The following is a 72,089-nucleotide window of genomic DNA, read 5'->3' on the forward strand; positions in this document are numbered from 1 at the left end:
TACAAAAACTAACACACCGTTGGTTTTAAGAACCATTCATTCGTTCTACGATACAAGGGATCCTGATACAAACTCACACCTACGAAAGTGCTCTAGTGATACTACTCTTCATGGTGGGTTCTTTGTCTTCAGGGGTAATGTGCTTGGCGAAAGGTGAGGGCGTTGTCCAACTCCTTGTGTGTCTTGTACACCATGAAGTCCAGGTATGCAACATAGTGGTTCATCTCCGGGTGTGGTGGCATGGTTATTGGCCTTCCCATGGGATTATGTCTTGGGTAGTAAACGAAGCGGGTGTTCTTGAGCTTGTTCACATTCTCTCCACACAAACGGGCAATTGCTTCTTGCATAGCTCTGGCTATTCCTTCCTTCCAAGTGTTTCCCCTTACAGAAAACCATATGGTTTCCCAAATTGGGGCTCCAAGATTTCCTCTGAGGTCTGCAGTAACTTCCCACCGAGGTTGTCCTCCCGGTTGATTATTGAGTGGCACTCCAAAGAACTCGGGATACGGGTGTCCTAAATATTCAACTAGTTACTTCAAATCCTTCTCGAACATTTGGTTTCCTCCGTGGACAAGCTGATAAGACTCACAGTTGTACTCCATCTGTGAGCAATTAGGATGAGTAAGTTAGAGAAGTGATCAAGTGTGCAAAATTTTATGTAGGATTACAAGGAAAAGTAGAGCATGGATTTCTCATTTTGAAAAGATCTCAAAGGTAAGAGGGAGAATAGGTTTTCATAAATATTCACTTCACTGGTTTTGAAACTAAATTTTTCAGACGTCCATTCTAACTAGGGTCTCCTAAGGTCAAACAATGGCTCTGATACCAACTTGTCAACACCCGGATTTTTAAGTCCAGATGCCTATTATGCCATACATCGCAATCCCAGGAATATTGTTTTTGCGAGACATAATAGATTGATATCACAGAACATCATTCATTACAACTCATAATTGTCTTACATCAAAGGATCACATGATCCAGTCTTAATACAACATAGTGGATATAAGGATCAAATACAAAACACACAGTGGAAGTAGCGTAGTAGCGGTCCATCTGTTCCACATGCAACTGTTGACGTCAGGAGTATTCCTAGTTATCATAGACGTCCTGCGGTCCGTCTTCCTGGTAGTAGTGCTCCTCTCCACAGTCTGGCCATTTGAATAGCTAGGGACAAAGCCATGAGTACTTTAAAGTACTCGCAAACTAATACTAATGTAAACACTATCAACTATATCAATGGAATTCTAAGCTCTAGTTTCATTTGCATAAAGCCAGTTTTATTTCATAAGCATTTAGGAATCCAAGACTCTTCATTTGCCTATCTTAACTCAAGTGGGAACATTAGTGTCATTCCCACAACTCTGTTGTGATTCAAAGTCAAAGTCACATTTCAAACTCAAGTCACAAGTCACCATTCACATTTTTGAAAAAAATTCTGATGACGGAAAAATATGGCCTTTCCAACTGTCCATGACCGCGGACGCGGCTATTCGAATAGGTTTACACTCTGCAGAGGCTGCACACTTGTGCCACAACATTTGATTACATCCATCAGGGATAACCCCGAATAATCATAACTCAGTATGCGGATCATCAACCCTTAACCTTTCACTTACATAACCTAGTATAGGCACCTCTCCCCATGAGCTTGGCCTCCCGGTGATAACCAACTGCTATCCAGGGAACTGCACAGGGCTTGGGTAGGACATTCACCTCATTTCACGTCATTTCACTTTCAACGGAGGCAGCCTCGGCATAACCTCTATGACGCTTGTTCAGAGGGAACCCATACTAAGACACATAAATTTCCAGCTAAAGCCTTACCCATAATCAGGTATTGTGGGGGTACTCAATATTTGGAATGGTATCGCATCCAACCCAATCATCATTTTTTTTATCAAAATCACCATTTCATCCAAGTCACTTTCACCTTCAAAATCTTTCAATAGAATGACTCATCGTTCCAAGGTTTTCAAATTTCAAAGATTCACATGTTCCCGACTAGAGTAGTCATTTTTAATTTAGCACTAGCAACTAGTCATGAGGGGTGCTAACTAACTTGTAGCTCTAGGCTAACTTTGATGTTCTTGTACTACTCCATATCTAGACTCAAGTTAAGTATAAAAGTAAACCTTGATAATTAAAGTAAAAGCTTTGTAAGATAAAAACTGGGACTTGGAATGTAAAACACAAAGTAATATGGTGTTGGTGCCTTGCTCAAGTTGAGATTGCACTAGGGAACTTGCAAGAGTATAGCTTGCCTTGATTGGTACAGTGGTCAAAGCTTTCTTCTTCCTCCTGGTAGTAAACCTCTTCCTCCTGGTACTCCTTGGTACTAGCGTCTATAAACGAATACGAGGTATACAATCACCAAACAAGTCTTAAGGCTATACTAAGCACACAAATGGTTCACACAAGCTATTCTAGTATCGCAATATCATTCACATATTGGTTGGCTTTGTTTTATTGTTAACAAAAGTAATTTCCTCTCATTGAAATAATTATTAGTGTTGTTATTTATATTCTTTGAGAAATAATTTCCTCTCATTGAATCTTGTTAAGATTTAATCTCTTCAAGTAATAAGGTATGAACACATGTTGACCAAGGTCAACACTTCACCCTTATCATTTGAGAAAAGGATTTACATGGGGTATTACACCTCATGCAATTTAACACTAACATAATAACAATTTAATATCTCCAACTAATACAATATGAGATTATATAGACCAAGGTTATTACCTCATGTTGAATTACTTGAGACAAAGATTTAAATGAGAGGATACCTCTCATACTATTTAATAATTCATTTTGGATAATTCCAAATGGCTAGAAATGGCCACATAGCCACTATTTTGCTCTAGCTCATGATCATATGAAGCAAGCATGTCATATTTTTTCATAAACAATTAGACAAGGTCAAATTGGATTTATGAGAGTTGCAATCAACTCAAAATCATTTATGGTTGATTTTTAATAAATGTTTGAATCTGAAAAAGGCTCTGCCTTGGTATTTTTACTACATTAATTCTATAACCAAACTAGATGTGAGACCAGTGTAGTTAGTTTGATATTTTCATAAGCTTTCTATCAATATCAAATTCACAAATTTTGGCTCAGTTGATCTTGCAAATTTTAAATTTGAACTTGAGTCCAGTATAGGATTTAAACTGAAATGATTAATTCTCATTTGAATTATTGGGCTTGCGCGGGAAAAATCTAAATGGGCCGACGAGATAGAGGGGGGGAAAGCCAACCCATTAGCGCGTCTCACGCGTGGGCTGCCTGACATGGGGGGCCCGCATGTCAGCGTGTCTTAAGACGCCCGAAGCGGTATGCGCGCAGCGGCCGTTGGATTAGAGGCTAGATCGACGGCTCCCGCTCGTCGTCGTCGACGGCGAGCACACCCTCACTGGCGGCGAGCACCAGGGGGTAGGAGAGTCACCTGAGCTCGGGCGAGGCTGGGCGTCGGCGTCGTTCGACGTGGAAGACGACAGCAAATCGCAGGAGGGTCGAGGGAGCGGCGGAGGTGGTCGGGAGCTTCTCCTCCGTCTGGCTACTGCCGCGGCGGTCTCCAGCAAAATTGGGGCTGCTCCGGCGAAATTGTGGAGGGGGAAGTGGTCGAGGAGAACTAGAGGAAGGAGGGGAGCAAGATGGTGTGAGGATTGGAGGCTGGGGCGTGCTCCTTTTATAGCGGCGAGGGGTGCTGTGGCTCGGCATGGCAGATCATCGTCGTCGACGAGGCTACAGTGGCGGAGGGAGTTGGGCGCTGACGCAGGGGCGTTCCTGGCATCACGGCGAGTACTACAGGCGTGAAGGCATCGAAAAAGGTGGACGGTGGCGGTCATCATCGTCATGCGACCGTGCAGTACCGCGGCAGAGAGCTTCGGTGATGATGGAGGCTACAGGTCTATCGCCGGCCAATGGGGTTGTCCAGGAGGGAGCAGGTGGTGTGGTGATGGCGCGTGCGAGAGGAGAAGGCGAGGGAGGGACGGATGCGACAAGGCGATGCAATGCTCTGGCGCGTCCACTACCGTGCCCGTGCGCGCTCTGGCATGGCCTAGGCGCGTACGGGCGCGTGGCGTTCTGGGCGTTGTCGTGCTCCTCTCTTCTCAGGGCTTGGTCCAACAGGTTCAGGGGAGCAAGGAGAGTCTCCAGGACACTATGGTGCATGGCTGAGGTGAGAGGAGGCGAGGATGGCATGGAGAGGGGCATGACATGCACGGCATGGTCATGTCCTTGCTCATATCATGCACAAGGTTTGTCTCTGGCACTTGGCAACATCTACTGGGTGCAAGGAGGAGCTGTTGATGACTTATGCATGAGGGTTGAGGCTAAAACCCACCAGGTTTTAGTGTGTGTGGAGTAGGTAGGATTGTGCACATAAGATGTTTTATGTAATGGCCGAAAGAGAAAAGTTTTTGAATTTTGTCAAACCTTTTGGTGGAGTTGATTCAAATATTATTTGGCACAAGTGAGGGTGGTGGTGTGCAAAATTGAGTTGATTTGTGAAAAACCAAATGTGACATAATCTAGAATCTGATTCAATGTCACCACTTTGCACCCTTAGATTAAAGAACCGAGAATGAATTAGTCAAGGTGGTCAACGCCAAAGTTGTTCATCTTGATGAGGTCTTGGATGAGGTGCAAAGAGTTGAGAGGGTTTAGTTTAAGAATTGCTTAATACAAAGTCTCAAAGAGGGTAAGATGTTAAAAATGACACAAGTGACCATTATCACATGTCACTTTAATTTGAATTTTCCTTTGATTTGATTCGAGTTTTTTTGGTTCAAAAGTGTTTGTTATTGGTTTATTTATGTTTCCCAACCATTGGCACAATTCAATATGGGCTTGGTTGAAGATTTGCAAAAATGGCCATAGCCTCATATGAGGTGATATTTCTTCTTTTCTTTTTCTTCTATTTTGTTTTCAATTGATGCACTTAGGCATGGCTTAGGGTCCATTTAGGGTTAGATTGGGTTTAGTAATGGTTTCAAACCATTTGGGTAAAGTATGAGGGCTTAGGTCATGATTTTCCATTATGGCTATATGCCACATATGCCTCTATGTATATTTTTATTTTATTTTTGTTTCACCTTTGATTTAGTTGGTAAGTGATAGGGTGGGTTTGTTGAGATTTTTCAAACCATCTAAACAAGGTATAACATGGCATAGTTTATTATTTGTGAAAATGGCTATTTGCTCACATAGGCTTTTCTTTTTAATTTAATTTCTTTTGATTTTGTTTTATTTTTGGTGGTGAAAAGGAGAGTAAGGTTTAGGGTTTTGGAACATTTCAAAGTAGTTCACAAAAGCATAATGGCAATATCACAACATATAAGCATGAGTACTATGCACAACCTCTAACTCAATTATAGTTTTTGTTGGTTCCAAATTTTGGAAATAGGAAAATTCATTTTCTCTTTGTTTTAAAATTTGGGATGTTACACATAATAAGGTCCTCTTTGCCCTATTTTCGCTCCGATGGTGCGCATAGCACGAGCGGAGGATGCACAGAGCTATCCTTCCCCCATATCTCCACGAATCTAGCCAATTTCATGTTCGCTAGTGTCAATTATGTTCTAAATCTAATCTATGGATCTCATCGTTGGCGATGGTTACTTCTCTAGTGTGATGGTCATTTGTAGCATTAGCACAATGGCTTCTTGTTTGTTTACTATAACAAGTTTTGCCCGGCTCCCATGATGGAGGGGGCGGCGGGCCTTATGCTCGCACTACTATTTTGTAGTCATCGCTAGGTTGTCTCAAGAACGATTTGTAGTTTTGTTACTCCCTCCATTTAAAAATAGTTGTCTCAACTTTATCTAGATACAAATATATCTCAAAGTAAAATGCATCTAGATACATGCGTATGTATGTACACAAAAGTGAGACACCTACTTTTAGACGGAGGAAGTACTATTTTTGCGTTATTTGTACTATTATGGATGTTTATCAATAGCTCGCTGAAACTTTTCTTAAAATATTGGAGGTTTGCTTAAAGTATAATACCGAGAAGAGCATTTCAGACAACCGGGAAGCTTGAAGAGAAGGAATTGCATCAGAAGTGGAAGCCCGGAATTACATATCACACGACGAGGACCTCTGCCAGTACCCCTCTTGCGTGCGGGATTAAGGCATGCACGCAGCGGCTCTTTCCTCGCTCCCTCTTATTGGGCCGGCCCAGCCACCCAGAGAGGTTATCTGCAGTTTTTTCTATTATTTTTTAATCTTTTTTAATAAATTTCAGATTTGAACTTTTTAGATTTTGAAAAAAAAATCATATCTAAAAACCGTTCAGATTACAAAAAATTTCAATTTTGAAAATTTGCTACAATTAAAATTTGCTCGAACTAGAAAATAGCTCCAAACTAAAATTTGTTCAAATATGAAACTTGCTCCAATTTAAAATTTGCCTGAATTTGAAAATCGCTACAAACTAAAATTTGCTCCAATTTGAAATTTTCTCCAATTTAAAATATGCTCAAATTTGAAATTTTCTCAATTTTTTTAAAAATGTTCAAAACTAGAAAAAGAAATCAAAACAAAAACAGAAAACAGAAAACGCGAAAAAGGAAAACCATCAAAAAACCACAAAAAACTGACCAAACCAGATAAGAACCGAATAGAAAACCTAAAACAGAAAATCGAACAAGATGGGCCGCGGCCTGCTTCATCCTGCACGCATACGGACGTTTATCCACCCGCTTTTGGGCGGGGAATAGGTTTTGCCAAATTAGAGGCCCGTCTCCGTTTCACCAAATAGAAACTTCTTCAGGGGCAATCTGGGAGGTGCTTTACACCGATCTGGTCGGTGGCGAGCGAGGAGCCACACACCCTCCGGCTGTTGTTGGGCCCGGCCCACGATCCCGGCCGGTTGTTAATACGAAGTAGTCACCGCTGGTCCGACGTGGTTTGATGGGCCCGGCCCAACAGCATCAGGTAAACGTCTTTCTTTTTTCGTTTCTTTTCTTTCTGTTAATTTTTTACAATTTGAATATTTTTGAAAATTGAAAATTATCAAAATCTGAATACTTTTAAATTTTAAAATCGAGCATTTCTGATTTGACAGTTTTATTAAGTTTTTCGCTTTTTTAAAATTTGAAACATTTTAAAATTCGAATAAATTTTAAATTTGAACAAATTTTAAATTTGAACAAATTTTATGTTTGAGCAATTTTAAGTTTGAACAATTTTAAGTTCGAAAAAAAATTTAGTCTGAACAATTTTTAAGTTTAAACAATTTTCAAATTTGAACAATTTTTTAGTTTGAACATTTTTTAATTTTGAAAATTTTTCAAATTTGAACAAATTTTAAATTTGAATATTTTCCAAATTTGCGCAAATTATAAGTTTGAATTTTTTAAATTAATACAAATTTTTAATTTAATATTTTTCGAGCTTGAAAAAAGAAAGAAAGAAAACAGAAAAACAAACAAAAAGAAAGAAAACGAATAAACAGAAAACAAAAATAAAATGAAAAAACGAAAATGGGCTGGGCCCTATACCCGACCAGGGTGTGCGGTGCTTGGTAAGCACCGACCTGGTCGGTGTATAGGATTCACCGCGCCATCCCTATTTCCCGCTTATAGCGGGAGCGATTCGCTCCCGCCTGAAGCGAGGGACGTGGTGGGCCGGCCAATTAGCGTCAAGTCTGTATTGTTCTTCCTTTTGGTTTCTGGTTTTTCGGGTTTTCTCAGTTTTCTCAGTTTTTGTTTGTTTCTTTTTCTGTTTTTGCTGGTTTTGCTGATTTCGAAATTTGTTAATATTTATTTTTTGTTAAGATTCTGAAAAGGTTCAAATTCAAAATTTGTTCCAATCTCAAATTTGTTTGATTTTAAAATTATTTGTTTTCAAATTGTTCGGTTTTGAATTTGTTTGATTTCTAATTTGTTCTGTTTATATTTTTTGTTCGGATTTTGAATCCAAACTGAATGGAAAAAAACAGTAGGCTTATTGGGTCACGTTTGAAGCAGCCCAGGAGAAAGAACCTTAAGCGGAGCAAACCTTCGCTCCCGCTAAATGCGGTGAATAGACGCTCCCATTCACCGGGCAATCTGACTATCTGAGCAAACACGATCTTCAGTGTGAAAAAAATGAAAAAAAGAGACACGAGCTTCAGGCCCACAGTATATCTTCAGGCCCACAGATCTGTTGGGCTCGAGCTTCATCGGCCTGTGAGGCAACCCACGACAGTGTACGCCAGATGAATGGGGCCATGTGGCAGCCTGCCAGCACCGTACAGGGTCACCACCGATTACATGCACGGTCACCGCCCGGGAAAATGGAGTTCTGCAGGCGCGACGTGCAGACCGGCAGCCGCCGGAGCTGCCCAATGGACATATACACTCGGTTTCTTTTTTTTGCGGGGAGAAGATGAACTATATTGCAACAAGGTCCATTACAGAAAGATCCCGAAACAAACAAATATAACAAAGAAGTCCTAGAGGACCCCGACGCAGACGGAGAAGAACAGGCCGTGCTGCTGGGGCGCAGCCGCTACTCCTTCCCTGATGACTTGGAATAGAAGGAGCCCTCCTGCGAACGGGAAGTCGACAGTTCTCAGCTCCACGGAGCCTCCACCCTGCACCTTCGTCTCCATCACCTTGCAGCAACATAGCACCATCTTCTTTATTCTCATAATCACAGATCCGCCGCTCGTCGGATCCCGGTGGAGGGATAACGCGCACACCAGCTCCAGAGAGCACGGAGTACGCGGCAGGCAGCGAGACTGCGCAGCGAGCTCGTCGGAGCGCCGCCACCAGAGAGGAAACCCACCGCCTTCATATGCCACACCGATAGCCTCGCCGCCTCCACAACGCCGCCGGGGGAAGTACCACTCAAACCTACGCTATATACGGGCGAGAACCAGGGTTCCCCCACCCTCCTGCCGCCAGAGCGGACGGCGGAGGAAAGGGGAACCAGCAGATCTGCGCCGGTGAGGTGGTTCGACCAGTGTCGGTGAAAAATCGCCCTCTCTAGTACTGTAGCAGGGAGAGAGAGTCCAAGTTCCCGTAAGACTATACACGCTCGGTTTCAGTCGCCTATACCCTAGCGGGATATCATGCCCGAGCCTGTCCCTCATCCTCGCACATCACATGAACATGTTACGCACTCCAAGTTTTAATCTAACCTCATTATTCCAAAATGGGGATCCTCTGCAGATCATACAGCAGCACCAAGATGGTTGGTAGTAAATGGACTTCCTGATTACATTTATGCAGGAAACTCATGATGGTTATTTTGAATAATGAGGATGATCTAATGGGGTGTTTACTGTCAAGTCGATGTATGAAGACCTTATGTCTGATCATGCCCCTTTTTTGAGAAAGTATGTCTGGAAGGTTAAAATACCGCTTAAGACTAAGATTTTTATGTGGTTCATGAGTAATAAAATACTGTTAACCAAAGATAATCTAGCTAAATGTCATTGAAATGAGTGTACAAAATGTGTGTTCTATGGGGAACAGGAGACCATTCAACAGCTTTTTATTGAATGCCCGTTAGCTAAGCTCTTATGGCGTACAGTTAATTTCACTAATGATCTTTCACCTCCCACCAATATTACTAATATGTTTGGTAATTGGTTAAATGGAGTAGATAGACAATCTAAGACTTTTATCCGGATTGGGGTTTTTACGCTTTATGTTGGTCTATTTGGAGGATCAGAAATGATATAATTTTTAATAAGAAATCCTCTTTTAATTTTTTGCAGGTTATTCATATGGTCTCCCACGAGGTCCAGCTCTGGGCCCTACTTTCCCCGGAGGGACAGCGGGATGCCATGGCTTCTGGATGCACACGGCTCCTAATGGTCGCTCATAATATCTTGTGCCAGGCTGGTTGGCGACATACTAAAAGGCTATGTTGATCTGTAGTCATAGTATGGTTTGGTTTCGATGGTTAGTTCTTGTAACAATCCTCAGTGATGCGTGAGTTGTAAACGATATTTTCTTGAACCTTATTTTAATAAAAGGTCGTGTGCATCGTCATGATGCAGAAGCCGGGGTATACCCCCATTTCGAAAAAAAGCACCAAGATGGTCTGGGATGACACCAGCTTGCATATGCAACGCCAGAGAAATCTCAAATGGTATGGAACGCCTACGGCGACCCATCTCTTCGAGGAGGAAGTAATGGAAAAGAGCACTTTGCCGCCTTATCCGGCCGCACACTTGAATATGGGATCGTGCAAACAACAAAGGGCAGCACTAGCCGTCGATCGCCGGATCCCAAATACAAAAGTCGGTTGCTATTCCCGTCGTTCGATCAAGATCGTATGCTCAGCAAATCAGTCTCTTTCCGCTCGTGTGTTTTGATTGCTTTCCCACTGCTGAGTTGTATTAGGACGTCGCTTTCCCACTGCATTAGGCGTGTCCCTTTATAATGCAGCATGCAGGGTGCATGCACTAGGCAGCATGCAGGGTACACGCACTAGGGAGCACACTAATAAATTCTTTGTTCATCCTGTGTAGAGGCCACCATTTTGATATTGTTTGGCATTTACAACAAAAAGTTAGATGTTTACAACGATAGTCAAAGATAATTCTAACAAAAAACATTTTCAGCACTGATAATTGTCCGTGCCAAAAATATGTTTACAACAAATTAGCATATATATTTACAATAATAATTAATAACAAAAACTACAAATAATTTGGGTGTTTACAACAAATATCCAGCAATAATTTTAACAGAAAACAACAACTCCAACACTAAGAAATCCCATGCCAAGAATATATTTACAACAAATCAACACGAGATTTAAACAATAATTAACAACAAAAATTACAAATAATTTGGGTGTTTACTACAAATAGCCAACAACGATTTTTATAGAAAACAACTATTCAAAACCAAAATATCCAGTTGCCAGCAACAAATCAACACCATATTTACAACAATAATTAACAACAAAAACTGCAAATAATTTGGATGTTTATAATAAATAGCCAGTAACAAGTTCAGCATGAAATAAAAATTCCACAAATAACCATGCTACTGTTATAAAAAATAAAAATATTTTTTTGTTAAGCTATACGTGGAAAACTACTAGTAGGCAGCAGACATGCGTGCAAGAAAAGTCATCAGGAACATGGTAGAAAAAGCAGCATGCGAACATGCTAGTGGGGGCCCGCTAGCGTCTGCATGGAGAAAGAAAACCCGCACGCGATGAGTCGCAACAACCGATCTTTTGTACGCGATCGGTTTGTTGATTATAAGCATTTTCCAACAACAGAAGTTCCAAAACGGTCAGTAGTGAGCTGGCAAATGGAGTCTCCCACTGCAGCACGCTTCACGCGATGTAAAGGAAACCGATCGCCTTGAACTTCGCGAGCCAATTTTTTTGCTTCTCTCTATGCCTCAGAAAATAACATACTGCAGTGACGTAAACCTGACCCAAATATGCGCATCGGATGCGTCTCTACGTACGCTACGTGGACGCGCAAAGTATCCGCTCGCGTCTCGCAGACGTTTCGTCGGCCCCGCTTAGCAGCGATCCAGGCTCGTTGCGTCTTCTCAGGCGCTAGTGACTAGCGCCGCTGCGTCGTTTCGGCAGTCTCCGCCACATTAATGGCGATGCCTCGCCTGCCAATCGGCCGCCGCCCACCTCCGCCAACGCAGTAATGGCGATGACACGCATGTTGCGCCCGTCGCCTGCCTCCGGCCTATATAAATAAGGAGCGCGCTCGTCTTCCTCATCCACTCCTCCACACAAATCCTAGCCGCCATAACCTCCACCGTAGCGCCACCTAGCTCTTCCTGAGATGCAACCAACCCTGCGAGGAAGTCTATGGCGGGTACAAGTGGTCGGCGAGGTGGTCGAGGCCGCAGGCGTGGCCACCCCCGGGGCCGCCAAGGTGGAGCAGCTACGGCCCCACGGTCACCGTCGCATGCGTCGTCATCATCTTCGCAGTATGACCACTGCTTCGAGTTTCTCTTTCGCATCGACGAGGACACCCTCGGCATCAAGCGGCTCCCAGACAAGTTCACCGAGTTCGTTGATGGCATCGAGCCGCCCAGTTGCAGCTACGGGAGCCCAGCTGCAACTTCTGTCGGTGGCCTGTCAATGTCTTGTTCGATGGGACTGCATATCGGGTGGGACAAGTTCGCCCGTGACCTCCCGCTCAAGCCCGACTGCAGGCTCACCTTCCTCAATGAGGGGGACAACAAGATTATCGTCAAGGTGTTCGACGACACATCTTGCCGTAGGCACTACCACACCAGCAAGTCCGGCTCGGACACCGACAGTTAGAACTGTCAGACTATTTTTTCTTTGCAGCGAATATGGCCACGGGCCAATTGAAGCCGCTAGTGGCGGGTTCTGGATGTTCGTCCTCGAAAGGACCAACAAGGCTATCATTACCAACTAGATTTTCCAGTTTAGGTGACTGGGAGTGTCTGAGAGTGTTCTTTCTTGGCAGCTAACAAAAAAAATCAACGAAGCCAACACTGGTCAGCTTTCCTCATTTTGCAATGTTATAACTATGTATTAATTTGTGTAAACTATGTTCCAAACTATGTATTAGTTTGTGTAAACCATGTTTCAAATTATGTATTAGTTTGTGTAAAACCATATTCCCAATTATGTATTAATTTGTTTAATATTTGGAACTATGTTTAAATGAAAAAGAGGAAAAACAAGTAGGAAACAATGCGTCGGCCGCTGGAGGCACACTCTGGCGCAAACGAACGCGCTGACAAAAACGACCATTTTCGCGTTCACCAAGCGATGCAAACGGACGAGCGCAGATAATTTGGGCGTCTATTTTGCGTCACCCCGTTGGTCGGGCTGGACATAAAGCTCGAAGCTCGACGAGTTTAATGAACACTCGTTTTCTCGACTCGTTTGAGCTCGGCTCATTTTCTTAATGATTCTTAACGAGCTGCTCGTGAGCGCTTGTTAGCACATAACGAGTCGAGCCGAACAATGATTTTAGCTTGTTATTCTTAATGAACTTAGCGATCCGAGTCTTAATGATCACGAGCCTTAACGAGCCGAGTCTTAATGATCCGAGCTGCTCGTTAGTCCACCCCTACCGTTGGAGATGCCCTTAAGACGCAATTGAGTGTCTCCAAATGTTTTTTTTTTGCTTTTTGTTAATTTTTTCGGGTATTCTGAACGGGGTACCCCAGCTGGCGGTCAACCGCTCGGCGGTCAGTTTCAGACCAGAAATTTCCGTCTTTAGTAATATTCAAAATTTCTATATGTGGTAAAATTTTCTTTTTTGGTAAAAGAAATTCTGACCAAATTTGCTATATAGAGAAAGTTCTGCATGCATGCGCTAGCACACAGGTTCACTGGTATCAGCGGAATCGTTTCCAAATTTGAATATTTAAAAGGTTTTAACTTTCAAATGACAACTCTAATTTAAGATTCGCTTTCATCAATAAATCTGTCTCGACGAAATCTTCAAAACTAGCACCCATATTTATATATTTATATTTTGCTTAAAAGTTATCATTTATCAAACCTCTCTATTTGAATTATCAACCCTCTATGCTTGAGTGATCAATGGTAAATGAATAAAATTATCAACCCCAAAATTTACTTTTATTTGAAAAAATTTAGCTAATGTTTAGCTCACATGTTATTAGCCGATATTTTCTTTTCTAGCGATTTTCGATGGAATTTGCTATTTATGGAATTTTTTTATGTATTCACTACAAGACAAAAAAGTTGATGTGATCGAGGTAATTCAAACATTCAAACTGTTTTATCTCTTAAAAGACAACTCCGATTTAAGATCTATTTTCACCAATAAATCAGTGTCGGCGAGATCTTCAAAACTATCACAAATTAAATGTTGATATGTTCCGATAACTCTTTTTTGGACTAAAAGTTATCAACCCTCAATATGTGATTTATGAATGGTAAATTTAAAAAGTTATCAATCCCAAAAGTTAATTTCATATGAAAATTTATTGACAATTTTTTTAGCTCACAAGTTATCAACCCTCTGCACCATTATTTATCAAAAGTAAATGTGAAAATGTTACCGACTTCAAAACTTAAGTTTATTTAACATATTTTGGGGATATTTTAACTCACAATTTATCTACCGTCTACCCCGTTATCTATAAATGGTAATGTGAAAATTTTACCGACCCAAAAAAAACTTATTCATTTAGAATTTTTTTGATAACTTTTTTAGCTCACAAGTTTTCAACCCATTGCTCGTTATTTATCGATGGTAAATGTGCAAAGATTATCGACCCTAACTGTTAAATTTATTTAGATTATTTTGGGAAAAAAATTTTAGCTCATAATTTATCAACCCTCTAACCGCTATTTATCATCGGTAAAATGTAAAAATTTACTAACCCAAAAAAACTAATTTCATTTAGATTATTTTAGAGCATTTTTTATGTAACAAGTTATCAACTCTCCCCTCGTTACTTATCAACACTTGGTGTGAAAAAGTTACCGATCCTACTACTTAATTTTATTTAGAATATTTTGGGACATTTTTAGCTCACAATTTATCAATGTTAAATGCGAAAATTTACCGACCCGAAAAACTAATTTCATTTAGATTATTTTAGATATTTTTAGCTAACAAGTTATCAACCCTCTTCTCGTTATTTATCAACAATCAATGTGAAAAAGTTAATTTAGCTAATTTTATTTAGACCATTTTGTGGATATTTTCAGCATACAAATTATAAACACTCTAGCCGCTATTTATCAATGGTAAATTTGAAAATTTACCGACCCAAAAATATTTCATTTAGATTATTTTAGAGATTTTTAGCTAATAATTTATCAACCCTTTCATCGTTATGTATCAACAGTTAATGTGAAAAAAATCATTGACCCGGAAAAGCTAATTCATCAACCCTCTGCCCTGTTATTTATTAATGCTAAAATGTGAAAGCTACCAATCACAAAATATAACTAAGTTGAAAAGTGATACTTAATTAAATTGCTAGTGGTAGTTCAATTGAGTCGCAAGTGGTAGGTCATTTGAGTTGCAAGTGGTTTCCCCACCAATCATTTTTCCTTCTAAAAAACCACTAGCCCGAAAAAGGGAATTTAAAAAATTAGTCCAAATAACATGAATTTTTAACAAAGAAATTTTACAAAAGGGAATTAAGTAAAGAGAATTGAAAAAACAAATCACGGCTAAAAATAGAAACTAAAGAGGGACACAAAAGGGCACTACTAGTAAAAATAGAAACAAAGATTAACTAGGTGGAATTAAATGAGAGAAATTACCATGCAGAATTAAGCATGCGGGATTAACGCCACCAAATAAATAAATGAACTTGCAACAGTGAATTAAAGGCGCAAAATTTACTGCCATAATTAGCTAACCTAATTTAGTATGCGGGTACCACAAAATGATAGAAAAGGATAAAAGAAATTGACTCTCTCCAGCGAATTAAATGCGCGAGATTTACTGCCATAATTAGCTAATTTAATGTGCGCGGTAACAAAAAAAGACAAAAAAGGAGAATAGATTCGCGCGGGACGCGCTAGTGCTTCGCGCGGTTGAACGCGGAGGAGGGATTTCGCTCTGAACGATGGTTAAGCAGACGTATACGTGTCTACGCACAACCCACACACGGTGGAGAGCTTGTCTAATACTTCTCCATACTCCTACAAGATAGTAGCAGGAGTATTTCAGAGGTGGCGTTTTAACTCATACGTGCATATGCACAGCACCTATTATAAAAAATAATTTTAAAACAAATTTTAAATTGTAAAAAAAATCTGAAATAAAATTTGAGGTGTCAATCTTGACATTCTATGTGGGTACACAAGTTTTTGTGAGGAAATAATATTTTATGTGGCATGTATAAAAAAGAAAAAATAATATCCTGTACGTAGTCGTGTTGGAGCATCAAACTTTATCTTTTTTACGCGAGGCACAAAAAATATTCGGTTTTCCCGAAAACTTGTGTGCGAATTTATAATGTCTAGATATACATGCAAACATTTATTTTAGATTTTTTCGACACTTTAAAATGTGTTTTCTCACAATGAGTTCATATGCACACTGTGAGCCGAGTTTGATTTCCCGAGTATTTCTCGCAGAAAAAAGTGATAATTGCAGGAGTATATAGCAACTGTGTGGCCAGGACAACATTGTCTTGCTCACGTGTATATTATATGTTTTCTCTTCAAGGCATTATGTATGATCGAAGATAGGAGCCCAACCCTAAATATTTGGGTGGCATAGAGACCACCTAAAATACTTGAGTCCCTCGGTTAGTTACTGATATCTGATGGAGCAGTTTGAGGGCAAGGTTATATCCCTCCCCATAAGTGTCGTACAAGCTCTGGAAAATTTCCTCCCTCACACGCCTTGCCTTATTGTAGCTGACGAGGAAGCCAATCATATCTTCCGTGGATTTTTGCAGCTTCTTTGCACCAAGGGTTATATCTTCTTTCACTGCCACTTGCATGATATGTGATACATATTTTGCAGTGGCGTTGCGGTGTTTCAGAGCCCCAACCTGCTCGCAGCTATGGGGTTCTATTTTTGAGATATGCCAGGGTCCAGGGCTGACATACCTCAAGGCTCATCTGAGCGATAAATCTCCCCCTGCAACCCTCATCCAATTTGACGCATATGATTTTCAGCTGCCTTCGATCAGACTGTTTCACTCTATGCTCGCGAGATATGACCAGCGCATACCTCCTGATTTCTTAGTCAGCTGAGTCCTTGTCTGGGAAAGTTTGCCCAACCAGACTGTCCTCCCCTTGGCCCGGCACAGAGCAAAATTCATTGCTGATGGTCATAGTTTGTAAGAAATCAAGGTCCATTGGAAACCGCCCTCCGAGAACGACCGACACCTTCTTCGTCCAAGGAGGATTCCGATGAAAAAGAACGAGCGTCATCGTCCAACGCCTCCAACAATCCCTCCACATGCTCGATAATGTCAATGACGCGGACCAATATCCTGGTCCGGGAACTAAGTGGGCGACCATCTGCTCCGATGGGCCAGTGCTGGGGCCTGCAGTCAGGGCCATATGCTCCGATTTGCATGTGCTGGGTGCTGCAGTTAGGGCCATATGCTTCGATTGGACGGTTCTCGGCCCTGTTGTGATGGCCATCTCCTCTTCACTAGCATCGCTACTGCATCCGGTGTCATCATCACCAGATTTAAAACTGAACATACACCATGGAAACATAAGGTGTGCCTGCAAACCTCATGTACGTACCCCAATTTCTATCACTTTTTACCTCCCGCAAACTCCAACGGGCAGGTGTCCCATCAACCCTTCCTACGATGATGATAGCCTCAACGATCATCTTCTTCCCACGTATGGTAGGACCAAACTTTGCTCCGATGCATCTTCTAACATCCACAAATCATCTATTGACTATATTTTTCACTACAATTTTCATCGAGTCGCAGCGCGACAAATCGACACAGGAAAATTTGTCGCGTACGACGTCTCCATAAAACACTAACACAGTTTCCATCGTACCTACCGCATAACCATATTTTTTAAATAATATTAGTAATATTGTAGCTTAACTCATATTAATGTTTTCATAATTTATTGCATCAATTTTAACATGCAACTAAGAATTTACAATTATTAGTTCCGTAAGAACTTTTTTTACAAATATGATATCTACAAACTATACAATAACTCTGAAAAAATAATTTCATTCACCAGATAAATATTCTAACACTAAATATAAGACAACAACATTTATACCTCAACTTGAAGATGACGGTTCTTCTAATAATAAATTACGCGCCACGAAACTCCCAAATAATGCCAATCATCAACAGCAAACAATAGAACATATTGGTAAAAAATTGTACAACTACTTATCTGGTAACACATGCAATACTAACTAATACCAATCCGCAGAGAAAAATTACATCAACAAAATAGAATTTTGTTTGTAGAATCTGTCTAACTCAAAATCAAATATACTACCATAATATAGAGAGTGGATTTGGTGTTCAGGGGGTACGTGAGCACCCCCTAGGCACCGTTGGATTTATTTTTAGATTCGCACAATCTCAACTTGTAAACTGACGGCAACACACGGTGCTAATGGGAATCTGCTTTTGCTTGTTTATTGTCCTCTTTTGTGGACCCTCTGTTGAGTGATGACACAAGTCTCTCATCCATCTCAGTGTGGGCTCTCTCCTCACATCTGAACGAACAAAGCTATCTCCGCAAAATCTCTCTCCTGTTAATACTGCTTGGTGCTTAATGCTATTGATACTGCTTGCTGCTGTTGCAGTGTCGCGAGATGCATCAATTTAATCGCGTGGAGGCGGTAGGAATCAGGAAGGGCGGTAGTGAAAATCAGGTAGCCAGACACGCCAGTACATGTCCACTCTGATTTGGTCCATGTCCAGAGAACTAGAGGCACGTGTGCGCATAAGGCCGGCCAGCTTGCGGCGCGCGGATGCGGCCGGCGAGGTCGAGGCACGTCCATCGGCGAACTTGAAGATCGTGTGTGGACGAGGCTGGCGAGCTTGAGGCACACGCGGATGAGGTCTTCGAGGGAACTGTCGGTGAGCCTAGGGAGCGGAACGGGGCGGGGCGCAGGGGCCAAGGCCTGCGGTGCAGCGCGGAGGTGTCGAACCTGCCGGATCGGGTGGCGGCGGTGCCGGCCATGGCGTGGAATCCAGGCGCCCCCCGTCGAGCTGGTGCTGCACGGTGGTGAAGGAAGGAAGCAGCCAGAGGTTGGGGGCGTCGAGGTTCGCGCGGCTCCCGCCCTTTCTCCGCAACGGTGATGGAGGTGGCCGGCGCGGCTTGCAGCGGCGGCGGGAAGCGGACAGCCCTGCGCGCACCCGGCAGCGGCAGCACGGCCACGAGGCCCCGCCGCTCGGCCTCCCACCCGCTGGTCCGCTCCCGGAGGCTGGCCTTGAGGTCCTCGTGCGCCGTGCAGAGGTGCCGGAACGCCCGCTCCTTCTCCCCGAGCTTGGCGCTGAGGTTGTCGGTCAGGTCTATGGAGGCGGAGAGCGCGTGGTCCTTGGCGTCGAGCTCGAACCACTGCCTCTCGGCCTCGGCCTTGGCATCACCCCTGCCTCCGCATGCTCGCGTGGAGGCGTCCCGATGTGTGCGCGGCAACGGCGGCAGCCTCCCTGCGGCCGCGTGCTCGCGTGGAGGCGGCGTCCCGATGCGTGCGCGGCGATGGCGGCTGACAAGGTATTAACTTGTCAATGCCTACGGATTGTAGACTAGGGTTTAGTTGGAAGTAGAGGGTGATGTCTACTCACAATTCTTTTCCTGTAGACAGTGTTGGGCCTCCAAGAGCAGAGGTTTGTAGAACAGCAACAAGTTTCCCTTAAGTGGATCACCCAAGGTTTATCGAACTCAGGGAGGAAGAGGTCAAAGATATCCCTCTCAAGCAACCCTGCAATCACGATACAAGAAGTCTCTTGTGTCCCCAACACACCTAATACACTTGTCAGATGTATAGGTGCACAAGTTCGGCGAAGAGATAGTGATATACAAGTGGTATGAATGAATATGAGTGGTAATAGCAATCTGAATAAAATATGGTAGCGAGTAAACATGCAACAAAACAGTAAACAAACGGAGATTCGATGCTTGGAAACAAGGCCTAGGGATCCTACTTTCACTAGTGGACACTCTCAACAATGATCACATAATAAAACCATTCTACACTCTCTTGTTGGATGACAAACACCATTAATTGTGTAGGGCTACAAGAGCACCTCAATGCCGGAGTTAACAAGCTCCACAACATTCGATGTTCGTATTTAAATAACCTTAGAGTGCATGATAGACCAACGCAATTATACCGAGTACTAAGATAGCATGCACACTGTCAACGACAAGCTATGAAAGGGGGAATAGATCACATCAATACAATCATAGTAATAGTTAACTTCATAATCTACAAGAGATCACAATCATAGCATATACCAAGTACTTCATGATGCACACACTGTCAACATTACATCATGGAGGACAAATAGACTACTTTAATAACATCACTAGAGTAGCACATAGGTGATATTCAACTAGATCACAAAGAGAGAGATGAACCACATAGCTACAGCGGAGCCCTCAGCCCCGGGGGTGAATTACTCCCTCCTCATCATGGAGACAGCGATGGCGGTGAAGATGGCGGTGGAGACGGCGGTGGAGATGACTCCGGGGGCAATTCCCCGTCCCGGCAGGGTGCCGGAACAGAGACTTCTGTCCCCCGAATTGGAGTTTCGCGATGGCGGCGGCTCTGGAAGGTTTTCTCGGGTTTCGTCAATCGGTGTCGAAGATTTAGGTCAGGAGGCAACTTATAGGCGAAGAGGCGGAGTCGGAGGGGTTACGGAGCCACCACACAATAGGGGGGCGCGGCCCCCCTTTTGGCCGCGCCAGCCACATGTGTGGGCCCCCTGTGGCCCTCCTCTGGTCCCTCTCGGGTGTTCTGGAAGCTTCGTGGAATTATAAGATGCTGGGCATTGATTTCGTCCAATTCCGAGAATATTTCCTTACTAGGATTTCTGAAACCAAAAACAGCAGAAAACGGGAACTGGCACTTCGGCATCTTGTCAATAGGTTAGTTCCGGAAAATGCATAATAATGACATAAAGTGTGAACAAAACATGTAGGTATTGTCATAAAACAAGCATGGAACGTCAGAAATTATAGATACGTTGGAGACGTATCAGCATCCTCAAGCTTAGTTCCTACTCGTCCTCGAGTAGGTAAACGATAAAAGAATAATTTCTGAAGTGACATGCTACCAATATAATCTTGATCAAACTATTGTAAAGCAGATGAGATGAATGCAGCGATTCAAAGCAATGGTAAAGACAATGGTTAAACAACTGAATCATATGGCAAAGACTTTTCATGAATAGTACTTTCAAGACAAGCATCAATAAGTCTTGCATAAGAGTTAACTCATAAAGAAATAGATTCTAAATAAAGGCATTGAAGCAACACAAAGGAAGATTAAGTTTCAGCGGTTGCTTTCAACTTTCAACATGCATATCTCATGGATCATTGTCAACATAAAGTAATATGATAAATGCAAATATGCAAGTATGTAAGAATCAATGCACAGTTAACACAAGTGTTTGCTTCTAAGATGGAAGAAGTAGGTAAACTGACTCAACATAAAAGTAGAAGAATGGTCCTTCGAAGAGGGAAGCATTGATTGCTATATTTGTGCTAGAGCTTTTATTTTGAAAACATAAAGAGAGCATAAAAGTAAAGTTTTGAGAGGTGTTTGTTGTTGTCAACGAATGGTAGTGGGTACTCTAACCCCCTTGCCAGACAAACCTTCAAAGAGCGGCTCCCATGAAACATTTTTATTTTTGGGTGGCTGATGACCCACAAGTATAGGGGGTTGATACGTCTCCAACGTATCCATAATTTCTGATGTTCCATGCTTGTTTTATGATAATACTTACATGTTTTGCTTGCACTTTATGATGATTTCATGCATTTTCCGGAACTAACCTATTAACAAGATGCCACAGTGCCGGTTCTCGTTTTCTCGTCGTTTTTGGTTCCGAAAAGGCTGTTCGGGCAATATTCTCGGAATTCGACGAAACAAAGACCCAAGATCTTATTTTTCCCGGAAGGCTCCAGAACACCGAAGGGGAGTCGCAGGAGGGCCAGAGGGCCACCACACCATAAGGCGGCGCGGCCAGGCCTGGGCCCGCGCCACCCTATGGTGAGGAGCCCCCAGGCGCCCCCTTGCGCCGCCTCTTCGCCTATTTAACCCTTTTCGACCTAAAAACGCAATACCTTTTGACGAAACTCCAGAAAGACTCCAGGGGCGCCGCCGCCATCGCGAAACTCCAATTCGGGGGACAGAAGTCTCTGTGCCGGCACCCTGCCGGGACGGGGAAGTGCCCCCGGAAGCCATCTCCATCGATGCCACCGCCTCCATCATGCTCCGTGAGTAGTTCCCCCATGGACTACGGGTTCTAGCAGTAGCTAGTTGGTACTCTCTATCCTATGTACTTCAACACAATGATCTCATGAGCTGCCTTACATGATTGAGATCCATCTGATGTAATCGGTGTTGTGTTTGTTGGGATCCGATGGATGATACATTATGATTAGTCTATCTATAAAGTTTGTGAAGTTATTGTTGCTGCAATCTTGTTATTCTTAATGCTTGTCACTAGGGCCCGAGTGGCATGATCTTAGATTTAAGCTCTATACTTATTGCTTAGATTGTATCTACAAGTTATATGCACATGTCGCTGTCCGGAACCAAAGGCCCCGAAGTGACAGAAATCGGGACAACCGGAGGGGATGGCGGTGATGTGAGGATCACATGTTTTCACCAAGTGTTAATGCTTTGCTCCGGTATTCTATTAAAAGGAGTACCTTAATATCCAGTAGATTCCCTTGAGGACCGGCTGCCACCGGCTGGTAGGACAAAAGATGTTGTGCAAGTTTCTCATTGCGAGCACGTACAACTATATATGGAAAACATGCCTACATGATTAATAATCTTGATATTCTATCTTAATGCTTTGAATCCTATCAATTGCCCAAATGTAATTTGTTCACCCAACACTTGTCACTTGTTATTGGAGAGTTACCACTAGTGTAGATCGCTGGGAACCCCGGTCCATCTCTCATCATTATATACTCGTTCTATATGTCATTGGAAGTAGTATGAACTATTTTCCGGTGCCATTGCCTCTGTGTTACTGTTACTGCTATTGTGTTACTGTTACTATTGCTCTCATATTACTGCTGCTTTCACATCACCCCTGTTACTAGTGCTTTTCCAGGTGCAGCTGAATTGACAACTCAGTTGTTAAGGCTTATAAGTATTCTTTACCTCCCCTTGTGTCGAATCAATAAATTTGGGTTTTACTTCCCTCGAAGACCGCCGCGATCCCCTATACTTGTGGGTTATCAAGACTGTTTTCTGGCGCCGTTGCCGGGGAGGCATAGCTCTACTCATAAGTTCACCTGGGGAGTACACTCTACCTCTCTCTCTGTTTTTATTTTATTTTATTTTGTTTTGATTAGCTTAATTTCGTCTAGTTTCTTTGTGCTTAGTTTATTTCTGTCTAGTTTTATTTTGCTTAGTTTACTTTTGCCTAGTTTGTTTTTGTCTTGTTTTACTTTTCTCATATACCCAAAAATCCATAAAAATTTGAAAAACCAAAAAATTTAAAACTGTTGTTATGGAAGAATGCATGACCATGTTGGAGCTTATAGAATATTATAATAATTATAGAGAATCAAGAACTGGTAAAGTAATGAGTGCTGTGATAGAAAAATTGAATACATTTGCTAAAATCTTGCTTAAACGCCATGATATAAATTGTTGCTCTAAAGAGGACACTAAACATCTGAAATTTCAATGTGGCTTTAGTGAGGAAGTTTTAATTAAGAACTATAATTGGAATAACTATATTCATCTTGGGTTCGAAGAGGTAGAACAATTTGTCATATTTATGGGAGCTTCTGAGATCGAATCCTTCATGGTAAAAAATTATGAAACTTGTGTTGTTTGTAAGGACCTTAAAGATTATGTCTCTTCTATCCTTAATTTTTGCAATGAAAGTTACAGCGATAATCCTTATATCATTGATTATAAAGAGAGACTCATTAATGCACAAGAATGCACTCACAATTTGCAGGAACCCGTGGAAGAAGAAATTGATGAACCTGAAAGCTCATTGGATGAAAAAGAGGAGGAAATTGATGAACCTGGAAGCTCATTGGATGAAAAAGAAGAGGAGAGTGATGAACAAAAGGAGGAAGAATGGATTAGCTACCCATGCCAACCTTCTAATTAGAGTAACTCTTTATCTCTTACACTATTTGATTGTCCTCCATGCTTACCGAAAGAGGTTGAATGTTATGTTCCTGTGGATTCTCTTGAAATAGTACATATGAGTAGAACTTGTGAGAATAATTATGCTACTGTTATTTATGATAATCCATGCTACTTTGATAAATCTTATGATAATGCTTTGTTTGTGCCTGATGTCGAAATGCATGGAACTAAAGAATTTTGCTTAGCAAATGTTTATGATAAATCTTTAGATGATGGTCCTATGTTACTTGATAATATTAATTGTACTACTAATGAAAATGGGATTGGAGAGTTCTTGACTTCATGTATGAGTCCCATATCTCTTGAGAATGATCAATCATCTTGTTATATTATTGATAAAAGTGGATTTGGAAGTTTTAATCCCACTATCTTTGAGCTTGATAAAAATTATGTGTTTATGGATCATGAAAAGAATGCTTTATGTGATAATTATATTGTTGAGTTTGTTCATGAAGCTACTGAAAATTATTATGAGAGAGGAAAATATAGTTGTAGAAATTTACACGGTACTAAAACACCTCTCTATATGCTGAAACTTTTGAAGTTACTCTTGTTTTATCTTCTTATGCTTGTCAATTTGTTCTTCATGAATTTATTTGTGTACAAGATTCCTATGCATAGGAAGTGGGTTAGACTTAAATGTGTTTTGAATTTGCTTTTTGATGCTCTATTTTGCTTCGACTCTTATTTCTTGCGAGTGCATCATTAAAACTGCTGAGCCCATCTTAATGGCTATAAAGAAAGAAATTATTGGGAGATAACCCATGTGTTTATTTTGCTACTGTTTTGTTGTGTTTTGGAAGTAGTTACTACTGTAGCAACCTCTCCTTATCTTTATTTTATTGCAATGTTGTGCCAAGTGAAGCCTCTAATCGAAGGTTGATGCTAGATTTTGAAACAGATTTCTATCTGTCACGAATCTGGGCTGTTTTCTCTGTAGGTAACTTAGAAAAATATGCCAATTTACGTGCGTGTTCCTCAGATATGTACGCAACTTTCATTAGTTTTGAGTTTTCTGATTTGAGCAACAGAAGTACCTCTTTAAAATTCATCTTTACTGGTTGTTCTGTTTTGGCAGATTCTGTCTCTGTTTTTTGCATTGTCTCTTGTGGACTTTAAGCAAGGCTTTCTAGACGTGGAGAGCTGTAGCTAATGTTTTATTGAGTTCTTGCAATGTGTCACTACAGGACCAAGGTGGATTCAAGTTTTTTGAGTACTAACCCCTCTAATGAAGTTTATGAGAAGTTTGGTGTGAAGGAAGTTTTCAAGGGTCAAGAGAGGAGGATGATATATGATCAAGAAGAGTGAAAAGTCTAAGCTTGGGGATGCCCCGTGGTTCATCCCTGCATATTTCAAGAAGACTCAAGCGTCTAAGCTTGGGGATGCCCAAGGCATCCCCTTCTTCATCAACTTATCAGGTTTCTTCTATTGAAACTATATTTTTATTCGGTCACATCATATGTGCTTTACTTGGAGCGTCTGTGTGCTTTTATTTTTGTTTGTGTTTGAATAAATTCGGATCCAAGCAATCCTTGTTTGGGAGAGAGACACGCTCCGCTTTTTCATATGAACACTTGTTCTTCGTTTTACTTTTAATGTTCAATGGTAAAAGTTGGAAGCTACAATACTTATTGTAATTTGGTTGGAAACAAAAAATGCCTCATATTGTCTTGGATAATTTGACACTTGGCAATTGTTTTGAGCTCTCAAGTAGATCATGATTAAGTTCTTGCACCATGTAGTTTAAACCTATTAGTGGAGAACTACCGTAGAGCTTTTTAAAATTGGTTTGCATGATTGGTCTCTCTTAAGGTCTAGATATTTTCTAGTAAAAGTGTTTAAGCAACAAGGAAGACAGTGTAGAGTATTATAATGCTTGCAATATGTTTTTATGTAAGTTTTGCTGTACCGGTTCATACTTGTGTTTGCTTCAAATAGCCTTTCTAGCCTAAGCCTTGTATCGAGAGGGAATACTTCTCATGCATCCAAAATCCTTGAGCCAAAACCTATGCCATTTGTGTCCACCATACCTACCTACTACATGGTATTTCTCCGCCATTCCAAAGTAAATTGCTTGAGTGCTACCTTTAAACAATTCAAAATTTATCACCTCTGACTTGTGTCAATGTTTTATAGCTCATGAGGAAGTATGTGGTGTTTATCTTTCAATCTTGTTGGGCAACTTTCACCAATGGACTAGTGGCTTCATCCACTTATCCAATAATTTTGCAAAAAGAGTCGGCAATGGGATTCCCGATCCCAAATTAATTAACAAAAATAGACACTCCTCCATGGTATGTGATTGTTGGACGGCACCCGAAGGATTCGGTTAGCCATGGTTTGTGAAAGAAAGGTTGGAAGGAGTGCCACACAAAAATAAAATAAAATGGGAGCCGCTCTTTGAAGGTTTGTCTGGCAAGGGGGTTAGAGTGCCCACTACCATTCGTTGACAACAACAAACACCTCTCAAAATTTTACTTTTATGCTCTCTTTATGTTTTCAAAACCAAAGCTCTAGCACAAATATAGCAATCAATGCTTCCCTCTGCGAAGGGCCTTTCTTTTACTTTATGTTGAGTCAGTTTACCTACTTCCTTCTATCTTAGAAGCAAACACTTGTGTCAACTGTGCATTGATTCTTACATACTTGCTTATTTGCATTCATCATATTACTTTATGTTGACAATTATCCATGAGATATGCATGTTGAAAGATGAAAGCAACCGCTGAAACTTATATCTTCCTTTGTGTTGCTTCGATGCCTTTACTTTGAATCTATTGCTTTATGAGTTAACTATTGTGCAAGACTTTTTGATGCTTGTCTTGAAAGTACTCTTCATGAAAAGTTTTGCTATATGTTATCTATTTGTTAGCAACTATAAATCATTGCCTTGAGTCACTTCATTCATTTCATATGCTTTGTAATAGTATGATCAAGGTTATGTAAGTAGCATGTCACTACGGAAATTATTCTTTTTATCGTTTACCTACTCGAGGACGAGTAGGAACTAAGCTTGGGGATGCCGATACGTCTCCAACGTATCCATAATTTCCGATGTTCCATGCTTGTTTTATGATAATACTTACATGTTTTGCTTGCACTTTATGATGATTTCATGCATTTTCCGGAACTAACCTATTAACAAGATGCCACAGTGCCGGTTCTCGTTTTCTGCTGTTTTTGGTTCCGAAAAGGTCTGTTCGGGCAATATTCTCGAATTCGACGAAACAAAGACCCAAGATCTTATTTTTCCCGGAAGGCTCCAGAACACCGAAGGGGAGTCGGAGGAGGGCCAGAGGGCCACCACACCATAAGGCGGCGCGGCCAGGCCTGGGCCCGCGCCAGCCTATGGTGAGGATCCCCCAGGTGCCCCCTTGCGCCGCCTCTTCGCCTATTTAACCCCTTTCGACCTAAAAACGCAATACCTTTTGACGAAACTCCAGAAAGACTCCAGGGGCGCCGCCGCCATCGCGAAACTCCAATTTGGGGGACAGAAGTCTCTGTTCTGGCACCCGCCGGACGGAGAAGTGCCCCGGAAGCCATCTCCATCGACGCCACCGCCTCCATCATGCTCCGTGAGTAGTTCCCCCATGGACTACGGGTTCTAGCGAGTAGCTAGTTGGTACTCTCTATCCTATGTACTTCAATACAATGATCTCATGAGCTGCCTTACATGATTGAGATCCATCCGATGTAATCGGTGTTGTGTTTGTTGGGATCCGATGGATGATACATTATGATTAGTCTATCTATAAAGTTTGTGAAGTTATTGTTGCTGCAATCTTGTTATTCTTAATGCTTGTCACTAGGGCCCGAGTGGCATGATCTTAGATTTAAGCTCTATACTTATTGCTTAGATTGTATCTACAAGTTGTATGCACATGTCGCTGTCCGGAACCAAAGGCCCCGAAGTGACAGAAATCGGGACAACCGGAGGGGATGGCGGTGATGTGAGGATCACATGTTTTCACCAAGTGTTAATGCTTTGCTCCGGTATTCTATTAAAAGGAGTACCTTAATATCCAGTAGATTCCCTTGAGGCCCGGCTGCCACCGGCTGGTAGGACAAAAGATGTTGTGCAAGTTTCTCATTGCGAGCACGTACGACTAGATATGGAAAACATGCCTACATGATTAATAATCTTGATATTCTATCTTAATGCTTTGAATCCTATCAGTTGCCCAACTGTAATTTGTTCGCCCAACACTTGTCACTTGTTATTGGAGAGTTACCACTAGTGTAGATCGCTGGGAACCCGGTCCATCTCTCATCATTATATACTCGTTCTATATGTCATTGGAAGTAGTATCAACTATTTCCCGGTGCCATTGCCTCTGTGTTACTGTTACTGCTATTGTGTTACTGTTACTATTGATCTCATATTACTGCTGCTTTCACATCACCCCTGTTACTAGTGCTTTTCTAGGTGCAGCTGAATTGACAACTCAGTTGTTAAGGCTTATAAGTATTCTTTACCTCCCCTTGTGTCGAATCAATAAATTTGGGTTTTACTTCCCTCGAAGACTGCCGCGATCCCCTATACTTGTGGGTTATCAGGGTTGTATCATAGTACCTTCGATAAGTAAGAATGTCGATCCCAACGAGGAGCAGAAGGTGTTGACAAGCAGTTTCGATGTAGGAGTCACTGTAAATGCTCACAGACAAGTATTCAAGGGGTTTTGATGTAGCAGATGAATAAAGTACGAGTAAGTAAAGTGCGAGAGTAACAATTGCAGCGAGTGGCCCAATCCTTTTTAGCACAAAGGACAAGCCGGTTTGTTTACTTATAATGACCAAACATTCTCGAGGACACACGAGATTTTAGTCTAGTGCTTTCGCTACATACGGCTAATTAATCTTCATTGTTTTGATAAGTGTTGTGTGGGTGAACCTATGCTAATGTACCGCCCTTCCTAGGACTAATACATACTTGTGATTATACCCCTTGCAAGCATCCACAACTACAAGAAAGTAATTAAGATAAATCTAACCACGGCCTTAAACTACGAGATCCTGCTATCCCTCCTCGCATCGATATACCAACGGGGGCTCGGGTTTCGTCACTCCGGCAACCCCGCAATTGGCAAACGAGTACAAGATGCATTCCCCTAGGCCCATAAAGGTGAAGTGTCGTGTAGTCGACGTTCACACGACACCACTAGAAGAATAACACCACAACTTAAATATCATAACATTAAATATTACTCAACCATACTTCACTACTAACATTTAGACTTCACCCATGTCCTCAAGAACTAAACGAACTACTCACGAGACATCATATGGAACATGATCAGAGGTGATATGATGATGAATAACAATCTGAACATAAACCTTGGTTCAACGGTTTCACTCAATAGCATCAATAACAAGTAGAAATCAACACCGGGAGAGTTTCCCCTATCAAACAATCAAGATCAAACCCAAATTGCTACGGCGGTGACGATGTGCAGCGGTGGAGACGGCGATGATGATGATGGAGATGATGATGATGGTGATGGAGATGATGTCCAGCTCGATGGCGGTGACGATGGCGTCGATTTCCCCCTCCGGGAGGGAATTTCCCCGATGGATCTCAGCCTGCCGGAGAGCTCTTTTCTCTCTGGTGTTCTCCGCCCCGCAGAGGCGGCTGTGTCTCTTCGCGACGTATCCCCTGGAGCTTAGGTTTTCGGGACGAAGGCGTACGCGAAGAAAAGGAGGCGAGAGGGGGCTCTAGGCCCCCTCCTCACAGGGCGGCGCGGCCAGTCCTTGGGCCGCGCCTGCCTATGAGGTGGGCCCACCTCGGGTCCCCTCAGCTCCCCTTTCTGGCTCCCTTCGTCTTCTGGAAAATTAGGATTTTTCATATAATTTCCGTCAACTGTTGATCTTCCGAAATATTGCATTCTGACGGCGCTTTTTCCAGCAGAATCCTGACTCCGGTGCACAATCCTCCAATAATCATGAATCATGCAAAATAGATGAAATAACATAAGTATCATCTCCAAATATGAAATATATCAATGAATAACATCAAATTATGATATAAAATAGTGATGCAAATTGGACGTATCAGTGGCACTCCTTCCAACCTTGCTTTCACAAACCATGGCTAACCGAATCCTCGGGTGCCTGCCAACAATCTCATACCATGAAGGAGTGCCTTTTTATTATAGTTTTATTTAGATGACACTCCTCCCCACCTTTGCTTTCTCAAGCCATGGCTAACCGAATCCTCGGGTGCCGTCCAACAATCACATACCATGGAGGAGTATCTATTTTTTTGTAAAATTATGAGAGTTAATTAATTTGGGACTGGGAATCCCATTGCCAGCTCTTTTTGCAAAATTATTGGATAAGCGGATGAAGCCACTAGTCCATTGGTGAAAGTTGCCCAACAAGATTGAAAGATAAACACCACATACTTCCTCATGAGCTATAAAACATTGACACAAATAAGAGGTAATAACTTTTGAAGTGTTTAAAGATAGCACTCAAGCAATTTACTTTGGAATGGCAGAGAAATACCATGTAGTAGGTAGGCATGGTGGACACAAATGGCATAGTTATTGGCTCAAGGATTTGGATGCACGAGAAGTATTCCCTCTCAATACAAGGCTTAGGCTAGCAAGGTTGTTTGAAGCAAACACAAGTATGAACCGGTACAGCAAAACTCACATAAGAACATATTGCAAGCATTATAAGACTCTACATTGTCTTCTTGTTGTTCAAACACTTTACTAGAAAATATCTAGACCTTAGAGAGACCAATCATGCAAACCAAATTTAGGAAGCTCTATGTATTTCTTCACTAATAGGTGCAAAGTATATGATGCAAGAGCTTAAACATGATCTATTTGAGCACAACAATTGCGAAGTATCAAGTTATTCAAGACATCATACCAATTACTACATGTAGCATTTCCCGTTTCCAACCATATACCAATTAACGAATCAGTTTCAACCTTCGCCATGAACATTAAAAGCTAAGAACACATGTGTTCATATGAACCAGCGGAGCGTGTCTCTCTCCCACACAAGCATGAATTTATTCAAACAAAACAAAAATAAAAACAAACAGACGCTCCAAGTAAAGTACATAAGATGTGACGGAATAAAAATATAGTTTCATTAGAGGTGACCTGATAATTTGTAGATGAAGAAGGGGATGCCTTGGGCATCCCCAAGCTTAGATGCTTGAGTCTTCTTGATATATGCAGGGATGAACCACGGGGGCATCCCCAAGCTTAGAGCTTTCACTCTCCTTGATCATATTGTATCATCCTCCTCTCTTGACCCTTGAAAACTTCCTCCACACCAAACTCAAAACAGACTCATTAGAGGGTTAGTGCATAATCAAAAATTCACATGTTCAGGGGTGACACAATCATTCTTAACACTTCTGGACATTGCACAAAGCTACTGGAAGTTAATGGAACAAAGAAATCCATCAAACATAGCAAAACGGGCAATGCGAAATAAAAGGCAGAATCTGTCAAAACAGAACAGTCCGTAAAGACGAATTTTTTAGAGGCACCAGACTTGCTCAGATGAAAATGCTCAAATTGGATGAAAGTTGCGTACATATCTGAGGATCACTCACGTAAATTGGCAGATTTTTCTTAGTTACCTACAGAGAACCCTGCCCAAATTCGTGAGAGACAGAAATCTATTTCTGCGCAGTAATCCAAATCTAGTATCAACCTTACTATCAAAGACTTCACTTGGCACAACAATGCAATAAAACAAAGATAAGGAGAGGTTGCTACAGTAATAACAACTTCCAAGACTCAAATATAAAATAAAAGTGTTGTAGTAAAATAAACACATGGGTTATCTCCCAAGAAGTGCTTTCTTTATAGCCATTAAGATGGGCTCAGTGATTTTAATGATGCACTCCCAAGAAATAATAGTTGAAGAAAAAGAGAGCATCAAGAAGCAAATTCAAAACACATTTAAGTCTAACCCACTTTCTATGCAAAGTAATCTTGTACACAAATGAATTCATGAAGAACAAAGTGACAAGCATAGGAAGATAAAACACGAGTAACTTCAAGATTCTCAACATAAAGAGGGGAAACTTAATATTATTAAGATGCATATAACCATGTTTCCCTCTCTCATAATAACTTTCAGTAGCATCATTGATAAAATCCACAATATACCCATCACTTAGAACATTCTTATCATGGTTCATATGCATAGAAGTATCATTAATTTTGGCATAAGAAGAGTTCTTCTCATTAATAGTAATTGGAGCAGGATTATTATCAAGAATTTGAACATGGTAAACAAGTTGCAAATTAAGGGAATTGTTTTTGGCAATCCAATCATAACTATGACAAGTTTCATAAGGATAGTTATAACCTATATCATAGCATTCTTTATAATAATCATCAAAGGTCGGAGGCATAGTGTCATCATAAGAAACAGAGTAGTTATCTTTCACAGTATGTTCATCTGTGACCATACCATCATTGTTACTAGAAGGAGATGTATCAAACATATAATGATCAGTAGCAAAAGGATTTTCAAACACCTCATCCCCAAGCTTAGAGCTTTCTATATCATTATGGGAGGAAACATGGATAGTACTGATACTATGGCAATTATTATCGTCATCATTTTCAGAATTAGTTTCCCAGAGATTTTTAATATTAAAAGTAGTGTGCTCTTCTAAATCATGATCACTAATGTATGTAAAGGGCATAGGAAGATCATTGTGTTCAGATTCATTATCATAATAGTCATTAGGGGCAACATACTTACGGTTACCTATCGTTATCTCATTCACACGGGGATATGCCGTTACCTCTTTCTCTTTATTCTCCTTCTTCTTCTTCTTCTTCTTCGTTCCCTTCTTCTTCTTCTTCTTCTTCTTCTTCTTCTTCTTCTTCTTCTTCTTCTTCTCGTTCCCTTCTTTAGGAGGAAGAGGCTTGTCCACATAACCTGATTCACTTTCAGAAACAATAGAAGAAACTTGGGAGGATTCCTCCTTTTCATTAATAAGTTCAAAACACACAGCGTTCCTATCATATTTTGGCAAGGTGTCATCTTCTAAAATATTTTGTATGTAAGTATTTGTATGGCTATTATCAATGCAATAAGAAAAGCACCCATGCAGGACATCATCAATATCAAGATCACTCATATGTAACAAAGAGATTTTTCTTGATAGCTCTTCACACCACAAAAATAAAGTAAGTTCATCATGCTTGATTAGGAGTAATTTCATCATCACAATACAAATTTGCAGCACTCATGGGGTTCAAATTATCATTGGAGGAGCATTGAAAATTAAAATGACCCACTTTATGGCAAACTTCACAAATAAAAGGATAGAGGGCACAAACTTTTTTACCAAGATCATCTAGAGCCCTAGACCACTTTCTAGTTTTTTCATTAACATGATGGATACAATATTCATCTTCGATTTGATTAATTCCACAAGGTCTATGCATTCCACAAAAATTAACATGCTTATAGGAAATAGCATTCTTAGGAGTTTGAGCATGTTTATTGCAATCATTAACAACAATTTCATCCTTCATGCAAGCCTCTTTAAAAGGTTCATGATACTTATCAAAATTATTTTTAGGCAATTCAAAATGAGAGGCAAAAGCTTTATAAAGATTTGCGGCAACTTGAGAGTCAAGACCATAAGTAGCACTCATATTTCGAAATTTACCAGTATCCATAAAAGTTGCAATGCATTCATAATCATAATTTATACCTGACTCTTTACCTTTGTTGTTCTCCCATCCTTCAGCGTTCTCCTCAATCCGATCAAGAAGATCCCACCTAGCTTCAACCTCCTTGCTTGTGAAAGATCCCTCCAAACAGGCATCTAGATAGTCCTTGTGATGTCCTGAAAGTCTTGCATAAAAATTATTAATAATAACATTACGGGGAAGCTCATGAATGGGACATTTGAGCATTAGTGACTTCAATCTCCCCCATGCTTGAAAAATACTCTCTCCATCACAAGGATAAAAGTTATAAATGTAATTCCTATCAATATGCACTTCATGAGGAGGATAAAATTTAGAATAAAAGAGAGGTACAATTTCCTCCCATCCAAGAGAATGACTATTCTTCAGCAATTTATACCAATGCGCCGCTTTACCAGACAGCGAAATAGAGAATAGTTTCTTCCTCACTTCATCCATAGAGATACCTGCACACTTGAATAACCCGCATAATTCATGCAAAAACAAGTAAATGATCTCCGGGATGGACAGGTTCCATCCCCTTCATAGCGGTTATCCATAACACGTTCAATAATTTTCATGGGTATCTCGAAAGCAGTACTTGCAGTAGGTGGATTTAAAATATCACAAGCACCATTAGAGTTATCGCATATGGGGGATAAATTATTATCAGAGCAAATTTTCTCCCCTAAAGATGGGAAGCTAAAAAGATCATAAAAACTAGCTTCCCCAAGCTTAGACTTCTCCATAGCATTAGCAGTGATTGCATTCATACTAACAACATTGCTACTAGCATGCAAATAAGGTTCCATAGGTTTTTTAATTTTCGCATCACACAATTCATGTCTTAGCTTAGGAAATAAATTAAAAAGCTCACAGTTTTTTTCCATTATGCCTTACTAGTGTAAAACAAGAAACAAAAAGATGCAATTGCAGGATCTAAAGGAAATAGCTTCGAGCACTTACAACGGCACCAGAAAATAACTTAGTTACCTGGGACCGGAGTGTGAGTGCCTTTTACCTTTCCTCCCCGGCAACGGCGCCAGAAAATAGCTTGATGTCTACTCACACTTATTTTCCTGTAGACAGTGTTGGGCCTCCAAGAGCAGAGGTTTGTAGAACAGCAGCAAGTTTCCCTTAAGTGGATCACCCAAGGTTTATCGAACTCAGGGAGGAAGAGGTCAAAGATATCCCTCTCAAGCAACCTGCAATCACGATACAAGAAGTCTCTTGTGTCCCCAACACACCTAATACACTTGTCAGATGTATAGGTGCACTAGTTCGGCAAAGAGATAGTGATATACAAGTGGTATGAATGAATATGAGTGGTAATAGCAATCTGAATAAAATATGGAAGCGAGTAAACATGCAACAAAACAGTAAACAAACGGAGATTCGATGCTTGGAAACAAGGCCTAGGGATCCTACTTTCACTAGTGGACACTCTCAACAATGATCACATAATAAAACCACTCTACACTCTATTGTTGGATGACAAACACCATTAATTGTGTAGGGCTACAAGAGCACCTCAATGCCGGAGTTAACAAGCTCCACAACATTCGATGTTCGTATTTAAATAACCATAGAGTGCATGATAGACCAATGCAATTATACCGAGTACTAACATAGCATGCACACTGTCAACGACAAGCTATGAAAGGGGAATAGATCACATCAATACCATCATAGTAATAGTTAACTTCATAATCTACAAGAGATCACAATCATAGCATATACCAAGTACTTCATGATGCACACACTGTCAACATTACATCATGGAGGAGGAATAGACTACTTTAATAACATCACTAGAGTAGCACATAGATGATATTCAACTAGACCACAAAGAGAGAGATGAACCACATAGCTACGGCGGAGCCCTCAGCCCCGGGGGTGAATTACTCCCTCCTCATCATGGAGACAGCGATGGCGGTGAAGATGGCGGTGGAGACGGCGGTGGAGATGACTCCGGGGGCAATTCCCCGTCCCGGCAGGGTGCCGGAACAGAGACTTCTGTCCCCGAATTGGAGTTTCGCGATGGCGGCGGCTCTGGAAGGTTTTCTCGGGTTTCGTCAATCGGTGTCGAAGATTTAGGTCAGGAGGCAACTTATAGGCGAAGAGGCGGAGTCGGAGGGGTTACGGAGCCGCCACACAATAGGGGGGCGCGGCCCCCCTCTTGGCCGCGCCAGCCACATGTGTGGGCCCCCTGTGGCCCTCCTCTGGTCCCTCTCGGGTGTTCTGGAAGCTTCGTGGAATTATAAGATGCTGGGCGTTGATTTCGTCCAATTCCGAGAATATTTCCTTACTAGGATTTCTGAAACCAAAAATAGCAGAAAACAGGAACTGGCACTTCGGCATCTTGTCAATAGGTTAGTTCCGGAAAATGCATAATAATGACATAAAGTGTGAACAAAACATGTAGGTATTGTCAGAAAACAAGCATGGAACATCAGAAATTATAGATACGTTGGAGACGTATCAGAGGGCAAGTAGATCTCGAAGGTTTCAGCCGGAAAAGTACTCGACTGCTAAAAACTAGGGTTGCGTTAACAATAGAGTCGATCCTCTCTTCGTCCCTCGACTCCCCCTTATATAGGAGGCGGAGCCGAGGGTTTCGTATTACACAAGTTTACAGATTCCAGGAGACTCTTTGAGTTCAACCCGTAAAGTTACAAATCTCTCTATTTCCTAATACAATTCTATCTTTCGTTATCAATAACTAATTGGGCTTCCGAAATCCATATTCGTCGACTCGTGGGCCTTCAGTAAACCCCGGGTACCTTCTTCGGCAGGCCAATTGGGGATGCCTATGTCAGTAGCCCCCGAGATTTTGCTTGAATCGGAGAATCAGGGAAAATCTCCAACTTTACAATTACCGTACAACTTCTTCGAGTTAACACATATTTTTAATAAATCAATCATATATTGTACAGGGATAATGGTAATTGGGGCTAGTTCATCTGATGGATCAGGTACTAGTTAACTGCTCTTGTGGCAATCCACCAAAACCTACTTCAAGATCACGTCCCTAGACATGATCTTGGGATACTGGTGTAATTCAACATGTGCCGCTTAAGGTCTTACCAGATGTCGAATTCCAGTCATGTTTTATCGGGTACCTAACGCGTCCGTTTGGATTTTTCTTCGCATCTGCTGATACGGAAAAAGTAGCGAAGCGCCGTCAGAGGCGGTGCCACGCCACACATGACGAATCCCGGGGACTTACCTTCGCAAAGTATTGCGGCATTCAGAGATTAATTTGCGCCTGAGGCACTTGAGTGTATATTGTCGAGTGCTTTTTCGACTGCTGGAATAGCACATTTATTCGAGTCATCTTTTGACTTGTATATATATTTTTTATCTTGTCCTCCCGATGGGAGTATATGAAGAGTTATTTGTATAACTCAAAATATGCTCACCATGCCTTGTATAACTTCATCGGGCACGCGAACAGCGTTCCCGATGGGAGTAGCCCCCGAGGCTACAGCCAAGTGCTTGTACTTGGTTGTAGGCTCACCATTTTAACACCTTTTGTCGCTATATTGTCATCTTTTTCGAGTTCTTCCATCTTTATCGGGTGCGCGACCAGCGCTCCCGATGGGAGTAGCCCCCGAGCATATGAACAAATGCTTGTATTTGATCATAGACTCTCGCCTTTTCTGTCTTGCCATACTCGAAATTTCCTTCCCGAGATAGCCGCCAAACATTTTTCCAAAAATATGTACTTAATCAAAGGCTCCCGAAATTATCACCAATCCATCTATATCGCCAATCCTCAGACCATCGAAGTCGTAATTTCTCTCTTTAAAGTGACATCAGTGCTGACGATAGCCACGACCGCTGTGTTGGGAAAACACGGGTCCTATCTTGTCACTGACTTGTGGGTCCAAAAACCTGCGGTCTGTGACACGTTACGCAAGTGGGGGAAACACGTCCTCCGCTTTTCCTGGCAAGCGCGTTGTAGCGCCTGTCCAGTTCCATCATAGTAAAAATACACTTTTACCCCTTGAGCCACGTGTAAAACATCAAGCCTATTACTGTTGTATCCAACGGTGCGTCGATTCACAGGTTTGCTATAAAGAACCTTCTTCTTCCTCTGTTCACCCCTTCGCTACGCCGCACCTTTGCTCTGTCTCTCTCCAAAATCCCCCATTGCCACAAAACGCTCCTGCGCCTGTGCCTGCTTCCTCCTTGCAATCAGTCCCATTGAATGCCGCCGCGGTCAAGGCTCACCAAGCACACCTCCCCCATGGCGACAGAAGACCTGCAGTTCTCTGAGTGGGAGAGATCCAAGATCTCCAATCAGGACGTGAACCTGCTCAAGAAGCTCAGGTTCATGAAGTAGGAGAAGACGCTGATCTTCCCCGGCGAGGAGAGCTACCCCACGCCGCGCATTGGATACTGGGTAACGTTCGTTGACCACCTCATCCGCGGTTTAGCTACTCCGATCCACGAATTTCTTCGTGGATTACTCATTGTTTAGGGCTGCAGCTGCACCAGCTCACCCCCAATTCTATCCTCCACATTTCTATCTTCATCACCCTCTGCAAATGTTTTCTCGGGTCCCATCCCAATTGGGGCCTATGGAAACGCATATTCCTTTTCCGCCGCAACAGCTCCCACAACACCGCCTACAATGTAGGTGGTGTTGTTATCTGCGTTCGCCCAGATGTCGAATATTTCAATGTCAAATTCCCTGACTCCGTTCAAGGGTGGCGCAAAAGATGGCTTTATATCCATGAAGAGCATGTTGACTCGCAAGAGTACAATGTCGCTCCTTTTGATGGTAGCGAGAAGATCTTCCGGCATCGGTCGTGGGATGCTGAAGCTACCGATGAAGAGAAAACGGCGACAGAAGCGCTGATGAAACGGATCCACGAACTCCAGAATACCCGCGGCAAAGAGCTGGCGGGTATTCAGATTACTGCGTATTTTCTCAGAATCAGGGTGCAGCCTCTACAGGCTCGCAAGAACCCTATCTGGATGTATGCTGGCGAAAAAGACGTGGACCGCTTCTCCAAGCATCTGTTGGTAAAAGACCTGGAGAAGCTTGTTCGGAAGATTTCGTCGCTGAGCAAGAAGGACACCATTCCATTTTCGTGTCGCGTGGAGCCGTATAGCGGCACCAACGCCCTCCCCAAGGTAAACTATTTTTGTTCTCGGTGAATTGTAGCTTTGTCGCCCACTGTTTTTGCTGAATTCGTTGATGTAACCCGTCGTCTCTATCTTTTCTTCTTGTGGAAACATCAAGTTCAATCCTCTCTGCCTCCCGTTCCTGAAGGCGGATAGGTCGAGGAACGAACCATCATCACCGACGAAACCCAGGGTACTTCCCGCCCTAAGAGTGAAGTTGCGGGTTCTCACAAATCCGCGGCTTCCTCTGAAGGAGATGCTGAATCCGAGGCTTCCGAGTCTGTGCATTCTCTCCCTTCCGCTGTATCCCCAAAGAACAAAAGGAAGAGGGTGAAGTTGCAGACTCCGGCACCTCCAAAGCCGACCAAACGCCTGCCGAAGAAACTTCCTCCGAAGAGGAGGAAACCTTCAACCCTTACAACGACGCCCTTGTTAGCTCGTAAGTTTCTGTCGCCTTTTCGCCCCCGATATTTTGCCTGTTAAGCGTTTCTTATACTATTTTTTGATGCACAGTGGCGACGAGGAAGAAGAGCCCCTGTTAACGTGACTGCTCTTACGAGCACGTCTCGGACTCTAGTTCTTTCCGAGACTCGCCCTACTACGGACGAAACCTCGCCTCCTCAGCAGGACATAGGACACATGACTCCTGTCGGGAGCCCTAGTGCCCCTTCACCGAAGAAAGCAAGAATTGAGCTGGGCAAAGAGCCGAGCCTCTTGACCGGGAGTTCGGCGAATCCTTCTATGGACGATGTAAGGGCTTTGACCATTCTTTCATTTGCTACCAAACTCTTTTTTTCATGTTGATCTTCTTATCCATGTTATTGTTTTAGCCTGTGATGAAAGAATTTATTCGTCTTGGTACCCAATTTATCGGGTACCGTGATTATGCTGATAAGTTGAAAGGTATTCCTCTCTTGCTTCTTCTCGTCGAGTAGATTTTCCTCTGCTATTTTGTCGTAACATTATCATCCTTTCTTTTGCTAGAGGCTCTTGCCGAAGCTAATAAGCGCGTCGATGACCTTGCCCTCAAGCTGGAGCAAAGCGAAAAAACTCGCGAAAAGGTTGAGTTAGACGCTGACATGGGTATACCCTTCGGGTACCCATTATTAGTATACCCGGCTCAGCCCAATATGGAGAAGAATCAATATGGAGAAGGCCCAACAAGGCAACCCGAAGAAGTAGTCGACTAGGACTCTTGTGAAACCCTAGGCTGGATGCATATATAAAGCCAGCCAGGGTACCCGATAGAAGGAGGCCAAGAAATAGATAGCAGATAGACAACATAGCTCCGCCTACGGTGGCACCCTGTAAACATACTTATGATCATATACTGGATTGCTAGCAGCAGGTAGGGATCCTCCACCGAGGGGACCCGAAGATGGGTATGTCGTGTGCCCAATCTTGTTCCCGGAATCTCCATCGTCGCTCTCTCCCAAAACCCAAGTCTACAATACGTAGGCATTGGCGAGGTGTTCCCTCATCAATTGGCACCGACCGTGGCGATCGTGGCAACTAGATTATGTTATTCGGGCGGGATCTTTCATCGACAGTCAGCCATATTGAATCTGGTCGAGTAGTATACTTCATCAACAATCAACTTCATTGTCCATGGTTCCGATCAGGCTCGTACTATTATTTGCGCGCAAGTTTTTTGCGCCGTAATATAACTGCGGATCGGGAATAAGCTTCGACGACTTTGTTGTATCGACCCCGTTCGCCATCATGTGTCTCGCCTTTTTGTTGCGCAATTACTTTGACATCGTCATCTTCATCGACCACGCCGGCTAGGCTCCGCGCGACTACATCAACAATATCAGCCAGACATCGCGCGTCTACATCGACTGTGTCCGTTGCACGACCTGCTTCAGCGATGACTCCCTCGCACCCGACAAAAAAGCTAAGTGTACCTCTTCCAAGATTCAATTATTTATTTACTTTCGTCATACCCGAATATTCGGGAGTTGTGCCATTGCAATATTACAGCAAATACACTCAACGTTAGGGGTGCACCATTATATCTTTACCGCGAATACACCAATGGATTTATTTTCTTCGGCTCTGGATACATCTTCCTCGGATCAGTGGATTTATTTTCTTCGGCTTAGTGGATTTATCTTCTTCGGCTCATTGGATTTCTCTTTTCCGGCTTATTGGATTTGTCTTCTTTGGATTCCTCTTATAAGGTTATCATTGGTTTTCTAAATATAATACTACCCGACGCATTTCCGGGTCAGTGGATTTATCATCTATGATTATGACTGGATTTACTTTCTTCGGGTCAACGGATTCATCCTCTGTGATATCAGCGGATTCATCTTCAATATATGCTTCATGGTTAATGGCGTAATCTTCAACGCGGATTCATCTCAAATACTTCATTTTGGATTCATCCTCAATGCTTTATATCTCATGGCGTTATATATCCATGGAGCCAACACTCGGGGGCTCGACAACAACTTCGCTCCCGAGTATAGCTACAACATAATATTCCAGACAACCACCCTACTTCGGCACAACATTTTCGGCAACGCTCGGGGGCTCGACAACGACTTCGCCCCGGGTCACTACGACACGGCGTCCAAGCAACAATCATGATGTCACCCTAGCAATGCTCGGGGGCTCGGCTATTTTTTCATCAACAATATGGCGGCATCTACTTTCGCTATTTGGTGGTTTCTACTTCAGCTCGACTTCTTCTCGGCACTCTAAGACTTCATCGCATCGACTCCGTCGTGCCCAATAAGCTAAATGTTCCTTAGTTTTACATAAAGTTGACTATCATTTACATTCGCCGTACCCGATACTCGGGGGCTGCGCCATACTTCTTCACTATACATCTAAGGTTGACAACAGAAGAACTGTGCCTACAAAAATTTCTTCAAGAAAGAACCCGACGAAATCATCTTCAGGGAGGACCCAACGAAATTGTCTTCAAGAGAGAATCCAAAGAAATTATCCTCAAGGAGGTCCCGAAGAAATTATCCTCAATGAGGACCCGAAGAAATTTTACTCAAGGAGGAACTCGAGGAAAATCTCTTCAAGGAGGAACCCGACAAACAAACAAAAAAGAGGGAAGGGAAAAATCTTCGAGTCCATATACTCGTCATTTATTTCAGTTGCATATTCAATGAAAAGCATACTTCAAGGAAGTCGATAAAGAAAGTTGAGCCTACATCCAAGTGCAAACACTCGGCTGTAGCCTCGGGGGCTACTCCCATCGGGAGCGCTGGTCGCGCACCCGAAGAAATAAAATTCAATATAGCAAGTCAATATAGAAGGAGCTTCAAGATCCTATTCGACAAAAGATATCAACCCGTAAAAACGGTTCAACCCGAAGAAATAGAGCATTCCATTAGCCGAACAAAAGGCACTCGACAATATATTCTCAGAGCGCCTCAGTTGCGAATTAATCTCTGAATGCCGCAATACTTTGCGACGGTAAGTCCCCAGGATCCATCATGCGCGGCGTGGCACCGCCTCTGACGGCGCTTTGCTACTTTTTTCCGTATCAATAGATACGAAGAAAAATCCTAACGGACGCGTTAGGTACCCGATAAAACATGACTGGAATTCGGCATCTGGTAAGTCCTGAAGCGGCACATGTCGAATTACGCCAGTATCCCGAGATCATGTCCGGGGACGTGATCTTGAAGTAGGTTTTTGCGGATTGCCACAAGCACAGTTAACTGGTACCTGATCCGTCAGATGAACCAGCCCCAATCACCGTTATCCCTGCACAATATATTTGACAAAGAAAATATAGTGTTTCTTTGGTCTCGAAGAATTTGAAAAAGAGAAAAAGCATGGAAATTTCATTCGATTATGTAAATATATAAAGGTTTGTAGCCTCAACTCAACTCTGCAACTCGAGTAGAGCCTACTCCCATCGGGAGCGCATGGATTTCGTTAAGTTTTCCAACAGAAGTCGATAAAAAGACGGGCTGCACCCAAAAATATAGTCAAGTTCTTCATCGAGTAGTACAAACTTGAGTCTATGCCCAAGTGCAAGCACTTGCCCATAGACTCGGGGGCTACTCCCATCGGGAGCGCTGCCGCGCACCCGATAGAAAATAATTTCGAGACATCATCTACGCTACACATGATCTACGATATGGACCTCGCCTTGTATTTCTTCGACGTCGGAGATGATAATGCTTGGAGTCTCTACGCAAGTCTTCGACTTCCCTAAACACTCGGGGGCTACTGACATGGGTATACCCTTCGGGTACCCATTATTAGTATACCCGGCTCGGCCCAATATGGAGAAGACTCAATATGGAGAAGGCCCAACAAGGCAACCCGAAGAAGTAGTCGGCTAGGACTCTTGTAAAACCCTAGGTTGGTTGCATATATAAAGCCAGCCAGGGTACCCGATAGAAGGAGGCCAAGAGATAGATAGCAGATAGACAACATAGCTCCGCCTACGGTGGTACCCTGTAAACATACTTATGATCATATACTGGATTGCTAGCAGCACGTAGGGATCCTCCACCGAGGGGACCCGAAGTTGGGTATGTCGTGTGCCCAATCTCGTTCCTGGAATCTCCAATCGTCGCTCTCTCCCGAAACCCAAGTCTACAATACGTAGGCATTGGCGAGGTGTTCCCTCGTCAGACACTGCCGTTGTCGAGAGTCTTCGAAAAAGACTCCATGACGCTGAAACTGCCTTAAGCGAGAACACAACCCAGCAAACTGCTCGCGAGGAAGAGATCATCGGCCGCTTGGAGTCGCAAAATCGGCGCTTTGTTAGTAAGTGCCCCAACGACTTTGAGTGTTCATGAGCCTTCGCATTTCCGTGCACTTGTTGACAACCCGAAATTTGTTTCAGCAGGGAGGATGCACCAGGATTTTGAACTCGAACAGCCCGAAGATGATCGTCTTCTTGACGCTCTTTCTATCCTTGAGATTCATGGGGATGAAGTGCGCCAGAGTATCTCTGATGCTAAGTCGGCATTTTCGCGCCTTTTCTCCTACTTCTTTCCGAAGAAAGAGCAGCCCGACACCTTTGCTGCCCTAACCAAGCACTTCATTCCCGAAGAAGATCTTGGGCTGGCTCTCCGGCAAGAGAATTTGAAGATTGGCGTTGAAGGTACCATCGCTTTGGTTGCCCGATACGTCTCCGACGTATTGATAATTTCTTATGTTCCATGCCACATTATTGATGATATCTACATGTTTTATGCATACTTTATGTCGTTTTTATGCGTTTTCCGGAACTAACCTATTGACGAGATGCCGAAGGGCCAGTTCCTGTTTTCTGCTGTTTTTGGTTTCAGAATCACAATTTTGACTGCCCAATAACCAATTTTATCAGGACTGTCTTATTAATAATTCTAATGAGTTATCTTGGAATTTAGAATCCAATAAAAAACCCTATATTATGTATTAGTAAGGAAATATTCTCGGAATCGGACGAAATCAACGCCCAGCATCTTAGAATCCCCGGAAGCATCCAGAACACCCGAGAGTCGCCAGAGTGGACCCACAGGGGGCCCAGGAGGTAGGCCGGCGCGGCCCAGGCCCTTGCCGCGCCGCCTTATGGTGACACTGCCTCTTCGACCCTCCGACGCCGCCTCTTCGCCTATATAAAGGTCCCTGACCTAAAACCTCGATACGAAAAAGCCACGGTACGAGAAACCATCCAGAGCCGCCGCCATCGCGAAGCCGAGATCTGGGGGACAGGAGTCTCTGTTCCGGCACGCCGCCGGGACGGGGAAGTGCCCCCGGAAGGCTTCTCCATCGACACCGCTGCCATCTCCACCGCCATCTTCATTAACGCTGCTGTCTCCCATGAGGAGGGAGTAGTTCTCCATCGAGGCTCGGGGCTGTACCGGTAGCTATGTGGTTCATCTCTCTCTCTATGTACTTCAATACAATAATCTCATGAGCTGCCTTACATGATTGAGATTCATATGATGATGCTTGTAATCTAGATGTCATTATGCTAGTCAAGTGGATTTTACTTATGTGATCTCCAGGAGACTCCTTGTCCCACGTGTGTAAAGGTGACGAGTGTGTGCACCGTGTGGGTCTCTTAGGCTATATTTCACAGAATACTTATTCACTGTTATGAATGGTGTAGTGAAGTGCTTATTTATATCTCTTTATGATTGCAATGTGTTTTGTATCACAATTTATCTGTGTGCTACACTAGTGATGTTATTAAAGTAGTTTATTCCTCCTGCACGGTGTAATGGTGACAGTGTGTGCATCGTGTTAGTACTTGGCGTAGGCTATGATTGTGATCTCTTGTAGATTATGAAGTTAACTATTGCTATGATGGTATTGATGTGATCTATGCCTCCTTTCGTAGCGTGAAGGTGACAGTGTGCATGCTATGTTAGTACTTGGTTTGGTTATGTTGATCTGTCATGCACTCTAAGGTTATTTAAATATGAACATCGAATATTGTGGAGCTTGTTAACTCCGGCATTGAGGGTTCGTGTAATCCTACACAGTTAGTGGTGTTCATCATCCAACAAGAGGGTGTAGAGTCTAGCATGTATCTATTTATTTATGTGATCAATGTTCAGAGTGTCCACTAGTGAAAGTATGATCCCTAGGCCTTGTTCCAAAATACTGCTATCGCTGCTTGTTTACTTGTTTTCTTGCATACATGAATCGTCCGCAATATTACCACCATCAACCACACGCCAGACAAGCACTTTTACGGCACCGTTACTACTGCTCATACTTATTCATACCACCTGTATTTCACTATCTCTTCGCCGAACTAGTGCACCTATTAGGTGTGTTGGGGACACAAGAGACTTCTTGCTTTGTGGTTGCGGGGTTGCATGAGAGGGATATCTTTGACCTCTTCCTCCCTGAGATCGATAAACCTTGGGTGATCCACTTAAGGGAAACTTGCTTGCTGTTCTACAAACCTCTTGCTCTTGGAGGCCCAACACTGTCTACAAGAATAGAAGCACCCGTAGACATCAAGCACTTTTACGGCGCCGTTCTTCGGGGAGGAAAGGTAAAAGGCACTCATACTCCGGTTCCAGGTAACAGTACTTTTCTGGCGCCATTGTGTTTGTGCTCGAAGCTATTTCCTTTAGATCCTGCAATTGCATCTTTTTGTTTCTTGTTTACACTAGTTAGGCATAATGGAAAACAACAAAAATATGAGAGATCTTTATGAACTTTATCTTGAATTAGGACATGATGTGTTTGAAGAGAGAATTAAAAAACCCATGGAACTTTATATGCATGCTAATGGGAATGTTATTAATATGAATGCTTTGAACACTATTGTTGCTAATGCTATGGAAAATTCTAAGCTTGGGGAAGCTGGTTTTGATGAGCATGATCTTTTTAGTCCCCCAAGCATTGAGGAGAAAATTTACTTTGATGATACTTTGCCTCCTATTTATGATGATTATAATGATAGTAGCCTTTTGGTGCCACATACTATGGAGAGTAAATTTGATTATGATTACAATATGCCTCCTATATTTGATGATAGCTACTTCGTTGAATTTGCTCCCACTACAACTAATAAAATTGATTATGCTTATGTGGAGAGTAATAATTTTATGCATGAGACTCATGATAAGAATGCTTTATGTGATAGTTATATTGTTGAGTTTGCTCATGATGCTACTGAAAGTTATTATGAGAGAGGGAAATATGGTTGTAGAAATTTTCATGTTACTAAAATGCCTCTCTATGTGCTGAAATTTTTGAAGCTACACTTGTTCTATCTTCCTATGCTTGTTACTTTGCTCTTCATGAACTTGTTTATTTACAAGATTCCTATGCATAGTAAGCATGTTAGGCTTAAATTTGTTTTCAATTTGCCTCTTGATGCTCTCTTTTGCTTCAAATACTATTTCTTGTGAGTGCATCATTTAATTTGCTAAGCCCATCTTAATGGCTATAAAGAAAGAACTTCTTGGGAGATAACCCATGTGTTTATTTTGCTACAGTAATTTTGTTTTATATTTGAGTCTTGGAAGTTGTTACTACTGTAGCAACCTCTTCTTATCTTAGTTTTTTTGCATTGTTGTGCCAAGTAAAGTCTTTGATAGAAAGGTTCATACTAGATTTGGATTACTGCGCAGAAACAGATTTCTTTGCTGTCACCAATCTGGGCAAAATTCTCTGTAGGTAACTCAGAAAATTATGCCAATTTACGTGAGCGATCCTCAGATATGTACGCAACTTTCATTCAATTTGAGCATTTTCATTTGAGCATGTCTGGTGCCTCAATAAAATTCGTCTTTACGAACTGTTATGTTTTGACAGATTCTGCCTTTTATTTCGCATTGCCTGTTTTGATATGCTTGATGGATATTTCGATTCCATCGACTTTCAGTAGCTTTGTGCAATGTCCAGAAGTGTTAAGAATGATTGTGTCACCTCTGAACATGTGAGTTTTTGATTATGCACTAACCCTCTAATGAGTTGAGTGAAAGCTCTAAGCTTGGGGATGCCCCGGTGGTTCATCCCTGCATATTTCAAGAAGACTCAAGCATCTAAGCTTGGGGATGCCCAAGGCATCCCCTTCTTCATCGACAAATTATCGGGTTCCTTCTCTTGAAACTATATTTTTATTCGGTCACATCTTATGTACTCTACTTGGAGCGTCGTGTGTGCTTTTGTTTTTGTTTTTGTTTGAATAAATGCTTGTGTGGGAGAGAGATACGCTCCGTTGGTTCATATGAACACATGTGTTCTTAGCTTTTAATGTTCATGGCGAAGGTTGAAACTGCTTCGTTAATTGTTATATGGTTGGAAACGGGAAATGCTACATGTAGTAATTGGTAAAATGTCTTGGATAATGTGATACTTGGCAATTGTTGTGCTCATGTTTAAGCTCTTGCATCATATAATTTGCACCTATTAATGAAGAAATACATAGAGCATGCTAAAATTTGGTTCGCATAATTGGTCTCTCTAAGGTCTAGATAATTTCTAGTATTGAGTTTGAACAACAAGGAAGACGGTGTAGAGCCTTATAATGTTTACAATATGTCTTTTATGTGAGTTTTGCTGCACCGGTTCATCCTTGTGTTTGTTTCAAATAACCTTGCTAGCCTAAGCCTTGTATCGAGAGGGAATACTTCTCATGCATCCAAATCCTTGAGCCAACCACTATGCCATTTGTGTCCACCATACCTACCTACTACATGGTATTTCTCCGCCATTCCAAAGTAAATTGCTTGAGTGCTACCTTTAAACAATTCAAAATTTATCACCTCTAATTTGTGTCAATGTTTTATAGCTCATGAGGAAGTATGTGGTGTTTATCTTTCAATCTTGTTGGGCAACTTTCACTAATGGACTAGTGGCTTCATCCGCTTATCCAATAATTTTGCAAAAAGAGCTGGCAATGGGATTTCCAGTCCCAAATTAATTAACAAAAAAATAGACACTCCTCCATGGTATGTGATTGTTGGACGGCACCCGAAGGATTCGGTTAGCCATGGCTTGAGAAAGCAAAGGTGGGGAGGAGTGTCATCACAATAAAACTAAAATAAAAAGGCACTCCTTCATGGTATGAGATTGTTGGCAGGCACCCGAAGGATTCGGTTAGCCATGGTTTGTGAAAGAAAGGTTGGAAGGAGTGCCACACAAAAATAAAAATAAAATGGGAGCCGCTCTTTGAAGGTTTGTTTGGCAAGGGGGTTAGAGTGCCCACTACCATTCGTTGACAACAACAAACACCTCTCAAAACTTTACTTTTATGTTCTCTATATGTTTTCAAAATCAAAGCTCTAGCACAAATATAGCAATCGATGCTTTCCTCTTTGAAGGACCTTTCTTTTACTTTTATGTTGAGTCAGTTCACCTATCTCTCTCCACCTCAAGAAGCAAACACTTGTGTGAACTGTGCATTGATTCCTACATACTTGCATATTGCACTTGTTATATTGCTTTGCATTGACAATTATCCATGAGATATACATGTTACAAGTTGAAAGCAACCGCTGAAACTTAATCTTCCGTTGTGTTGCTTCAATACCTTTACTTTGAATTATTGCTTTATGAGTTAACTCTTATGCAAGACTTATTGATGCTTGTCTTGAAAGTACAATTCATGAAAAGTCTTTGCTATATGATTCATTTGTTTACTCATGTCATTTACATTGTTTGGATCGCTGCATTCATTACATATGCTTACAATTGTATGATCAAGGTTATGATGGCATGTCACTCCAGAAATTATCTTTGTTATCGTTTACCTGCTCGAGACGAGCAGAAACTAAGCTTGGGGATGCTGATACGTCTCCGACGTATCGATAATTTCTTATGTTCCATGCCACATTATTGATGATATCTACATGTTTTATGCATACTTTATGTCGTTTTTATGCGTTTTCCGGAACTAACCTATTGACGAGATGCCGAAGGGCCAGTTCCTGTTTTCTGCTGTTTTTGGTTTCAGAAATCCTAGTAAGGAAATATTCTCGGAATCAGACGAAATCAACGCCCAGCATCTTAGAATCCCCGGAAGCATCCAGAACACCCGAGAGTCGCCAGAGTGGACCCATAGGGGGCCCAGGAGGTAGGCCGGCACGGCCCAGGCCTTGGCCGCGCCACCTTATGGTGACACCACCTCTTCGACCCTCTGACGCCGCCTCTTCGCCTATATAAAGGTCCCTGACCTAAAACCTCGATACGAAAAAGCCACGATACGAGAAACCATCCAGAGCCGCCGCCATCGCGAAGCCAAGATCTGGGGGACAGGAGTCTCTGTTCGGCACGCCGCGGGACGGGGAAGTGCCCCCGGAAGGCTTCTCCATCGACACCGCTGCCATCTCCACCGCCATCTTCATCAACGCTGATGTCTCCCATGAGGAGGGAGTAGTTCTCCATCGAGGCTCGGGGCTGTACCGGTAGCTATGTGGTTCATCTCTCTCTCTCTCTATGTACTTCAATACAATAATCTCATGAGCTGCCTTACATGATTGAGATTCATATGATGATGCTTGTAATCTAGATGTCATTATGCTAGTCAAGTGGATTTTACTTATGTGATCTCCGGAGACTCCTTGTCCCACGTGTGTAAAGGTGACGAGTGTGTGCACCGTGTGGGTCTCTTAGGCTATATTTCACGAGAATACTTATTCAACATTATGAATGGCGTAGTGAAGTGCTTATTTATATCTCTTTATGATTGCAATGTGTTTTGTATCACAATTTATACTGTGTGCTACTCTAGTGATGTTATTAAAGTAGTTTATTCCTCCTGCACGGTGTAATGGTGACGGTGTGTGCATCGTGTTAGTACTTGGCGTAGGCTATGATTGTGATCTCTTGTAGATTATGAAGTTAACTATTGCTATGATGGTATTGATGTGATCTATGCCTCCTTTCGTAGCGTGAAGGTGACAGTGTGCATGCTATGTTAGTACTTGGTTTGGTTATGTTGATCTGTCATGCACTCTAAGGTTATTTAAATATGAACATCGAATATTGTGGAGCTTGTTAACTCCGGCATTGAGGGTTCGTGTAATCCTACACGGTTAGTGGTGTTCATCATCCAACAAGAGGGTGTAGAGTCTAGCATCTATCTATTTATTTATGTGATCAATGTTGAGAGTGTCCACTAGTGAAAGTATGATCCCTAGGCCTTGTTCCTAAATATCGCTATCGCTGCTTGTTTACTTGTTTTACTTGCATACTGTAGCTCGTCCGCAATATTACCACCATCAACCACACGCCGGCAAGCACTTTTACGGCACCGTTACTACTGCTCATACTTATTCATACCACCTGTATTTCACTATCTCTTCGCCGAACTAGTGCACCTATTAGGTGTGTTGGGGACACAAGAGACTTCTTGCTTTGTGGTTGCGGGGTTGCATGAGAGGGATATCTTTGACCTCTTCCTCCCTGAGATCGATAAACCTTGGGTGATCCACTTAAGGGAAACTTGCTGTCTGTTCTACAAACCTCTCGCTCTTGGAGGCCCAACACTGTCTACAAGAATAGAAGCACCCGTAGACATCAAGCACTTTTACGGCGCCGTTGCCAGGGAGGAAAGGTAAAAGGCACTCATACTCCGGTTCCAGTGTAGCAGTACTTTTACGGCGCCATTGTGTTTGTGCTCGAAGCTATTTCCTTTAGATCCTGCAATTGCATCTTTTTGTTTCTTGTTTACACTAGTTAGGCATAATGGAAAACAACAAAAATATGAGAGATCTTTATGAACTTTATCTTGAATTAGGACATGATGTGTTTGAAGAGAGAATTAAAAAACCCATGGAACTTTATATGCATGCTAATGGGAATGTTATTAATATGAATGCTTTGAACACTATTGTTGCTAATGCTATGGAAAATTCTAAGCTTGGGGAAGCTGGTTTTGATGAGCATGATCTTTTTAGTCCCCCAAGCATTGAGGAGAAAATTTACTTTGATGATACTTTGCCTCCTATTTATGATGATTATAATGATAGTAGCCTTTTGGTGCCACATACTATGGAGAGTAAATTTGATTATGATTACAATATGCCTCCTATATTTGATGATAGCTACTTCGTTGAATTTGCTCCCACTACAACTAATAAAATTGATTATGCTTATGTGGAGAGTAATAATTTTATGCATGAGACTCATGATAAGAATGCTTTATGTGATAGTTATATTGTTGAGTTTGCTCATGATGCTACTGAAAGTTATTATGAGAGAGGGAAATATGGTTGTAGAAATTTTCATGTTACTAAAATGCCTCTCTATGTGCTGAAATTTTCAGTGAAAGTATGATCCCTAGGCCTTGTTCCTAAATACTGCTATCGCTGCTTGTTTACTGTTTTACTGCATTTCTACTGTCTGCAATATTACCACCGTCAACTACACGCCAGCAAGCACTTTTCTGGTGCCGTTGCTACTGCTCATACTTATTATACCACCTGTATTTCACTATCTCTTCGCCGAATTAGTGCACCTATTAGGTGTGTTGGGGACACAAGAGACTTCTTGCTTTGTGGTTGCAGGGTTGCATGAGAGGGATATCTTTGACCTCTTCCTCCCTGAGATCGATAATCCTTGGGTGATCCACTTAAGGGAAACTTGCTGTTGTTCTACAAACCTCTGCTCTTGGAGGCCCAACACTGTCTACAAGAATAGAAGCACCCGTAGACATCATTGCCGAAAGCCAACAAAACGTCGACTGGGCAAAGGTTGGAGAAGTGAAGAAGATGAAGACGGAGAGGTGGGAATCCTTGATTAGGGCCGCCAAACCGCATTCGAAGAAAATCCTTTCCTTCCTCGGATATAAACCAGCTCCTTCCCCCAGTTCTGCAAAGCCGGAGGTCAAGTAGACCATCTTGTCCCTGTATTTGTTGTTTCTTCCTTCTTTTGATGCTGTTGCCTTGGTAGACATTTGTGACAGCCTTCTATTGGTTCACTAGGAACCACCTTGTAATGGTTATGTAAATATCCGAATGAATTAATGAAGTACTTTTGCCAAATAATTGATGTCGAGATTTTCTTTCCAGTTGGTTTTTGACAACTATACCGCGGTCCCTCGTTCTTCGGATGCTGTACTCGCTTCATCCTACTCGAGGAACACTTCCATTGACAAGTTTATTGAAGATTCTTCGAACGCTGATTCAGTAGAAGATTTGATCGAACTTCGACAACAGCTCCAGTCGATGAAAAAACAGGCTCTCGTGATAATGGAGCAATCTCGAAGATCTTCCGAGAAGGAGAAAATTGCTCTTCAACAAGCCCAGGTAGCCTTAGCTTTAAAAGAGGTTGCGATTACTAAAGCTGCACAAGCTACTTTGCGAGAAGATTACATGCTTCGGTTGATGACTGACGCAAGCTTGGATATGGCAGGTGTGCCTCGTGAATTTGAACTTGTCTACCTTATTCTCTTTTCAGTTTTCACTGAGATTTTTTTGCTGAGTAGATTCTTTTCTGGATGCTGCTGCTGAGGATGAACGAGTTGAAGCCAGGTCCAATGTACTCATCAAACTTGCTCTTCAACATGGATCAAATTTTTAGGCTACGCCTGATCGTACCCGACAAATTGTTAGATTCCAAGATCGCGCCAGTAAGGTCCGTGATTTTCTTGATTTCTGCGCAAAGACGCTGGCCCTGGTTTACAATACCATGTTTCCTCACAAATCCCCGCCGAAGACTCTTCCTGATCTGATGAAAAAATTTCAGGATGCTCCTCGGATCCATGAGTTTGTGAAGGCCCAACTGGCTGCTGGTGCAAGGTTTGCCATGATCATGTTGCAAATCTGCTACCCGAAGTTAGATATGACCAAAATTGTTGGAAGGTGTCAAGCCAAACTGACAAAGAGGAAGAGGAATATCGACAAAATCAACGATGTTGTAAGTCCTGTGGCCGAGGAGATGATGGATGAATTACTTCGACTAGTCGCTGAATTCTTCGTGAGGGGTAGTTATGCTGATCATAGAGTAAACATACACAACCTGATAGGAGATAATTGAGTTTCCTTTTTTTCCTGCCGATTTTTCTTGATAGTAACAGTCGGTGTATTGTAAGCATTATGTATATTGTAAAACAACTTTATACGTTTTTTCTTCCGTCAAGCCCCCGAGCTTTTGTGTTGGCCGATGTTGGTGTCTGTATTGGTTTGTGAGGTGTTTTGCACTAGATCAAATAACTTTGTACACTGTATTTTGCAGCGGTTTATATCTATATTGTTATTGCGGGTTACGAGCCCCCCAAGACTGTCGACGAAAAAGATGTATATCATCAATATCTTTACTATATTGCAGCACCGCGAGTCCGCCTCATTAAAAACCTTTCAGCCCCACTCGGTGCCCTGAAAGGAAAAGAGTGCGTCTGAAAACTCGTGGGCATTTCAGTATATTGTATGTTTACAAGGAGGACTATATTTCGACTTTAGGCGTAGAAACGCCTAAGTTGCGCCACGTTCTAGGGATTTGGCTCGGCTATCCATGTCTTCTTGTCCTTTATCCTCTATGCTCCTCCTTCAATTACTTTTGTGATGATGTACGGGCCAATCCATGGCGACTCGAGTTTTTCATGGCTATTTTGTGTAAGCCGGAGAACTAAGTCGCCTACTTGGAAAGATCTTGGTCGCAAACATCGACGGTGGTAGTTTTTCATATCTTGCTAGTATTTGGTGACTCTTGACAATGCCTCATCTCGAGCTTCATCGAGTGCATCAACGTCGTCTTCCAGCGCCTTTCTCGAAGTTTCTTTATTGAATTCTACCACTCTCGGGGAATTGTGTTCTATCTCTATTGGCAGCACTGCCTCAGCTCCATGAACTAGAAAGAACGGAGTTTCCTGTGTCGCTATATTTGGTGTCGTTTGAATACTCCATAATACGCTAGGAAACTCCTCTGGCCATATGTGTCGAACTTTTTCCAATGGTGTTAACAAGCGCTTCTTGATGCCGTTGCAGATGATGTCGTTTGCTTTTTTGACGTGACCATTGGTTTGCGGGTGTGCAACTGAGGCAAATTGTAATTTGATGCCTGCCTCTGCGCAATATGCCTTGAATTCCTTGGATGTGAAGTTGCTGCCGTTGTCTGTGACGATGCTATGAGGAACTCCAAATCAAAAAAGATACTCTTGACAAACTTGATTGCGGATGCTGCATCTGGTGAGTTTATCGGCTTCGCTTCGATCCACTTCGTGAACTTATCGACAACTACTAGCATATACTCGTATCCTCCTGGCCAAGCTTTGTGTAGTTTTCCCACCATATCAAGACCCCATTGAGCAAAGGGCCATGACAGTGGTATTGGCATCAGTTCTACTGCCGGAGAATGAGGTTTCGCGGCAAACCTTTGGCACGCATCACAAGTACGCACTATGTCCTTTGCATCCTCAATTGTTGTTAGCCAATAGAATCCTGCTCCGAAAACCTTTGCTGCTATAGCTCGACTGCTTGCGTGATGTCCGCACATCCCTTCGTGTACATCTTTCAGAATAAGCCTTCCTTCCTCGGGTGTGACACATCTCTGTAGTATTCCTGAAATGCTTCGTTTGTACAACTCCTCTTTGATCACAGTAAAGGCTTTGGAACGTCTAATAACTCGCCTTGCATCAACTGGATCGTCGGGCAGTTCTTTCCTTAGGATATATGCTATGTAAGCCTGCATCCAAGGAATTTGTACCATCATTACCATGTGTGGTTCCTCCTCATCTTCTGATGTAGTTTCCTCTAGTGCTGCCGGAGCCCCCGAGGCTTTCTCATCCTTCCCCTTCTTCTGTTGTTTCTTCGCCTTGGTTGACCTTTCAGCTATCTCTTCCCAGAATACGCTAGGTGGTATTGCTAGACACTGCGACCCGATGTTTTCAAGTACATCGACTTCGTCGTTGCTGAGCCTGCTGATGTGATTTACTTCGCACCCGTCGAATAGCCTCTCGAGCTCGTTATATACTTCCTTGTATGCTATCATACTGTCATTGATTGCGTCGCATTGATTCATCACCTGTTGAGCCACCAATTGTGAATCACCAAAGATTTTTAATCGAGTTGCTCCACAGGCTTTCTCCATCTTCATCCCGTGTATAAGTGCTTCGTACTCCACCTCGTTATTAGATGCGTTGGGAAATGTCATCCGTAGCACATATTTCAACTTGTCGCCTTGAGGTGATACTAGTATTACGCCTGGTCCAGCTCCTTCTAGTCTCTTGGACCCATCGAAATTCATACTCCAATTCCTCGACAAATCTGGAGGTCCCGTATTTTTTAGCTCCATCCACTCTGCGATGAAGTCTGGTAAGATCTGCGATTTTATTGCTCTTCTCTTCTCATATGTGATGTCCCGAGGGGAAAGTTCTATTCCCCAAAGGGAGACACGGCCCGTAGCTTCTGGGTTGTTTAATATATTGGATAAAGGCGCCTCATCGACCACTACTATCGGATGCGCCAAAAAATAGTGTCGGAGTTTTCTTGCGGTTGTGAACACTCCATATGCTAACTTCTGGTATTGCGGGTACCTTTGTTTTGAAGGCGATAAAACTTCGCTTACGAAGTATACCGGACGCTGTACTCCGTGGAGTTTTCCTTCTTCTTCTCTTTCGACCACAAGGACCGTACTGACCACCTGAGGCGTGGCTGCAATGTATAACAAGAGAGGCTCCTTCTCCTTGGGTTCCACCAAGATTGGCGGTGTTGAGATTGTGCGCTTAAGGTCCTCGAAAGCCCTGTCTGCTTCTTCGTTCCACTGGAACTTCTCTCCTTGTTTGATCAAAGCGTAAAACGGCAACGCCTTTTCTCCCAGCCTTGCGACGAATCTCCTTAACGCTGTGACTCACCCAATTAACTGTTGTATTTCCTTCAACTTTGTTGGCTTCCGCATTGTCACGATGGCTTGTATTTTCTCTGGGTTGGCCTCGATTCCTCTTGCTGAAACCAAAAAACCCTGAAGTTCCCCTGCAGGGACGCCAAACGAGCACTTCGTCGGGTTTAGTTTGAGGCGGAACTTGTCAAGGTTGTCGAAAGTTTCCTTCAGATCCTCGATCAAGGTTGACCCCTTCTTTGTTGTTATGACAACATCGTCGATATATACTTGGACGTTCTTGCCAATCTGTGTGGCAAGACACTTCTGCATCATCCGCTGATATGTTGCTCCCGCGTTTTTCAATCCAAAGGGCATTGTTCTATAGCAGAACACGCCGTAAGGTGTTATAAAAGCTGTTTTGACCTCGTCCTCTTCTTTTAATCTCATCTGGTTATAACTAGAATATGCGTCCAGGAAGGAAAGATGTTCACAACCTGCCGTGGAGTCGATGATTTGATCGATCCTTGGGAGGGGAAAGTGATCCTTTGAACAATGTTTATTGAGACACGTGAAGTCGATGCACATGCGAAGGACCTCTGTGTTTTTCTTCGGGACCAGTACTGGGTTAGCTACCCATGTGGCCTCTGTATGTAATTCTTTGATAAAGCTAGCTTCTCTAAGTCGATTGATTTCTGACAGCATAGCTTTGCGGTTTGGTTCCGAAAAACGCCGGAAAGGTTGTTTTATTGGTCTTGCTACTGGATCCAACTTAAGGTGGTGCTCAGCAAGTTCCCTGGGTACTCCTGGCATGTCAGTTGGACACCATGCGAAGATTTTCCAGTGCTCACGGAGGAACTCGACGAGCGCGATTTCCTATGCAAGGAACATGTGTGTTCCAATGGACATCGTTTTCTTGGGATCTATCGGGTGGATCTGTACTTCCTTGGAATCTTTGGTAGCGTCAAAGGTTGGCTCCTTGAGCGGTCTCCCTACATCTGGCAACACGTCATAGTCAGCTGTTAGCCTTGATGTCATATACTCTGCTTGCATCCCGAAATTTTCTGATAGTAGATGAAAATCCTTGTCGCACTTATCGGCTAACACGAAACTACCCTTCATAGTATCGGTCCCTTGGGTCCAGGGAGCCTCCATAAGAGATATGTGTAATGAGGTATCACCATGAATCTGGCTTAGGCAGGTCGCCCTAACAAAGCATGATATTGTGATGGGAAATCCACGACCTCAAACTCCAACTTCTCTCTTCTGTAGTTTTCTTGGGTTCCAAACTGAACGTCGAGATTGATCCTCCCCAATGGGTAACTTGGATTTTCTGGTGTAATACCATGAAAACGTGTGTCGGTTGGTAACAAATTTGCCAACGAGATGTTTGTTGGCGCGCAGTTGACGTGGGAGTAAGAAATCTCTGTGGTGTAATTTTCCTTCACACCCCCGGCAACGGCGCCAGAAATTTAGCTTGACACGCGTACAGAACGCGACCGTTGGGAACCCCAAGTGGAAGGTGTGATGCATACAGCAGTAAGTTTCCCTCAGTAAGAAACCAAGGTTTATCGAACCAGTAGGAGTCAAGAAGCACGTTGAAGGTTGATGGCGGCGGAGTGTAGTGCGGCGCAACACCAGGGATTCCGGCGCCAACGTGGAACCTGCACAACACAACCAAAGTACTTTGCCCCAACCTGACAGTGAGGTTGTCAATCTCACTGGCTTGCTGTAACAAAGGATTAGATGTATAGTGTGGATGATGATGTTTGCAGAGAACAGTAAGAACGAGTATTGCAGTAGATTGTATTCGATGTAAAAGAATGGACCGGGGTCCACAGTTCACTAGTGGTGTCTCTCCCATAAGAAATAGCATGTTGGGTGAACAAATTACAGTTGGACAATTGACAAATAAAGATGGCATGACAATGCACATACATGTTATGATGAGTAGTGTGAGATTTAATTGGGCATTACGACAAAGTACATAGACCGCTATCCAAGCATGCATCTATGCCTAAAAAGTCCACCTTCGGGTTATCATCCGAACCCCTTCCAGTATTAAGTTGCAAACAACAGACAATTGCATTAAGTATGGTGCGTAATGTAATCAACAAATACATCCTTAGACATAGCATTGATGTTTTATCCCTAGTGGCAACAGCACATCCACAACCTTATCTTTCTGTCACTGTCCCAGATTTAATGGAGGCATGAACCCACTATCGAGCATAAATACTCCCTCTTGGAGTTACAAGTAACGACTTGGCCAGAGCCTCTACTAATAACAGAGAGCATGCAAGATCATAAACAACACATAGATGATAGATTGATAATCAACATAACATAGCATTCAATATTCATCGGATCCCAACAAACGCAACATGTAGCATTACAAATAGATGATCTTGATCATGTTAGGCAGCTCACAAGATCCGACAATGATAGCACAATTAGGAGAAGACGACCATCTAGCTACTGCTATGGACCCATAGTCCAGGGGTGAACTACTCACACATCACTCCGGAGGCGACCATGGCGGTGAAGAGTCCTCCGGGAGATGATTCCCCTCTCCGGCAGGGTGCCGAAGGCGATCTCCTGAATCCCCCGAGATGGGATTGGCGGCAGCGGCGTCTCTGGAAGGTTTTCTGTATCGTGGCTCTCGGTACTAGTGTTATTATCGACGAAGGCTTAAGTAGGCGGAAGGGTAGGTCAGGGGGCGCCACGAGGGCCCCACACGCTAGGGCCGTGCGGCCCAAGCCCTGGCCGCGCCGCCCTGTTGTGTGGGAGCCTCGTCGCCCCACTTCGTTTCCCTTTCGGACTTCTGGAAGCTTCGTGGAAAAATAAGATCCTGGGCGTTCATTTCGTCCAATTCCGAGAATATTTTCTTACTAGGATTTCTGAAACCAAAGACAGCAACTGGCTCTTCGGCATCTTGTTAATAGGTTAGTGCCGGAAAATGCATAAATATGACATAAAGTATGTATAAAACATGTGTGTATCATCATAAAACAAGCATGGAACATAAGAAATTACCGATATGTTGGAGACGTATCAGCATCCCCAAGCTTAGTTCCTACTCGTCCCGAGTAGGTAAACGATAACAAAGATAATTTCTAAAGTGACATGCTATCATAATCTTGATCAATACTATTGTAAGCACATGTAATGAATGAAGCGATTCGAAGCAATGGTAAAGACAATGGTTAAACAATTGAATCATATAGCAAAGACTTTTCATGAATAGTACTTTCAAGACAAGCATCAATAAGTCTTGCATAAGAGTTAACTCATAAAGCAATAAATTCATAGTAAAGGCATTGAAGCAACACAAAGGAAGATTAAGTTTCAGCGGTTGCTTTCAACTTGTAACATGTATATCTCATGGATATTGTCAACATAAAGTAATATGATGAATGCAAATATGCAAGTATGTAAGAATCAATGCACAGTTAACACAAGTGTTTGCTTCTAAGATGGAAGGAAATGGGTAAACTGACTCAACATAAAAGTAGAAGAATGGCCCTTCGCAGAGGGAAGCATTGATTGCTATGTTTGTGCTAGAGCTTTTGTTTTGAAAACAAGAAACAATTTTGTCAACAGTAGTAATAAAGCATATGCATTATGTAAATTATATCCTACAAGTTGCAAGCCTCATGCATAGATTACCAATAGTGCCTGCACCTTGTCCTAATTAGCTTGGATTTACATGGATTATCATCGCAATACATATGTTTTAACCAAGTATCACAAAGGAGTACCTCTATGCCGCCTGTACAAAGGTCTAAGGAGAAAGCTCGCATTGGATTTCTCGCTTTTGATTATTCTCAACTTAGACATCCATACCGGGACAACATAGACAACAGATAATGGACTCCTCTTTAATGCATAAGCATTCAACAACAAATAATATTCTCATAAGAGATTGAGGATTGTTGTCCAAAACTGAAACTTCCACCATGGATCATGGCTTTAGTTAGCGGCCCAATGTTCTTCTCTAACAATATGCATACTCAAACCATTCAACTCATGATAAATCACCCTTACTTCAGACAAGACGGACATGCATAGCAACTCACATGATATTCAACAAAGAATAGTTGATGGCGTCCCCAGGAACATGGTTATTGCACAACAAGCAACTTAATAAGAAATAAGATACATAAGTACATATTCAATACCACAATAGTTTTTAGGCTATTTGTCCCATGAGCTATATATTGCAAGTATAAAGGATAGAAATTTAAAGGTAGCACTCAAGCAATTTACTTTGGAATGGCGGAGAAATACCATGTAGTAGGTAGGTATGGTGGACACAAATGGCATAGTTTTTGGCTCAAGGATTTTGGATGCATGAGAAGTAATCCCTCTCAATACAAGGTTTAGGCTAGCAAGGTTGTTTGAAACAAACACAAGTATAAACCGGTACATCAAAACTCACATAAAAACATATTGCAAGCATTATAAGACTCTACACTGTCTTCCTTGTTGTTCAAACCCTTACTAGAAAATATCTAGACCTTAGAGAGACCAATCATGCAAACCAAATTTTAGCAAGCTCTGTGTATTTCTTCACTAATAGGTGCAAAGTATATGATGCAAGAGCTTAAACATGATCCTTATGAGCACAACAATTGCCAAGTATCAAATTATTCAAGACATTCTACCAATTACCACATGTAGCATTTCCCGTTTCCAACCATATAACAATTAACGAATCAGTTTCAACCTTTGCCATGAACATTATGAGTAAAGCTAAGGACATATTTGTCCATATGCAACAGCGGAGCGTGTCTCTCTCCCACACAATGAATGCTAGGATCCAACTTTATTCAAACAAAACAAAACAAAAACATAAAGACGCTCCAAGTAAAGCACATAAGATGTGATGGAATAAAAATGTAGTTTCACTAGAGAAACCTGATAATGTTGTCGATAAAGAAGGGGATGCCTTGGGCATCCCCAAGCTTAGATGCTTGAGTATTCTTGAAATATGAAGGGATGAACCACCGGGGCATCCCCAAGCTTAGAGCCAGGGCCGGCCCTGGGGAGGGTCTGGCGGGGCGGCCGCCCCGGGCCCAGAAAAATTGGGGGCCCATATTTTCTGTATAGGCTTACTATACATTGCAAAAAAAAGCAGTTTTACGACTTGCGTCAGCGCCTGAAATCCGTTCCATCTATCGATATGTGAAACATTGCCAATTTGCCCGAGCCCGACGCCTCGATTCCCTGCCTGCCCTCATGCGGTTCGTGGCTATCGTGGTTCCTGCCCTCGCTCTCGTCGATCGCAACCGGCCGACCGCGAGATGATCTGTTGATTGTTGCCCTCCTATGAACTACAGTGTTGCCTGCTAGTCCGTCGGTCAGTGGTCATCGCAGTTGGCAGTCCCAGCCCGACCATCGTCAATCAGGCAATCATCCAACCTGCGTATTAGATTAATATTTCTCTTGGAATTCTACTATATGCTCGCCTATAATTCAGGTTCTGAATTTTGATTAGCATCCATTGTTCTTATTTGTAGGAGCGGGGTTAACTGGTTTGGCAACTCTATACATCGACAAGAAGGTAATGGACAAGTTTAATATTGATTCCATCGTCACGTATTTTGCTTCTAGAAATTGGCGGAGAAAATTTTAAGGTATCATATAAATATTATTTTATATGAATATTGAAGTTGTGTATACTTAAAAGTATTTATTTTTCATCATCTCATTTATGCGGAAAAAAAGTAGTAAGAGGGGCCCAAAATTTTAGTTTCGCTCGGGCCTTCGAAATCTCAGGACCGGCCCTGCTTAGAGCTTTCACTCTCCATGATCATATTGTATCATCCTCCTCTCTTGATCCTTGAAAACTTCCTCCACACCAAACTCAAAATAACTCATTAGAGGGTTAGTGCATAATCAAAATTCACATGTTCAGAGGTGACATAATCATTCTTAACACTTCTGGACATTGCACAAAGCTACTGAAAGTTAATAGAATAAAGAAATCCATCAAACATAGCAAAACAGGCAATACGAAATAAAAGGCAGAATCTGTCAAAACAGAACAGTCCGTAAAGACGATTAGGTGCACCAGACTTGCTCAAATGAAAATGCTCAAATTGAATAAAAGTTGTGTAAATATCTGAGGATTACTCACGTAAATTGGCAGATTTTTCTGAGTTACCTACAGAGACTACTGCTCAAATTCGTGACAGCAAGAAATCTGTTTCTGCACAGTAATCCAAATCTAGTATGAATCTTACTATCAAAGACTTTACTTGGCACAACAATGCAACAAAATTAAGATAAGGAGAGGTTGCTACAGTAGTAACAACTTCCAAGACTCAAATATAAAACAAAAGTGCAGAAGTAAAATCATGGGTTGTCTCCCATAAGCGCTTTTCTTTAACGCCTTTCAGCTAGGCGCAGAAAGTGTGAATCAAGTGTTATCAAGAGACGAAGCATCAACATCATAATCTATTATATACTAAAAGCAAAATAAAGGTGTTTTTCGAGGGCGTTACGTTAATCCACATCATCTAAATTATGAAGACTCTTAGATATATAATTGATGGCTATGATTAAACAAAACATTATGTAACGCGATAGTCTGACATATACACGTTTGACACGTACACATATAAACGTTTGACATGTAACCGTGCGCTAGCCTGCTGGCCATCTACCAATTAAAGATTTAATTTGATTGAGGGATCAGGATACAACCATATAAGGAGATCACGGTTTGGAAACTGCCGTGAAAGAGTCCAACTCCATTGTATACGATGATGACATGATGACATGATCAATCTTTTTTTTTTCTTTTGACACTAGATGGAACTTGAATTGTCTTCCCAATTATATACTTCAGAAAAAATATTGATTTCTGCTATTTCACAGCTAGCTGTTTTACAATTCGTGCACACTCGTTTTTTTGGCCGTTCGTTTCGGTCTTTCAGATTCGTGTTTCGGGGCAGGTGCGTGTTATGGTTTTTTCAGGCCCGACTGTTTGTTTACCGGGTGTTTGGGTGACTAGCCCGTTTATTTTCACCTAGTCATTGCTCGCCATTTTTTCTACTCGTGTTGGGTGCCGCGTGTCGGGAAGACAGACAGAGGCAAATCGTTTCCGAGAAGACAGAGAGAGGAGCAAAGCCACCGCGTGCTCATCACCACGCCGCACTGGCCAGTGGAGAAATCAGGAGGCACCAGAAGAGGATGAAGGAGACTTCGCCGGCGGCGGATGTTTGCTTACGGTCCGCCCGTTCACGCGCCTCTTCGTCGTTCTGTCTGTGTGTTTTGCCACGCGCACAAGTGAACTTCTGTGTTTTCAGGGTGGATCGAGGTGAGTTTAGGTTCTAGATGCGTCATGTTTGGATCGATTATGTGCATTGCTCGATGGGCGTTCGTATGCAGGACATCAGGGTAGTGGATTGGGTTACAGAGGGGCAACGTCTTGTGATTTTTGGTTTTGTTAGTGAAATTGGTGCGAACTACTGAGCTCTTATTCTGTGATTCGCGCAAGTTTATCATTGCTGATGGATTGTGTGGACTGGAAGCATGGTCAGTGTTGATTTCTTCAGATTTTTCTGGGCGAATTAGCCTTGCAAACGTGGCCCAAATTATACTGGGGATGTGCAGTTAGTTTTGATTTCTCGCCTTCTATTGTTCATATTCATATTATGATGTGCTTCTCCATCGAAAAAATATTATGATGTGCTATGCGTTTGCTCTTGTTTTATGAGTAAATTATCTCATTTAGAATGTATTTTGAGTCTGTCGAAATGTCCACAATCGAAGGCTGCAATCATAACCTCTATGATGCGCATGCTATACTGTAGTGTGTAATATTCAGAATTTTGCAGATTTGAACTCAGCTAGATCTTGTATAATAAGGGCTTTGGAATCCTTCTCTTTTGTTTTCCAAAAGCATTAGTGATGCATTTTCTGCACATATTTGTTTCCAATGTTATAAGTCTACCTGGTGGTAGTTCTGTCACACAATTTTCTGTGCGTTATTGCTTGTCAGTTGTCACAAGGTTCTAACCTTTTTGTTGGCTTTTGCCTATTTTGCTGCATGCCTGATGCTAAACGAGGTTACCTTTTACCGGATTCTTATACAGTAATGCACAGTCTGTTTTCAAATGTATACATATTTTTTGTAGGATCCGCCCTGCCTTAACTTATTCAGTTGATGATCTGGGATATGTCGGAATTGGAAATGGTGAATGCAACTGTTTATCCAGCGATGACAATGTGAGCGTTTTCTCTATTGTTTTTTCATGGTGTTAGGTACTCCCTCCCTCTCATAATATAAAATGCTATCACAACCAATCACTCCTATATTGGTTGTAATAACATCTTATATTATAGGACAGAGGGAGTAATATTTTTCGCATTAAGATATCTGCAACATTACAAATCAGTATGCCGTGTTTCTTGGTCAGACCTTGGCATTGGCATAAACTTCACCTCATCTTCGGTGGTGTCCTATTCCAACAGCTTGGGTCGTTGCCTTGTGGTAGGTGTTGTGGCGGCGGCAGTCTTCTTGGTGGCTGCTGGGTGAGGCGGTAGTGCTCGTAGTATTCCCAATCTCATATCAATGTCCAGGCTTGTTCAGAGTGAGCTGCTCCACCTAAAAACGGTTTTTGATCTTGTGTAGATGATGAGTTTGAACCGAACCCTAGTTGTTGATAAATTGTTCTTAGTTCATTTGTTTTGTTTGGCATATTCATCTCATAGCTGTTTTTATGCGAGTTAAAATTTGTACATTCATTTTTTGTTTAATCATGTCAGTCGCTTCTCTTTCTTCAGTCCTCATTCTATGTTACTCATTGACTTTTTCATTCTCTTATTTCTTCATTGTTTGTCTGTTCATGCTCATGCTCAGTTCTTTGCCGTTTTTTTATGTTTTGAGTTTTCATTTTCATTTCTTCATTTTAATATTGTGTCTTTCGTGTAGTTTCAATATTTTTTTTGTCATCTTGGTTCTCATGGGGTGTCGATGTTAGTCTACTTCTTCTGTCTCCATTTTTTCTTGTTATTGTTTCAGTCCTTTGCATTACCCATCTTGCGCCGTTGTTAGTTTCTTTCTTCATTTTTTGATTTTCACCCTGTCATTCTTCGTTTCTCAGTTTGGATTTGCACTGTCCCTCTTGTTAGTGTTAGTCCCTTTCTTCATTTTCTTTAATTTTCAGTTTTTCATTCTTCGTTTCTCAGTTTAAATTTGCATTTTCCCTCTTCTCATTGTTGGTTTCTTTCCTTAGTTTTGATTTTCAGTCTTGTTAGTCTCATTCTTTGGTTTTGATTTTCAGTCTGTCATTCTTCTTTTCTGAGTTCGGCTTTGCATATGTCCTCTTGTCATTATTAGCTTTTTCTTTAGTTATGATTTTCAGTCTTGTTAGTCTCGTACTTTGGTTTTGATTTTCAGTATGTACGTCATTCCTTTCTCAATTTGGATGCATTGTCCGTTTTGTCATAGCAAGTCTCTTTCTTCAGTAACCATGCATGGGTATTCCATGGTATATTTATGTTTATTATGATTTGCAAGTTTATCTCAATTTTAGTCGATTTCTTTAGTTTATCATTTATGATAAGTAAAATGATGGGAAACCCCAAATACTGGCACCAAACATTTTTCTTTTGCATCAACTCTTGTTGTTCAATCATTGGTGTCTATTTCTTGAGGCTCTAAGTTTTCAGCAAGTTTTCACTAGTTCTTCTCTTCAGTTACCAGGTAAGATCGAGAACATAAGAAGTATGTTTTCATTTGTATAAGGATACAGGTACACATTTTGCCATACAACTGGAGGGAGATCAGACATGGAACATAAGGTGTGACCTCTTTCTCTGAGGATGTTTTTTATTCTATCCAAGTCTACATCTTAGTATCAATATTTTGTCTAGAGATACATTTTCTAGTAGATGAACACCACTTCTAGTTTAAACAACCATCACTATTTCTTAATTTTTTTTTGTAATAACACGAGTCATTGTTTCTTTTGTTGTGGCAGCCTCTGAGTTGGCGTAGGCATCATATAATGACACATCCTCACGGGATGCCCCTTCAATTGGGTCACCTCGCACTACACAATGCCCTGGTATGGTTGGCTGCCCGGATCCTGGCTGTTGGAGACACATCCGTTGACTAGAGGCACCTCATTGATCATCATGCTTACATCATGGTGCCTTGGGAAGAGGCGCAGTGTGATCATCTTTGATGGCGTGCAACCCAACTTTGCCAGCCTACTAGTCACAATCAAGGCGGAAGCCAGAGCGTTGGCGACAACAGGAGCAGCCAGTCTCGCAACTCTTCTACCGGCGGTGTTGAGTTGTATCATCAGGTGTGGCCTCTTGGGAGATTGTTCTAAACTCTAAATCTTCAATGAATCAAAGATCAAAACTTCTGCGTTTTCTCGAAAAACAATGACTGTTGCGTAGGCCACATTTGTTCATGCTATCTGTTTTCTTCTTCCTTTTCTGAGTTTACGTCATTGTCTTTCTTCTTGGACACAGCAAATTGCGGCTGGGAGAATGGGTTCTGGTTTCCTGTTCCCACACACTGACAAGTGACAACGGATGAACAGCAGGCTGCTTTGGTTCTTCGGCGTCTAGAGTTTCAAATGACGACCCGTTAGCCGCTTTCAGGCCCGTTCTTGTCATCTGGTGGTTTTTGACGCGGGACTTACTAATGAGATTCATAACAAGTGCGCTGAAAAATATGACTGTGCGTGAATTGAAAAACAGTCAGCTGTTAATTAGACAGTCCCAAAATATTTTAGAGTGCACGTTGCATCCAGTCCGCTCGAAGCTTTGCAAGGTGATGTGCTAGACCTTCTTTTAAAATAAATATCGCAAATTTATCTACAATTATATATATCTAGACATGTTTTAGTGTGTAGATACTGTTGAATTGAGATAAATCCACGATACTTATTTTGAAATGAAGAAAGTTTTCCAGATTGTTCAATAGGCGGCAACTCGAGGATGCACAACCCATGCCGACCCCCGATTTACTAGCACCTCCGGAAAAAATATTTTAGAGTGCACGTTGCATCCAGTCCGCTCGAAGCTTTGCAAGGTGATATGCTAGACCTTCTTTTAAAATAAATATCGCAAATTTATCTACAATTGTATATATCTAGACATGTTTTAGTGTGTAGATACTTTTGAATTGAGATAAATCCACGATACTTATTTTGAAATGAAGAAAGTTTTTCAGATTGTTCAATTGGTGGCAACTTGAGGATGCACAACCCATGCCGACCCCCGATTTACTAGCACCTCCGGCCGCCGACTTTTAGTTGAATCGCGCGCCAGCTTTTGACTGCGTGCAAGACCCGCAAAACCACTGGTCCACTGGTGTTGACCGTGCGGTCATAGGTGGCCGCTAACTTTCACTTGAATCGCACATCGGCTTTTGACGATGTCAGTATATTATGCGCACAACGCCAACAGCACAACCAGAATCGATCGAGCTAGCAAATCTGCGCTCTACACGCCCATGGTTTCTACGGTAAGCTTGGATATCACGAATATTTATGTACGTATTTGCATGGTATCCACGGCGAGGATCGCATACTAAGGGTCAGCATGGTGTCATGCCGATACAAATAATCAAATGGATTTTTTTTAAAAAAGTTGGTGTACTCGCTCTCTAGCTTTCCAAAAAAAATTGCCGCATTTCACTTCTACCGTGATATAAATTACATATAAACCGGTGAATATACTAATCACTTTGTTCTAAATTTTTTTGCCGTATAGTCATCTACATTCGCATGTATCTATGCACTAAAATGGATCTAGGTATATGATTATCTATATAAATCCGTGCCAACTAATTTAAAACGAATTTAAAGCGAAGGGAGTAAAATACATATAGTTTTTGATGGGTTAGATTTATTTGTACAATAAGTGTGTTTTTCACACCAGGTTAATCCACATCATCTAAATTATTTGTTCAGTTAGATTAATAATTTATAGCTAGGATTAAATAGAAGTTATATAATTACGTAACCCGGACCAACGTGACAGGTCATCCGTGCTGGTGGTCGATCGTACACGAAGATGACTAAAACTGTCCGTAACAAAAAAAAAAACAAAACTGATCTACGCACCAGAAGATAAAATAGACGTGAACACCAAAAGAGAAAAGAAGTGCCTCCCGTGTGTTAGTAGGACTCCTTGTGAGTCCGTTTAAAATAAAAAGATCATGTATGCAAGCTCAAAGTTGACCGACCGTGAGACTACAGGACTGTATGGATGTTCAAATCATATATAGCATACTAGCATAGCAACTTGGGGTTTTTTCTTCTTGGTAGCAAAAGAATACTGGTGAGCGCTGGTAAATATAGTTTACGGAAATAGTGGTCACAATACCGTCCGAGATTTGTCAAATGAATATATAAATTCATCTGAAATTATTTAATTTTTGAGCTAATTATTTGAATACCGGTAACTTTTGTCCAGCATTGTAGTTTTCAGATTTCAGAAATATCGGCCGAGCGAAACATCCCTAACCCTGATGCATCAGCAATACGTTGTAAAATATGGGTGAAAATAGAGAGCCATCTCGCCATGCCGGTGGTAAGTGCGCCTCAGACATCCTATGTAGGCCGGCATATAAGACGCCCACACCGACCTTTTAGTGTAAATTTCGTTAATGGGCATCGGTAAATACGGTCAATGGAAATACCAGCTAAGATACACCATGAGATTTGTCAAATAAATTGGAAAGTTTTGTTTAAAACTATTTAAATTTAAGCTAATTATGTGATTTCCTATTACTTTTGCCTGGTATAATAGTTTTCCCGTGGATCCGCTAAATACAACATCCTATAATATGTTGTCCGATTTACCATTAGTCTATCCAACTTAAAATAGTTCACTGCTAGGGTTAAATAGAAGCTATATAGTTAGGGCGAACGTGGAAGGTCGCTGGTGCTGGTCCTATATGAAGCTAACTAAATTAAAATTGATGAGTGAAAAAAATAATAGAATCCAAAATTGATAATATGTATGTATAGGAAAAGCCAAAATAGACCGGTCATCTAGGCTGTTCAGCATAAATGTTGCTACCATCTTCAAATTTCAGACATCTTTAGGCATAGTGGAACCCTCAGAAATAGAATTTGCATTCCTAATTTTGAGTTATTGGAGATCAGGGTCTGATTTCAGCTTAGTTATGCACCACGGTAGTTCATAACATGATTATTATTTGAGCAGCTGTATCTAAAAGTCGTGGCTGGACGATTTAGTTGTAGTATTATACAAGTACTAATTCACCGAGCATAATCATTACTCACATATTATAGGGTAAAGTAATTATGTTTCATGGATTTGCATCTATGAAATAAGTGCCTAATACATGTTAAAGAAGAGCTGGTGCCAAATATAGACGTGTTCTATATGGACACAGAAAGAATCCGGGTTAATCCACTTTACCTGAACTATTTAAACAATTGAATCTGTAATTAAAAGATGAGATGTAAAATACATATACAAGGTTAATCATCTTCAACACATTACAACATGCATTGTACTTGGGAAAACTTTGCTCAAACGAATAGCGGGCAGGTGATGCACTCATGCATAGAATATCTTTTCAAAAGAAATATATATTATCTACACACTAATATATGTCTACTTGCGAATGTAGATAAGTTCAAGTCACTCCATTCGATAGTCTCTAGCTGATTGTCTGTTAAAACAATTCCACTCAATCATTATATAGTCTTATTTATTATCGTACCATTAATTAATCTCACATATCTTTCAAGCACCCTAAAGTAGTATTTATTCTTCAGTCAACTTCTTAGTGTCAACGGACCTGTTTAGCTTGGACACCTGATGACGATTTATTCTCAAAAATATGAGACGATACATTTTCAAAAAGAAAAGATATAAATACAAGTACACTTACCTGACACTTTTAAACGCCGAAACCACGGAGCTGAAGGCGATGGTTGTATTTATAGGTGCTTAGAAGCTGCCATAGATAATCGTGTTGTGTCAATAATAAAGCATTTTAACATCTCACTTATTTAATGTGCTCTTGAGTGCATATCCTTATTATTTTCTAAATCACAGCGTGGATGCAAATATTTTGTTGAAAGAAGGGCAACACCAAATGTATATTTTAAAAATGCGCCCTCGCATTTGCGAGGGCCACTGTGCTAGTTTGTTATAATAATAGAATCAAAAGGTAACTTCATTCTCTTTCTAGTGAAGTGTTCCATACCTTTCTTGAGAGGAAATTGATATTTAATATTACCTTCCTTCATATCAATAATAGCACCAACAGTTCGAAGAAAAGGTCTTCCCAATATAATGGGACAAGATGCATTGCATTCAATATCCAACACAACAAAATCAACGGGGACAAGGTTATTGTTAACCGTAATGCGAACATTATCAATCCTCCCCAAAGGTTTCTTTGTAGAGTTATCCAGCAAGATTAACATCCAAATAACAATTTTTCAATGGTGGCAAGTCAAGCATATTATAGATTTTCCTAGGCATAACGGAAATACTTGCACCAAGATCACATAAAGCATTACAATCAAAGTCATTGACCTTCATTTTAATGATGGGCTCCCAACCATCCTCTAACTTCCTAGGAATAGAAGCTTCACGATTTAATTTCTCTTCTCTAGCTTTTATGAGAGCATTTGTAATATGTTTCGTAAAGGCTAAATTTATAGCACTAGCATTAGGACTTTTAGCAAGTTTTTGTAAGAACTTTATACCTTCAGAGATGTGAAAATCATAAAAATCTAAACTATTATGATCTAAAGCAATGGGATCATTGTCTCCAACATTAGAAAAAATTTCAGCAGTTTTATCACAGGCAATTTCAGCAGTTTTAGCAGGTTCCGGCAGTTTTGCAAGCTTTGCATTAGGAGTGGAAACATTGCCAACACCAATTATTTTACCATTGATAGTAGGAGGTGTAGCAACATGTGAGGCATTAGCATTGCTAGTGGTGGTAATAGTCCAAACTATAGCTATATTGTTATCTTTAGCATTTTCTTGTTTTTCCCACCTAGCACGCAATTCGGCCATCAATCTAATATTCTCATTAATTCTAACTTGGATGGCGTTTGCTGTAGCAAATGACTTAATATCTTTATTTTCATTAGGCATAACTTTCGATTTCAAAAGATCAACATCGGCAGCAAGACTATCAACTTTAGAAGCAAGTATATCAATTTTCCCAAGCTTTTCTACAACAGATTGTTAAAAGCAGTTTGTGTACTAATAAATTCTTTAAGCATGGCTTCAAGTCCAGGGGGTGTATTCCTATTATTGTTGTAAGAATTCCCATAAGAATTACCATACCCGTTACCATTATTATAAGGATATGGCCTATAGTTGTTACTAGAATTATTCCGGTAAGCATTGTTGTTGAAATTATTATTTTAATGTAGTTCACATCAACATGTTCTTCTTGGGCAACCAATGAAGCTAACGGAATATTATTAGGATCAACATTTGTCCTACCGTTCACAAGCATAGACATAATAGCATGAATCTTATCACTCAAGGAGGAGGTTTCTTCGACAGAATTTACCTTCTTACCTTGTGGAGCTCTTTCCGTGTGCCATTCAGAGTAATTAATCATCATATTATCAAGAAGCTTTATTGCGGCGCCTAGAGTGATGGACATAAAAGTGCCTCCAGCAGCTGAATCCAATAGGTTCCGCGAGGAAAAATTCAATCCTGCATAAAAGGTTTGGATGATCATCCAAGTAGTCAGTCCATGGGTTGGGCAATTTTTAACCAAAGATTTCATTCTTTCCCATGCTTGGGCAACATGCTCATTATCCAATTGCTTAAAATTCATTATGCTACTTCTCAAAGATATAATTTTAGCAGGAGGATAATATCTACCAATGAAAGCATCCTTACATTTAGTCCATGAATCAATACTATTCTTAGGCACGAGATAGCAACCAATCTTTAGCTCTTCCTCTTAATGAGAAAGGAAACAATTTTAATTTTATAATGTCACCATCTACATCCTTATACTTTTGCATTTCACATAGTTCAACAAAATTATTAAGATGGGCAGCAGCATCATCAGAACTAATACCAGAAAATTGCTCTCTCATAACAAGATTTAGTAAAGAAGGTTTAATTTCAAAGAATTCTGCTGTAGTAGCAGGTGGAGCAATGGGTGTGCATAAGAAATTATTATTATTTGTGTTTGTGAAATCACACAACTTAGTATTTTAAGGAGTACCCATTTTAGCAATAGTAAATAAAGCAAACTAGATAAAGTAAATGCGAGTAACTAATTTTTTTGTGTTTT

This window comes from Lolium rigidum, chromosome 6, assembly GCF_022539505.1.
Source record: "Lolium rigidum isolate FL_2022 chromosome 6, APGP_CSIRO_Lrig_0.1, whole genome shotgun sequence".
NCBI lineage: Eukaryota > Viridiplantae > Streptophyta > Magnoliopsida > Poales > Poaceae > Lolium > Lolium rigidum.